The 65,572-nt window shown below is 36.0% G+C and overlaps 2 long non-coding RNA genes across 6 annotated transcripts; both read left to right on the top strand.

Moving 5' to 3' along the window:
* The first annotated feature begins 27,571 nt into the window (after positions 1-27,571).
* Positions 27,572-32,332, top strand: LOC110905830. 5 transcript variants are annotated; one of them, XR_004887698.1, is made up of 7 exons: positions 27,572-27,718; positions 29,079-29,157; positions 29,286-29,463; positions 29,604-29,673; positions 30,160-31,193; positions 31,417-32,016; positions 32,097-32,332. It is a non-coding gene; the product is annotated as an uncharacterized LOC110905830 (long non-coding RNA). The 5 variants fall into 5 exon arrangements; XR_004887700.1 differs by having other exon boundaries at positions 29,079-29,463; positions 30,160-30,712; positions 31,103-31,193; XR_004887701.1 differs by having other exon boundaries at positions 29,079-29,463; positions 31,417-31,583; positions 31,872-32,016.
* Positions 32,333-48,110: 15,778 nt separating this feature from the next.
* On the top strand, positions 48,111-48,766 carry LOC110905831. Its single transcript, XR_002573453.2, has 3 exons — positions 48,111-48,291; positions 48,373-48,493; positions 48,592-48,766. It is a non-coding gene; the product is annotated as an uncharacterized LOC110905831 (long non-coding RNA).
* The last annotated feature ends 16,806 nt before the right edge of the window (positions 48,767-65,572 follow it).

The raw sequence follows: 65,572 nt of genomic DNA, 5'->3' as shown, positions 1-65,572 counted from the left end.
TGGAACCCGCAAGAGGCTCTAGTTCTTCACGCACCACCTCCACATTACCAATACCCTCCCCAAGGCGATCAGGGTCAATCCTCCTCTCAAGGAGGCGGTTTTCCTAATTTCCAAAGTTTGCATGATCTTTTGCAGGAAAACCTCATGTGCACCCGGAACACCTACAACCTCGCCAACAACACACACCTCCGGGTAGGAGCTATCGAACGCAGCGTCAACGATATGCAAGATGACATCGGTAGCATCCGGGAGTATATGGCGAGGCAGGGAGGCGGAGGTGAAGACAGTGATGAAGATATGGAGTAGGAGGCCGGGAGGAGCAAAGGGCTAGCCGGTTATGAGCCCACAGGTTTGATCACCCTTTCCTATCGAACAATTCATGGCCTGCGTGCCATTTGTCAAGACAATTTACTTTCCTTAACTCTTTTCTTTTTATTTTTACTTTGTTTTTACTTTGTGTTGGATAATGTTTAACTATGGTAAGATTAGGATGTTTGGTGCTTGGTTGGATGGTATTGAATGCTTGAACAGGTGCAATGCAAGGGTTAGAATGCTAAACATTAGCACTCGCAGCCCTAGGAGGAAGAAACCGGGAGAAAACCATATTTTTCTGGCTAACAGACTGTCCACACGGGGACGTGTTCAGCCGACACGCCCCCGTGTCCATCTCCCAGTTCTGCTGTTTGGCTACTGACCTGCAGATTTTTGTCGGACACGTGGCCGTGTTCACCCAACACGCCCCCGTGTTCACCCTCTGTAAGTTTTTCGTTACTGGCAGTTCAACACGGGGCCGTGTTCAATGAACACGGGGCCGTGTACAGAGTGCCAGTAACACAAATCTTTGTTTTTAAACACACTTTTACATATTCTAATCAACCAAAAACTCTATTTTTGGACACATTGAGGACAATGTGTAATTTAAGTGTGGGGGGGATGCTAAAACCTTGAAATTTTTGCAAAATCCTAAAACAAGCCTTACACAAAACTCTATTGGAACCGCTAAACACCCCAAATTTTTTTCAAAAACGTTTTCATTTTTTTATTTACTTGTCTTAGTTTAAGTTGGGAATAACAAGTTATAAAAGGGTTATATTTTTACAAACTTACAACCGATAGCGTCGTGATAAAAAGAACTAACATAAGAAAATTATGAAACGGTATAACAAGTCTAGCTAAAATTCGATTATATATGCTTGGTCACATTAAAAACCCATTCCCACAAAAAGTGAGTTTTGAGCCTTTATTGAGCATAAAAATACACATATTTAGATTAAATGCTCATTTTTCGTTTCTTGTGTGAATAGCCGCTCGGTCTTTACAAATCTAGAACTTGCCACGACGATACATTCCCGGTCCTTACCAACTTAAACCCAAGTAAGTAAATGATGGAGGCATTAGGACTAACTATTTTTTTTTTCTCAAAACCATTATTTTTCATTTTTTTTTACCTACCCAAAATCCCCCTAGAAAACCCCTTTGAGCCTAAACCTTTCATTTCATTACCCCCAAAACAATTTTCTACCCACCAAAAACCTTTTTCATTTTTTCACCTTTATTTTAGTAACATACTCGGTTTTTCGTAAACATACCCTTTACGTGACGGAAAAAAAAAAAAAAAAAAAAAAAAAAAAAAATGATGAAGTCAAAAAACAAACATAAGCTACAAAAAGCTTGTTTGGAGAAATACTTCAAAAATAAATGTCACCAAAAATAAGGTATTTTACGAAAACCGACACTTGTTACGATTTTTCGCCCTTTTTACTAACCACTAACCACCCACCTTTAAACCCAAGCCTTCACCCCAAAAAGACCTCTTGATATTTACAAAGGTAAAAGTTAAAAAGGAGGAGGATTGATCGCTTGGCAAGCATATGGAAAGTGTAAATCCGTGCCGCTCTCGAGCGATTCACTTAAATATACACCTTCGGCCGAGTGATTGAGTGATCTCCCGTGAGGTATGTGAACTTGTATATAAATGGAATTTTAATAAGGCATGCTATGCCAAATTAAGTAGTTTATCTTATGAAAAGTTCAAAATAAACCATGACGAATAAGATTGTAAATAAAATAAAAATAGAACCTATACAAACCTTGGATTCCCGACACTCTAGGACAAGTTGAAAAATTTCTCTTCTACCTATTCCATTTGGGAGTGTAAGCCACATTAAAAGAGTTTTGCTTGAGGACAAGCAAAAGTTCAAGTGTGGGGGTATTTGATGTGTGTAAAATGCAACATATAAAACACATCAATTAAGGCATAAAACTAACCCTTTTTAAGTACTAATGTTGGAAAAAGAGTGTTTTTGTCTTCCTTTTGTATTTTCAGGATGAAATGAGCTCAAAATCACAAAAGAAGCAAAAAGACTACTAAATCTACCATAAATACAAGAAAAGGAACAAAAGTGAACTGCCCGGACCCTCAACGGCACCTCCCAAGACAAAGAGAAGAGAAACAGAGCCTGAACATGCCCCGTGTCCAGTGAACACGGGGGCGTGCCCAGGAAGCAGCAGAAAAGACAAACCAGTAGAAGCTTCCATTGCTCACCACGGGGCCGTGCCCAGCGGACACGGGGGCGTGTTGAAAGTACAGCAGGCGCATTAATTGTAATTCGCAATTACAATTAATGAAGAGAGAGAATGTCAGACGGGCACGGGGCCGTGTTCAGCGAACACGGGGCCGTGTCCAGCGTTCTGTTCAGCCTATAAATAGAGGAGCTTGGCTTCATTCTCTCTCATCCCTTGGCACACCACCTCTCTCACACTTCATCCACCACCCACCACCACCATAACACCATCATCCACCACCATCATCCATTGTCCATCATAGAGTGTGTGAGTCGTCTCGGGATCCAAGATTGATCGTAAGAGTTCTTGACAATCAAGGCCATGTTTGCCTAAGTCTCTTACATCACTTGGTGAAGACAAGTGTTTAGTATAATACTTTTTATTTTTAATCTTTTGCACTTTTTATTTGGTTTTGTATTAATGACTTTAATAACTAGTTACTTATGTTGAAGGTGATCTTTCCTTATCGTTTGTCCGTGGTGTCTTGGCATTATTTTACTGTCTATATAAAATAAAAGATTTTCACCATTCATATCTCCACGGTCTATATGGAGGTATGTTGGCTACCTGGTCGGGGGTTAAGGGAACGGTTTGGTAAGGGTCTTGCCCTTGTTCAGCGTTTAGAGGTCCTGCTTGGGACCTGGGTCAAATTTAGTAGGATCTCCTTCAATGCCCATAGGTATTGGATGGCGGGGATCCAAACTCTTTGACCCCCTCATAAGCTAACTACTATTAATACTATAACCCGGCTATTTAGGACTGTATCCCTGCTGACTCAGACTACTTAGCCGAGGGTAACGTCACCGCCAAAAGCGGGGCCTACCATAATTTGCATTAATAACTTAATTCATTATCTTTCAATAATCCAACCCTTTAGGATTGTATCCTTGCTGACTCAAACTACTGGGTTGAGGGTAACGTCACCTCCGAAAAAGGGGCCTACTACAATAACTAAGATAATCTCTTAAACAAGTGCAAAAGTGCGAAAATAATCAAAGGTTATACTAATACACTTGTCGGATCCAAGTGATTCATCTTGTCTATCTGTTTTTATTTTATTTTATTTTTCAGCATTTAGTTAGTTTTTATTTTTCTTAGTTTAAAACATTTTTCTAACTTTTTGATTTGATTAGACGTTGAGGATAAACCGGTATTAAAAGCTCTTGTGTCCTTGGACGACCTCGGTATCTTACCAACACTATACTACGTCCACGATGGGTGCACTTGCCCATATGTGTGTTTAGTGTTAGTAAATATCGTGTTTTATAAATTTAAAACTTGGCTAAAAGTGTAAAAAGGGCTTAAATATATATCAAAAATTATATACACACCGACACACATCAGTAGGGGGGTTAGGTTTTATTAGGTTTTGGGTGGTGTAGTGGGTTTATTTTGTTGTGTTCACATTGGTTGTCACAGTTCTCGCAATAAAGGTAGTTCTCGCATGAACCTACCCTATATATATAAAGGAAAAAATACAAGTATTGTCCTTTATCTATATACCACTTTTCAGACGGTGTCCTTTTTCAACGAATTTTGATAGGTTTTGTCCTTTTTAGGTAATTTTGTTGCAAGTTACATCCTTTGAGCCTAACCCAGTTAAATTTTTTCTCTTAAATCTTATTACACTTGGGTAATTTAGTCTTTTTACTAATTTAAAGAACAAAACTTGTAATTTATTCTTTAAAATATATTTCAAAAAAATTATATATATATATATATAGGGTTGAGTTCTATACAGAACTTGCATTTTATGCAGAACTCTAAGAACTATTTATAGCCATAGATCTAAATTAATCAAGGATTGTAAATAGAAGAGGGTATGATTGTAATTAATGGGGAATTTGAATGTTAGTTTAATTGGAAAAGGGCATAATGGTAAAAACGACATCCATATATATAGGATATATCCTATTATTTCTCCTTCTAGTATGTGATGATGATTAATAAATAAATAAAACGTGATGATGAATATTAATAAATAAATGGGAAATTGGCCTGTAATAATCCCATCTAGACCTTATTGGCCATTAATAATCCCACCTCAGAATATTCCCCCCACCAGTCCCACCTTTCACCCATTTTTCCTACAATGGTCCCCCGTTAAAAAATCTTAACGGAGTTAAGCTTTTTTCCAAATTACAAACAGATTTTTTAGGGCTTTTGATTAGAACGACGATACGAGTCCATTGATGTAAAACTTGCCTCGAAACGGTGCTCCAAACGATGAAAATGGCACTTCAATTCGGGTGTTTAAATTTCCAATTAACCAAAATCAAGTCACTTGGAGCACCATTTCGAAGTAAGTTTTATATCAATGGACTCGTATCATCATTTTTATCAAAAGCCCTAAAAATCTGTTTGTCATTTGGAAAAAAGCTTAACTCCGTTAAGTTTTTTTAACGGAGGACCATTGTAGGAAAAATAGGTGAAAGGTGGGACTGGTGGGGGAAATATTCTGAGGTGGGATTATTAATGGCCAATAAGGTCTAGATGGGATTATTACAGGCCAATTCCCCTAAATAAATAAAGTAGTTGGCTTTTAAAATCGCTGCAAAGAATAAATCGTCCAAATGTTTTTATTGATTCTAAAGCTTATGTAATATTTTCTATATATTTGTTCTTGTTGTTTAAACAATGTCAAATTACCAAAATTTAGAGATTTTGTTAAAATCATCAATTTCAAGTTCAATATAGATTACACATGTTACATGTGTATATTATGTATTTTTCTAATTACATACATGCATATCAAGTAAATTGACATGTATGTAAATAGGTAGTTTACACATATAAAAAAAATTTACATATATGTAAATATGAAATTTACACATATGTAATCAACAAAGAAACTGTAATTATGATAAGTAGTTTACACATATAAAGTATTTTACATGTATGTAAATATGTGAAATACATATCTAAAGCATATCATTTACAATAGAAACTATATATTCACCAAACATATAAAATATTCACTTTTTACATTTACATGTATAAAAATGCATTTCATATATTACATATATATGCACATCATACGCTTTACATATATATAAATATATAGTTTACACAAAGTATATTTACATATGTAAATATGTGGATTCACACATGCTTAATTTAAAGAATATATACACATCTATCTATGATCAACAAATCTTCAAACACAAAATATTCAAAAACATGAAAGTACCAATAAACAAGTTATCGAATGTATATACATCAAAAATATCTGTCGATTTCGAGATAAATGCATGTTTGAAAATGAGAAATCATCTAGTTGTTGCAAGTGGATAACTAATCATAATTAATTTGATGAAACCAACCCAAAATTCTAAAATCAATATCCAAAGCTGATTTATAAATGGAGATAATTAAAAAATGGAATTGATTCAAATTTAAACAGTGATAATCTGGGATATATAAATAAATCAATAGATAATTGAAGATGTGTAATCATACGTATTTCATTTTACTTAGATTTGAATGTGAGAAAATAGTGGAATTATTCAAAAGAAGTCTTTTGAAATTGAGATAAATCAGGTTAAATTAAAAATGTGGTAATTTTCTAGGTGTAAATTTACTTTAATGCCCCTCATAAATAAAATAATAAAAAAATAACATGAAATAAAATGAGTGGTTGTAAAGAGTTCTGCGGGTTCTGTAAATTTTTTTGGTTCTGAAATGATCTTGATCCTATATATATATATATATATATATATATATATATATATATATATATATATATATATATATAAAAACAAACAATACAGATATTATCTCTCCCCCTCCCCCTTTCTCTCCCTTCACCTACCACCACCACCACCACCATATGTTGCGAAATAAAACATACCAAATAAAAACAACTAAATGCAGTAAACATGAAAAGTAAATGGGAACACAACATAAACTGCTCTCAGAAAACACCACCACCACAAAGTCGTAAAACCAGATGCAAAGTAAACTCCTTCTGAATATTATAATCCGCCAAAGTCCTCCCATCTTCCAACTGCTTCCCAGCAAAAATAAGCCTTTGCTGATCCGGTGGAATACCTTCTTTATCCTTAATCTTAGCTTTGACGTTATCGATGGTGCCAGAACTCTCGACCTCTAACGTAATGGTCTTGTCGGTTAAGGTTTTGACGAAGATCTGCATACCGCCGCGGAGACGAAGAACGAGGTGAAGAGTGGATTCTTTTTGGATGTAAATTAACAAAGAAAGGGAGCATGTACAAGTTGAAAAGTAAGCGTGGATTATTATATGAATGAATATATCCACAGTATAAAGATTAACATTACCTACACTTAATGTATACGTTTTATTGATAGTGAATTATGACATTAAGTGGAAATCAGATATAACAGAGGCTTCTTTCTCCAACACCACAAACCAGAAAGCACCACCGGTTGCCGAATTTCTCATAAAACCCACATAGAATTCTGGCTATTCCGCTGATGCTCCAGTCATTCTCGGCCTTCTTCCGGCCGCCCTTGTTGACCACATAACCCCAATCTCTACCAAACAAATAACAAAACCAAACCCTAACCCTGATTTTAGTTCTAGCTTTTCAATTCGTTACAATTCATACCAAAACAAGCTAATGATTTTGGTCAACTATCACTCGTAGAAGCCCAAATAGAAGAAACCCTAACTTCAACTGCATACAGAGGCAGGTTTGATCTTGAACAATATGAGAGAGAAGAGAGAGCTTAGAGTGAGAACTGAGAAAGAGTGTTGAGAGAGAGTGTGTCTTTTAGAGAGAGAGGGAGAGAAGGTTTAGATATATTTGTTTTAATTACTAAAATGCTAAAAAGACTAAAATACCCTTAGTTGGCCAGATTTAACAAGAAAAATTTAACTGGGTTAGGCTTAAAGGACGTAACGTGCAACAAAATTCCCTATAAAGGGCAAAACCTGTCAAAAATCTTTGAAAAGGACACCGTCTGCAAAATGGTATTAAGATAAAGGACAAAACTTATAAATTCTCCTATATATATATATATATATATATATATATATATATATATATATATAGGGTAGGGATCCTAAGAGAAGTCTACCCTATTTGAGAAACTTGAGAAGCATTCTGGATCACACATTTTCCCTAAGCTTTTCGTATATACACATATGCATAGCTTAAAATTGACTATATACATATATGTATATTGTCAAATCTTGAATTATACATATATGTAAATAGTCAATTTTAAACTATCCATATGTGTATAATACTAAAAGCTTCGGGAAAATGTGTGGTCCATAATGCTTCTCAAGTTTCTCAATTAGCCTAATGCTTCTCACACGATCCTAACCCTATCAATATATACTAGCAAGAACCCGCGCGATGCTACGGCGGCGTCAAGTAACAATGCGATACTCAATTTTTCATATTCATGTTATTTACGTTAAACTTGTGTGCATGTTTATATCCACAATCGACATTTTGAACACTATATTATCATGTTCCATAATTGCACAATACACATTTATATTCGTTACACATAGAAACTGGTTAAAACATATAACATAATCAAACTTGAACCTCGAAAGAAAGGGAAAGCCCTTCTCGTGCGAATGCCCCTCTCGCATGAATGGGCCTCTCGCCCATATTTCCCTCTCGTCCGAACTCGTCAGATGCCCTAATTTCGCCCTAAAGCCTATAAATAGGCACACTACTCCACAGATTTCTCTTGCTCAAGTTTCACAAACACTCTGAACTCCCTCTCTGCGATCAGAAGCATTTCTGTAAGAATTCCTATCATTTTTCCATTTCATTACATTTCTTATAGTTTAATCTTGTTTCTACAACATTTCTTACATTTTGATCTTAATTCTTAAACTTTCATGCAAAGGTTCTTGATTTAACACATCTCAGGGATGGTTTCCACTAGTTTGCTTAAGAAAACTGATGTTGGAGCATCACCATATGAGATTGAAGATCAAGATCTATAAACTTTAAACATTTTTACAACTTGTTCATAACTTTCATTTTAATTTCTGTACGATCTTGATGGAATATGGAACCCATCAGACCCTCAACTCATTCTATAGTTAAGGGTTTGCATTAGGGTTAATTTCCACCAAGTATTGATCTGTTTTGGACAGATCTAACATACGTTTTTTCAACAAACAGTCACCAGTCATCCGAGAGGAAACCCCTTTCGCGCGACAGGGTGTCCCCTTTCGTACGAAGGGGATAGTTTTCATTTATTTTGTTTTCGATTTCACTTCTGTTTTATAATAGTTCATCAATGATGAACCCCAAACAGTTTTCTAGTCATAAAGTGAGTTAACCTCGTCCAGCCTCCGACAGTTAGTTCACTCTTTCCATGTCGTGTTGGCATACCTCGGTTGTCCTCACTTGGCTGTTTGACCATTTTACTTTCTGCTTTCAAATTAGTTTAACAACTACTCTACTGTTTACATTTAAATCAGTTTACGATTAAGTTTTACGCGCTTTAAAACAGACCAGTCGTCCAAAAGACCCATTCGCAAGAAAGGCCATTGCCCTTTCGTATGAAAGACCCATTCATCCGAAAGGTTCTGTTACTCATTTTTGTTCCGTACTTTTCTCGTATTTTACAATCTGATCCGAACCTCTTTCACATCTGAATACTCACACTCCTATTTACTCATTTCAGGGTGATCTCGGTGTACCAAACTTCATCAACTCAACTCTCGGTTTTCGTGGAACCCTACACAAAACTGTGAGTATACTCGATCCTATTTTCATTTTAATCACTTTGGGTGCAACATGTACACTTATACAGCACACGTAACACTATTAAACTTGTTTATTCAATCACATTTTATCCACTATTAGACATGAAACTTGTTATACTTGTTAATCTCATATGCATTGTTTACACTATGTCTATATGCTCATTAACTTTGCAAGCCTACATTAACAATTATAGCGCTATAGGATTAACGCCCCGCCCGTATACTTGTGGTATTGTTAAGTAAAACACATTACACCCTCTTCATTTCGACGATGTTAGGTAAACACGATTGCGTTAAACTCTGGTTTGACATATAGCTTACACCCGTACAGCATGTTAGTAACTTGTATACATTTGTCATGTTGGATATGAGTACATTTAAAACGTTTTCATATTATGCTATGTATTCAAACTTGTATACTCGCCAACATATTTGTTGATCATATTTTAATACATGTTGCAGGTTGATAGGTGATGAATGAAGAAAACAAGTTTAGTGTGGACTTAGATACACGCCTATATTACAAACAATTAATTATGCTTTATGTACTTGTTTGCTACAATTTCAGAATTCGGATAATGTATTTCATTCTTACTTGCCAAGTTACATTAAAACAGAAGGTAGACGGGCAACAAGCTGCGCCGCCACCCCTTTCTGAATTGCAAACCCTAATCTACCAAAGACAAAACCTCATCCCGCTGAGGCTGAGCACTTATTGTGGATGACCCGTTGGACCCTGGTCAGGAATTGAATAGCTTCTGGTGCTAGGGAGCCAAATGTGTCAAAGGCAAAAGGGACAAAAACATGTTGGTTCTCTGCACAAGCTTTAGCGTGCTTATCAACTTTCTTCGATTCTGCATTTCTTGATGCTTGTCCAGCTACAAACCCGTTTTCCCCTAAACCAACCAGAGGGGAACCCCCGTGAGGTCCATACAAGCATGTTTTCCCTAGCCCAACCAAAGATGATCAGATCCGCTGGTCGCAGAGTAGATCTCCCTTCCATAGGGTCCGTAAGGAAATTCACAGGAGCCTCTTTCTTAGCCGAAATCCCAGCTCTTCTCGGGATGTCCCACAAAACATCACACACCCAGTCATGTCGATATTTGAACCCAGAGAGCTCTTTACAATGCACTGCGTGCTCTACGTATTTATCCATACAAGCTTTACGACAGATCGGGCAGGTTTCATCTTCTGGGTACATAGGGATCATCAGCCGGTATTTAAGGATTGTTATGTATTCTACTGCTGACATACATTGTCCCAGCCCCTCAATTGGGATAACGGTCAAAAAATACTGAGCATGGGGACCCTTCAGCACTCCCACACCACCTTCTGGCGAGATGACAAATCAAAATTTTTCTCCGAGGCTTTGAGCGATTTTGCTAAACAGAGCATTCGCCAAAGTTTTTTATGGCTTCGAGGGGGCGGTGTACTTATTAGAGAAATCGTCAATATCAAAGTCTGGGAGAGAGACATTTAAGCGTTCGAGCTCCTGTAGATAGTCCCCGTTGAGCCCGACAACCCCGCTGTTTCGAAGGATACGATCCTGTAGTTCCCAAGACTGAGTTCTGGACGCTACAAAAGCATAAACCCCAACATCTCGAGCTGAGAGGAGGCCCAAACCACCTAGACGCATTGGCAGAGATGCCAAACGACATTGGAGGTCCCCAAAGAAGGGGCCACTACCCATGACTTTGTCTTCTGTAGCCTCTCGGAGGCCATCATCGAATCGGGATGCCGCATCCACTATCAATTTGATCATGTTTTGGTTTTGTGGAGCGATGTATTCAATTTAACATTTTATGAAACTTTGATTAATTATATATTGTCACAATTCAGTGGTATGATGCAATGAACAATCTTGTTTTCGTCTCACTCCGATATTTCCGCCATCGGTTAGAGTGTGACATTGCATATATTGCAGACTTAGTCCCAAGACTTCAATACTTATAGAGTTAATCTCACTGGTTGTAATTTTTGTACTCTGGTGATCCTTATCACTAACCCATATTAAGTTTCTCAGTTAAGTGTGTACAAAATGACTAATTTGCCATTAAACTAAAAAATATAAACACCTAATAATATTTAAGAAAACAATAAAGCCCACCCCTCATATCCTTCCTCCTTTCACCACCCTAACCCTCTTTCCACAACCATAAACATCAACCCACCACCACATCCACCTTCAACCTACCACCTTCAACCTACCACCTCCGCCGTCAACCCCCACCGTCAACCCACCACTTCCACCGTCACCTTCAACCCACCACCACCACCACCTCCACCTCCATCTCCACCATGTTAGAACGTTTGTTTACTCTCGTATTCATCTTGGCTGCACTTTTGTTGTTTGAAGTACTTGATGTTCATGCATAAGCTAAATATATTCCTCAAGATAAAGGCAAGTTTTAATTTTCATTTCATTTTGAAATTCAATTTAAAAGAAATCATGATCAATAAAGCAAGTAAGCAACTGATACAAAGAGGCATAATTTGACGTGTTCATTTTGGTTGGAATTTCTTGTTATTTTTGCGGTGCTTGCTCTTGGTGATATCGCAAAAGAATTAGGTAAAAGGGACTGGGATTTTATCCTGAACCCATGTGATAATAATTTCCATTGGGCAACACCAGCAAACCAGACCGAGAGGCCTTTTTATAAGGACATTGTTGAGTGTAACTGCTCCTACCCTGGGTTCATAAAGAGAGAGAAAGAGATAAAGTAGACAAAGAAGGAGAGATAAGGGGAGGGGGGTGGTTCACTAGTGATAGAATTTATCACTCACAAGCACCAATCAAGTTTCGCCATGATATCGACCATTTTTCCATCACTCACAACCTTTTTTAGTGGGGGTGGTCATCACTCATCACCACACCCAACAATTTCCCCCCAACCAACAAATACCTTCCCAAAACAAATGATTAACGCGTGATACAGATAACGAAAATTTGATTTCGTTGAACATTAACGCGTGATACTTGTTGCCGGCGGTGGATATAACGCGTGATGGGTTTTGGCCGTGATATTATAACGGACGAGCCCGCCTCCTCTAAGGAAAGAAGGAAGAAGATGAGAATGGGTCATCTTTATATTTTTTTTAATTGTCCAGGGGCAAACTAGTCATTTCGCACACACTGAACTAAGAAAGTTAACATGGGTTAGTGACAAGGATCACCCGAGTGCAAAAACTACAACAAGTGGAACCAACTCTGTAATCATTGAAGTCTTGGAACCAAGTCTGCAATATCGGCAAACCATAGGGACCAACTAGGCATTTAAATGTAATGACACGAAGAGATATGAATCAAGTCAAGATGGACTCAAGCATGGAAGGCTAATGGGCCTAGAGGAGGCAATACGACAAGCATGAACATGGCGACTCGAGGTAAGTGATTCCCGAACTCAACTTACATTTATGTAAATAAATTCATATGTTTGTATAATGAATGGGAATCATGAATGGATGGGTAGGTAATGATGGTGCAGGGTATGGAAGGTAGCAATGAATCAAATGTAGTTTAACTACGCTTGAATTCACATGGAGGATTTGAGGTGAGTGCCTTCCTCTAGCTTACATGTAGCTTGGTTAATTTGAATTTTACATTAGTCATGGGTATAATAATGTTTTTTATGTATTGATTAACTTATTTGGGGATGAAGTATTAGTTGTAGGAAAAAGGATTCCTATGTCTACAAAATGTGTACAATAATAAAGATGCCCAGATGCTACGCGACCGTGTTGAATTCTGACATGGCCATTTCGTTGTTTTGTCCCAAATTTATATATGAGCAAGGTTGAGAGTTTAAGCACTTGTAATGGTTATACTCACTTGTATCGATTATACTAAACCCTTGAGGGTATATGACCAATATGATAACTTGGATTACACCCAACAAAGTTTATGGGTCATGAACTAAGCGGGTCAAACTGAATAAACATGATATGCTTGTAGTAGGTGCAAGCTTTATGTGTGTATGTTACTAGAAATATTGGATATGTCGTGAAAAGCTAACAAGTGTAGGTACGAATGCATTTTAATGTCATTACCAACACACCATTCTTGTTGAAATAAAATGAAAAATGTGAAACTTTAGTCAGACTGTTATAAATGTGGTCACCCTCAAAGTTTTGAGCATACCCAATTGTTCCTGTGATTGATCTAAGCTTTAATAATGCATTCTTTGTGCCACAAGTTTAACAAAATCTAAATACTTAGTCATTAAACAACACAATAACCAATCTATTAAAGACGATAAAAATACCTTGATAGGAAGAAGATTGCATTTGCATGCGTTCATACTTCATACACAACGTATTCAACAAATGAATTGATATAGCCATTTAACTACTTTATGTCACAAGATAGACTATATGTATTATTCGTTCAACCCATATTTTATTCGTTGAATTACTACATTTAAGCCGGTATTGTAGACCTAAATTGGTAGATTTATTTCAAAATTTATCATTGTTGATATAAATTGAATTCTAAAGCATAATTGTTGCCTAATTTTTTTTATAAAATCCAAAGACAAAAAAATGTTCATATGTTAATTAGTATTCACCCTAACATATATAATCTTGTCATGCTTTATATAATCAACAGATATTTACATGCAAAAGTGCAAAACATTACATCATGAAACAACATAACCCAAAAAAATGGTATTAGAAATCATTTTGTTTACTTTCACTATAACATAATGCAAACACTCACCTTCTTTTCATCATATTCATTTTTCATTTATTGTGTATGTGTCCTCCTTATCATCCAAAGAAACAGATGAACGTTTTATAAACTCTAAACAATCTGCAATGGCTTCGGAGTAAAAAGAATTTGTTCTTGTGAAGGACTTTTGCCTACAAACATGAAGCCGATAAGCATTTGTCTTAGATACCAAGTCTCCGCGGCTACTGCCATAATTTGATTTGCTGGTTGTCATTGTTGTCCTCATCGTGTACAAACGTGACTTCCAAGCTTTAATAACTATCCTGAAGAAGTTGAAGATCTTTGCACGTAATCGTTGGACACAAAATCTTTTGGAGTTTAGCCGGAATCCTTTGGTTCCATAACTTCTCCGGCGAACCCTGATGTAACTCAGGTGATCCATTTGATTTTTCTCGAAGTAGAGGCAGAATAAATACTCGTATATTGTTTGTGCATATTTATAACTATATAGTCATATGGAAAGAAATATGAAAAAGAATAGTACAAGTTTGAGCCGTTCAAAAAAAAATAGTACAAGTTTGACATTTTGGGGATGTTGGTGTGTGGGGATAGGAGAAAGAAATATCATTATTAATATCAATTAAGCTTTTATGGTCGGTGTGTATTTTCTTTTCTTTTGAATGCAACTATTGGAATTGGAAATTGTGTAGACCGACTGAATCGTTTTAAAGACTTAAAGAAGTAAAGTAAAATTTCGAGGGCCTCTATTAGGTTGACGAGATCTGTTATTTCAAAACCTTTTGTTGCACAAGTAACAAAAATCTTAAAAATAGTTGATTTTGATTATGTGAGCAAAGTATTAGATTTTATTTCTTTGTTTATTCAATATTAACTATTAAGTGGGCCTCATTTTTGTGTTTGATGAATCCTCATTTTTATTCAATAAAAATATGTTATACTTATGTTGCTATAGAAACTCTCAACTCTTAATACTGTGTTCCAGAGTTCACTAATGAAAGAAAGGAAAGGAAATAAAATAGAAATAAAGTAAAAATATTTTGTATTCTAAAGTTTTATTTAAGGAATGAAAAAAAAGGAAAATTAAATATGTTGTGTTCTTGATTTTCATTTAAGGATGGAAAAAAAGGAAATAGAAGGAAAACCAGACTAAATTCTTTAGTTTTTCTTTTCTTCCGATTTAAAAGGAAATGGAAGGAAAGACATCTTTTTTTCCTTTCTCTTCATTTCCTTTTACTTTCTTTCCTTTTCTCTCGTTAAGTGAACTCGGGAAGAGTTAAAGCTTCGAGGTCTGAGGTGAAAAAGAAAAATCCCTGTTTGAATTCGAACCAAGATCTACATTGAAAGTATATTAATTTCCTATCAGCATACTACAACAACATTAATATTTAGGCAATAAAACTAAACATTAATGCCCACATAGACTTTTTTTAGTTAAATGGAGGCCCTTAATTTTGGGGGGTCCAAAGCTCTTGCTTCACTTGGATGGATGGCCCTTGCGTCGGCCCTGTTCATATTTTATTAGTTAAGACAACAGATCAAATAGAAATACCTTATCATAGAAAACGTACAAATAGGGTTAAAAGATAAGAAAAATGCGATGGCATTTTCGTAATTATTTACTCGTAGAGTAATTATCAAAATTACCCTACAAATGATCTTGTAAAGTAATTTTGTAAAATAATCTTGTAGGGTAATTTTGATCTTGTAAGGTAATTTTGTAAAATGTTCATGTAGGATAATTTTGATCTTGTAGAGTAATTTTGTAGAGTATCATAATTACTCTACAAATGATTTATGATAATTTTGATCTTGTAAGATAATTTTGATTTTGTAGGGTAATTTTGTAGAGTGTCATAATTACTCTACAAGTTTCAAAATTACCATACAAGAACATTTTACAAAATTACCCTACAAGATCAAAATTACACTACCAGACCATTATATAAAATTAACCTACAATATCATTTGTAGAGTAATTTTGATAATTATCCTACAAGCCAATAATTACGAAAATGTCACTGTGTTTCTTTTGCTTTTTCATGTTTTTCATATGTTTTGTACGATAAAGCTGTTTATATGTGAACTTAACACTATCAGTTAATTGGAGATTTTGTATGTTGTATAAATAAGGTTGCAATTGAATGAAGTCGGCATTTGTTTATGTTCATTTATTTAATTAATTAAATGGAATTCTTTGTTTATGTTCGTTCATTTAGTAAACAAACAAACGTAAATGAATTTTCAAAACATTTCATCAACGGTTTGGTGCACGTAACTCTAGTAACAAATTAATGATAAATAGGATTGCCAGAAATAAACATAACATGAGCTAGCTACAACTCTTCGAATTTCAAACAGTTGACAAAATCTTTGATGAGCTAGTTACAACTCTCCGAATTTCAAACGGTTGACAAAATCTTTGAGAAAAATAAAGTCTTACGTACTTTGGTTGCCAAATCAAAGAATTAGTTGCATGTAGTTTAGTGAACGTTGCCCCTCCACGTATTATCGCGTGCATGTGGTTAAGGTTTGCCCACGTTCGTAGTGTCTCAAGAGTTTTATCATACAATGACTATTAATGCTTTTATTAAGAGTTAAATCATATGTTACATTTAAAGAAACAGAAATATTTAAGGGTAAACTTTTACACTTGGTTTACAATTATGTAACATATTTATGCCATTAATCAACAACGTCAACAGACATCTCCATTTCTCCTATGCCCGACATTTGTGACGTTATCTTGCCAAGCTCCCTGCCATGACTTTATAGTCTAGTGGCATCTTGTAGTGGGATAAGACTTTAGAACCAATAGGTCTTGAGTTCGATTTTCATAAGGGGTTTTTTTTTCATATTTATTGGGTTTCCTTCTAAAATTAGTGTATAGGCATTTTGTCTAGTGAAGATGGATATGATCAGGTGGTTTCACTGGTGGCACGATGATACTCTAATGATCCGTTAGTGATCCAAATATGTCTTTCAAAAAAATCTAGCCAAGCTCCCCCTTTTTCATTCCATCTTTTAACTTTTAATTTACGTTTTCTTGGAATTTATGGTTTTCATTGCGTGAATTTAGATGGTTTTTATTTTGTTGTTATTTGAGTAAGGGGCATTTGTTATTTGACCGTTAGTTATTGTTGATGTTTATGGTTGTGATTTGTTTGAACGGGTGAAGAGGAAAAGTACAAGAAAACGAGATCACAAGAATATTCATAGTCATTTGTTGTAAGCTTTTACTTTTATTATTATATATCATATTATCACATCATGCCATATCAGTTTTTAAAAAACATTGTTTCTAACGACAAAAGCCCCACCAATGTATTTATACTCATAGTTATCCATATAACTCGGTCTAATTTTAGGTTTTTTGTTTTGACTTTTTGTGGCAGTTCGTTAGCTATTAATCATTTTAAAAACATCATAGGACTCATATATTGTCCGCATGAGTGCATAGAAGATCTTCTGCGATGATGAGGAGAACCGACAAGCCTTCACAACGAGCAAGATCGAGTCCAATTTGTATAACTTTATTCACCACCACTATCAACATCTAGGAATTGAGTTTTAGCAGCCTTGACATCAATTAGTAGACATGTTTGTTGATAATTTAGGGAAGTCTATTGTAAAATTGGAACTAAATATCAGACAAGCATGTTTGTTGATTATTTATGGAAATCAATTGTAAAATTGGAACAAAATATCATAATAGTAATAAAAGAAGGGTGTTGCTAAATGCATTCCCATTTTTTTTTATTTTACTGGTTGTACTCCCCCCTGAAGTTTGTAAATAAATACAATCAACCCTTATATTTTCTACTTTTTGAAAATCTGTATTAGGAAATATCTCTATTTTTTCTAGAGGTTTATCTACTTCGCCGTAATGTAAAAATTTGAAAACCCAGAACCACCTTCGCCCAAAGTTACTTGAAGACGATAATAATGTGAAAATGGAGCCCATCTCTTTTGCTATTTCTTTCTGTAAGGATGCAAGAAATGGTTTTGATTTTATGATTTTTATGTAATTTATATTTGTAATATTATCACTGCTTTAATCAAATAATAATTAGAGATGTGTTTCACTCCGGCATAGCACGGAGATGTGAGTTTTAGAAAGCTTGAACATAAAAGTTTGAATATTAGTCGGAGTTTTGGGAGTAGCAATTCCTTTGAATAATAATAGTCGGAGTTTTGTTTGATCTTATTTTCAAAAAATAGAAAATACAAGGGTGGAATTTAAAAAATTATATTCAAAAATAGAAAATACAAGGGTGGAATTTAAAAAATTATAAAAATGATATTTTTTTTTCATTCCATCCCATCTAGAACCATTCATCACCAACACCACAACCCACCACCTTCGCCACCACCCACCACCCACCACCGACGCCATCGTCGCCTCCACCCCCAACCTGTTAACGCCTCCACCACCACCCCGACAGCCACCACCGTCGCTGCCACCCACCCACCGCCACTGCCACCTGTCACCGTTGCCACCCACCGCCACCACCAACCACCATCGCCGCCAACGCCAGTCGCCACCCACCACCACCGTCGACGCCACCACCACCACAAACAACCATCGCAGCCGTCGCCACCCACCGCTACCTCTGCCTCCATGCACCCCCCCGGTCACCACCACCCGCCATCGCCGCCTCCACCGCCACTCGCCGCCGCCGCCACCACAATCACTACCATCGACCATCACCACTCACCGCTGATTTTATTGCTTTGTTTTTCTTGCCTACCAAACAATACTCAATAATAATTCATTTCATTCCCACATGGTAACCAAACAAGACATGGAATGGTAATGATCCATTGCATTCCCTCGTTCATTCCATTACCTCGTTCATTCCATTCTCTCGTCTATTCCATTACCCCGTACCAAACAGACCCTAAAATAATTGAACTTGGAAAACTTAAGTGATAAGAGCCATATTTTGTTAATTGATTATGGTGAATCAGTTAGTATATGTTGTTAGTATATAAAAGAATATTGAAAGAAGATGTGATTAAACCTTCACTAGTGCTCTAGTTGTGGTCATGGGTATTTAAGTTCTACCTATGGTGTGTCCGGATGAGTTTTCCCCTCCAGGTCTCAAGTTCGAGTCTGGGTGATAGGGGTTTCTCATTGAGGGGATTAAATTGGGGATCTTTTATGCGAGGGGGCTCTCTAACGTGGACCCGGTTAAGACAACGTATGCTAGACCTCCCGACATTCGCGAATAATTCACACCTTTCAAAAAAAAAGATGTGATTAGAACCGTATTAAAAATTGTTATGTGTAATCATTAGGTTAATAACGTGTTATAAATTATCGGGTTGGGCTATAGTACAAAAAGGTTTAAAAAATGTAAGAAGCTAATATAGAGTGACAAGTGTTCAAGAAGTAATCAAGTGGGAAAAGTAATTTTATCAAACAAAATAAAAAGATTATACATATGCAAGTAACATGCTATCCCCCCCACCCCCTCTATTTGTAAACTTTTGTAACTATTTTATATACAAAGGGGCTTCAGCTGTTGACCTTATGAGATGCCTACCTCGCTTACGGGACCCTCAATGTGAGTTCCTTCTACTACGATCTTGTATGGGGGTTGCTAAGTTGTTGTTTGGCCTTCGAACCTGCCAACCCATGTTTGTTGAGGAAGTTGTATCTGTTTTCATCAAAGGTCTACGGGATGCGATCGAGTGCATTGTGGTTAGTGGGGGTCCGTTTTTTTGGGATTTTCAATGGAGGTTGGCATCTTTACCGATTCGTTGGGGGTTTAGGCCTATATTCGGCGAAAGATGTATCAACATACGCTTTCGTGGCCTCGACAGCACAATCCTAGAGTTTGCAGGACCATATTCTACGGGACAGTGGTATTGATTGCATGGTTGCAAAAATCGCGACTAGCCGGCGATTAATCGCCGACTAGTCGCTTGTCGCCCATCAACTGAGTAATTTTCAGCTAATCAGTAAAAAATCACTAGTCGGCCTAGTCGGCCCTAATCGGCCCTAATCGCGACTAGTCGGTCGGAAAAAATCAGAAAAAATCGGGAAAAAACAAAAAAAAAATCGGAAAAAATCGGATAAAAACAGAAAAATCAGAAAAAATCGGAAAAAAACACATATTCCTGCCAAAACCTCCTAGATTCCGGTCAAAACTTGTCCACTTAAAAAAATTACGTATAAAAATATATGTATATATGTATAAAAACTTAAAATTATAAATAAAAAGTCCGATCCGATTAATCCCGATTAATCCCGAGTAATCCCGAGTAGTCGCTAGTCCCTACCTCACCGACCCGCTAGCGACTAGCGAGTTCTCCAACCTTGATTGATTGTGACATTTGCACATTTTCAGTCCTTGAACAATTTCGAACTCTCAAAAACTTTTCTAGAAGTAATTCATTAACTGATACTCACACGTAATCAGTGTAACGTGACGTACACTCCAGAAGAAGGACACAAGCTACACATACCCTAAATACCCTTTACATAACTTAGATATAAGTTTTGAAGGGTTAGGTACGACAACAAAAACACGCTTATACAAGCCTAGGGACTATTTTCGACAAACTGCGAAAGTCTGCCCATTTCCGTATTTTTTTAATACGGACCATATTTTTGTATTCAATAAAATCTTGTATTTTATTGATAAGAATGCAAAATTTAAATCGTTGAGCAATTTCGATCATTTTCGTGTACGATAAAGCGTTGTGCGTTATTTGCGAAACGCGTAACCGTACAACCTAACGAACCGACATCCACGACATTTCCGGGCAAAATCCAAGTTACATATTACTTAACACCTATATATAACCTAAAAATTGGGCTAAAGGGGTTAAAAGTGACAAAACGCCACAAAACAAGTCTAGGGGCCAAATCTGCCAAATAGCCAAAGTTTCTGCCCCTACCCAGCCTTTGCGGACCGTATGAGGGCCCCCTTACGGTCCGTAAGGGGTGCCCAACAACCCAGTTTTTGGACAGCCTCTTATTTTCTTTGCTCGGAGCCCAAGATCTCGAATTTTCCTGGTTTCTTCCATCAATTGACAAGTATTGAGACCTCCCCTGATCATTGCCACCTCATGGGACACATGGAATGATCTTGTGGCATCCAAAATACTATAAATAGCAAGCATCATTCATCCATTTTCTTTGCTCATTCACAAATTTCTTCTCCCATCTATTTGGAGCTTGTTTCCAGCTTTGGAGACCTCCTAAACTAATTTCTTATTGTGTTCTTCAACACAAGTAAGTACTCTTCCAAGTTCTTTCATTATTTTAGCTATTTTGAACTAAAAGTCAAACAGTTTGACTTTATGTTTGACTTTCGGTTCTGACCATAATTGGTCAAGTCAAAGTTCAATTGAACTTTGCAATGTGATCGTAATCACAAAGGTTATAATCCCTTGCGATTGCACCTTTTGATTACCACGTTTACTAGGCGAAGTGACGAGTCAAAGTTTTGGTCAAAAGTGCGCATAATGTGCATTTTACAACGAAACTATTTTCGGGTATCAAAACTCCATGTTTTGATACCAAATCAGTTTAATAACTAAGTTAGACATGTTTCAACATGTCTAACTCGTCACTTCAAGTTTAGTGCTTTATTTGGGTCGTAAGTCGAGCGCTTTGACCGCCGCTTTGACTTTCGAATCCGACCCATTTGGGCAATCTTTGGATTCGACCAAGCGCATTTATAGGACCATAGTTGTATAGGGAATAACCCTCTGAGGTTATACCTTATGGTCTTATGGTTTGATTAGTTTTATGATGAGTCGATTATTATGTCCTTATAAATGACCAAAATACCTTTTTTGTGCATAACTTGGTTTTAAGCATATGTAACCAAAGTTTTGACATCTAAACTGATGTCATAACATAATCAAACATGTTTTGGCGTATAAGACTCATCATAGGACATATTTAACCGTCCGAACTTATAATTACGCTAATGACCCGTTAAAGTAGCGTAAACTACCTTAACGAGTCATAACGGGTCAAAAGCACTTAGGATTTTTTCCAAATCAGAATGTTAAGCATATTAAACCATATCATATGAGTCCCAACACTCGTTTGGTTTGTAAGACTTCATTCTATCCGATCTTCCGTTTAAAGTCTTGACACGCTAACATTATCTGACACGATAGGACGCACTTGAGCTTTGTTTATTCCATCGATTCAAGGACACTTACGCAATCCCAAGTGAGTACATAGCTCCACTCTTTTACGTTTTGCAAATTTTTTGGGGTGACTCATATGTGCTAAATCATTTTCAAGTTTTTAAAAGCAAAGTCTATGGTTTATATAAACACTACGATTTCAATAATGTGAACAACTTGTTGGTGCGTTATCCATGACACGAATGACATTCATTAACATTGATCACGCCAACCGGTAGTATGTTATGGTACCATAGGACTGACAATTCCGTTATCGGACTGTTCACTTGATTTAGTGGAAGTTTGGGTAATGACAGAAACTGTTTATGATTAACAAATCATTTGTTGGTTTGTTAATCTATTCAAAGAAACCTATTGGAGGTCTATTAAAGATACCCCTTGGTGGTATAGTCAACACAGGTTTGAATGTGTACATTAAAGAAGGACCAAAAGTTTTCACAATTAAAACACAGACGATTGATTGATGACACAGACAATTGGTTTTATGACACAGACAAATGGTTTATGACACGGAAAAATGGTTTATAACACGTACGATTGGACGACTGGTTTATAACAAGGACAAATGGTTTTGAACGATGTCACGCGATGATTTCACTTAAAGATATAAACCATATAATGTTTTCTTTTAAATCGACTTATTACGATGTCACGCGATGATTTTACTTATATCAACTTGTAAAGTTGGTAAAGGATATTGCAATATCAAACACTTTTTGATTTAAAGGTTCATACTCATCGACTCTCGAAGTTGGACAAGGTATTGCAATATGAATACAAAGCCATGAATTTGACACACAAAACCTATGTACTCGCCAACTTTTTATGCTGACTGTCTTTTCACATATGTTTCAGGAGCTATTGTTTGATGACATAAATGCATACTTCACATAGGATGGACGCGGGCCTTAGTGACTTTAAAACATGAAAGACAATTTACTTGTATTTTGTTCTCTGTTTATTCCAAGAAAATGTAAACAATTATCTTAATAATACAAAACTTTAAATACCATGTGTTGTGAAACAATTCCTGTAAGTGACTCCCCGATGTTTCCGCCGCGGTTTGTTGTTTTACGCGATCGGGGTGTTACATTGATGGGTTAGACGCCAATTATGGGTGTGCGCTCAGTAGCTTGCATAGGTCCCTTCCCGATCTTGATCTTGGTGAGTTCGCTAACAAGGACACCGCCTTTACAAAGGCCCAAAATACTTTGGCGAGTGCCCTATATAGTAAAGTCGCCCAAAGTTTAGGAGAGAAGTTTGACCTATCTCTAAGAAAGCCGTGTTAGATCGTCTTCAGGGTCCTCATGCTCAAGACTTCCTAACTGTTATCCCCATTGAATGGCTAGGACAACACATGTCGGCGGTGGAGTATCGAGCCATCCTTAAATATCGGTCAATGATGTTAAAAACAAATTGACCTGAAATTTTGAATTAGAATTACATATATTTTAATGTATACTGTTTTTTTTTTCTTAAATTCGGTTTATTCAAATCAAACTAATTTCGCCTTTGTTATTTAGACATGTGTAGTGGTAAGTGAAATAAAAGCCCCACCCTTGGGCATTAAGCGACACGTGGCGGACATTTGTTAAAAAGGGGCGTAGTGGTATAACACCCCATAATGCTGCAACAATATTTACCTAGATATTATCTTTTTTAGAAAAATAAAACAAATAAATGGGTTGGAAATTTCTTATTGGTCAAAATTTCAACAATATGGTGTTTTTGTAGCCAATCCCAACAAAAAAATAGATAGGGAAAAATAGGTAACGGAAAGATATAACGTAGATCTGATCCGAAATACATAGAAAAAAATAGGTAAAGGAAAGATACGTAGATCCAATCAGTCCATCTATTGGTGTACTTCATTTACGTATTTAAAATCCAACAAAATAAAAGAGAAAGATTACATCGTCTAGAAGAGTAACTTCTGAAAGCCTCTTAGATGGTGTTTGGAGTTGAGTTTTGAAAATAGATTATGGTTTTTGAATAATCAGAATTAGATAATTAGTTGTAACAAAACGTGCTGCAGAAACATAGTGTTTGGATTTGATTATGTTGTTTGATATCACAATAATCAGATAATCAACTATTTGAGTGTTTGGCAAATATATACATATACATATATAGGGGAAGGTTCAAATGAAAACCACTAGTTATCGCGAAAACTCGAAAACTAACTAAAAAACATACAAATTTTTTCTTTCTTTTTTTTTGCATACCAATTTTCGCAATTTAAATTATATAAAAAAACTTTTTTTCAAAAAAAAAATGTAGTGCACATGTGTAATAGTACTACACATGTGACTTATTACACATGTGCACTACAATTTTTTTAAAGTTTTTTTTATATAAAAAGAAGCGAATTTTAATAAAAAAATGTAAAAGAAAAAAAAATTGGTGTGTTTTTTAGGCTTTTTTTTAGTTAGTTTTCGAGTTTTCGTAATAAAAGTAGTTTTCATTTGAACCTTCCCCTATATATATATATATATAGAGTGGGGATCCTGCGGAAAGTGTGTTTTTCCTAAAAGTGTAGGAAGCGATCTGGGCCATCAGATGAGTGTGTTTAATGGTTGAAATCATTTTTGTGGCATTTTGCTAATATACGTGTCTTTAAAATAGGCTAATTTATTTGATTGAGGGTAAATGTGTCATTTAAGTTGTTTTAAATAAGAAAATAACTATGAATCATAAAACCACCTCCAAAAATGTCGCAATTTTTTCTCTCCCTCTAATCCCTCACATTTGAAAACACCAAATCATACAAAAAATAACGATAAATCAGATCTAAATATGTTCATAGTAGTGTGTTTTAGCGATAAAACACAATGTGACGAACTACTGACTGACTGCTAAAACACAACATCAAGAATGCCAAAATCATATCAACCAGTAACTGATAAAACACATTGTGATGAAACCATTAACTGATAAAACACAACATCAAGAATGCCAAAATCACATCAACCAGTAACTGATAAAACACATTGTGATGAAACAGTAGATAAAAAATACAAAAGAACATGCCATTCATGAATCATAACTGGTATAACACACTGTGATGAAACCGGTAATTGATAAAACACAACATCATGAATGCCAAAAATCATATCAACCAGTAACTGCTAAAACACATTGTGATGAAACCAGTAACTGATAAAACACAACATGAACTAGTAACTGATAAAACACAACATCAAGAATGCCAAAAATCATATCAACCAGTAAGTAACTGATAAAACACATTGTGATGAAACAGTAACTGAAACCAGTAACTGCTAAAACACATTATGATGAATCCAGTAACTGATAAAACACAACGTGAAGAAATTGTTAATGATTTGAACTTCGTAATTTAAAGTAACTGCCCTTTTGAAATCGTAATGATTTGAAATAGTCAAAGAGATATGCGTTTCCATAAATAGCTGGATAGTTAGTTTAGGATATATATTATTCCAATATTAAATTAATAATCAAATTACTATCATGCCGTTTTGAATAAAAAAACTAAAAGCCACATGTCACATCCCTATTGGTTCCTAGACTTTTTAGGAAACTTAGGCTTTCTAGCCAACTCCCATTATATATATATAGTGTGAGTCTCATTGGGGAACACTAAAAAAGCGGGGAACAGTGGGGAACCGACTCAAACGAACTCCGATTGTACTCATTCCAGCGGCATTGTAACCGGCTCATCGAACCCTAACTAGGATCTGTTAACCCTAAACCCTAAATCATAACCCCTAAACCCTAAATATATTAGGGTTTGGCTTTTAGGGTTTAGCTTTAGGGTTTAGCCTTAGAGTTTAGCTTTAGGGTTTAGAGTTTAGTTTTAGGGTTTAGGGTTTAGGGTTTAGCTTTAGGGTTTAGCTTTAGGTTTAGCCTTTAGGGTTTAGCTTTTAAGGTTTATCGTTTAGATTTTACGGTTTAGCTTAGGTTTTAGCCTTATTTTTTAGCTTTAGGGTTTAGAGTTTAGGAGTTAGGATTTAGGGTTAAGAGATCGTAGTTAGGGTTCGACGAGCCGGTTCCAACGCCGCTGGAATGAGTCCAATCGGAGTTCGTTTGAGTCGGTTCCCCACTGTTCCCCACTTTTTTAGTGTTTCCCAATGAACCTTCCCCTATATATATATATATATAGGGGGCTGCTAGAATGAAAACCACACCGAGTTGTAAGAACCGCGAGAACTACACCCCACGGAGCGCCGTTCGCCATGATTTTTTTTACAAGTAGATGTGTGTATTATAAACACAGCCGTAAAAAATCATGGCGAACGGCGCTCCGTGGGGTGTAGTTTTTTACACCATAAGTTGGTGTTTTTAATTTTTTTTTTTCTTTTTTTTTCACCAAACTTGTGGTGTAAAAAACTACACCCCACGGAGCGCCGTTCGCCATGATTTTTTACGGCTGTGTTTATAATATACACATCTACTTGTAAAAAAAAAAAAATCATGGCGAACGGCGCTCCGTGGGGTGTAGTTCTCGCGGTTCTTACAACTCGAGGTGGTTTTCATTCTAGCGGCTCCCTATATATATATATATCTATATATATATATATATATATATATATATATATATATATATATATATATATATATATATATATATATATATATATATATATATAGATCTCTACAAAACGTAAAAAGATCAGTTTTTGGATTATCACATTTTCCTGCAGTAAGGGGTGGCCTACTTTTGGATTATCACGTTTTGATCTCTACAAAACGTAAAAAATCAATTTTTATTAATTTTTTACCAAACACTCAAAATAGATTTTTTGCGATTTCAAAATACAATAATAAAAAAATCAAGTAGAAAAAGCAATCCCAAACACATCCTTAAAATTGAAAGAAAAACAAGCTTGAACCATTGCATCTAGGCATTTTCTAGTATAGGTGATGTGATTATCATATCTATTATTCGGATTTCAGGTAGTCTGCGTCAGGTTATTCGGGTTTTTGGTGTATGCTATTATATCCGATAACCGATCATATTATAATTAGGTTCCTTGGGTTCAGATTGTTTGGTTATCGGGTTTGTCGGGTCAGGTTTTTTATATGGTAGGGTATATGTGAGAACCACCCTTATTGCGAGAACCAATATGAACACAACAAAATAAACCCATCACACCACCATCCAAAAACTTAAACACCCACCCTCACCCCACCACAACCCAAAAACCTAAACACCCCCCCCCCCCCAAATAAAAAAAAACTTTATGTTTAAACCCAAAGCAGGCCAAATTTTAAACAAGTAAACGCGGTCTATTTAAACGAACTAAACCCAATCTGTTTATACCAAATTCCCAAGCTAAACTCAATATGCTCAAACCCAAACTATAGGCCCAAATTTTAATAAAACATTCAAACCCAAATAAAAAAACTCAATAACAATCTTTGTTTAAGGTGGAGGGCAGTTAAGCAATAGGAAGAACACCGTACTGCAGCGTGACGACTGGACTCGTGCCGACGCAACAACAACAGCCTCGTCTCAACGAATCCGAATCGTATCACGTGATTAACTTATTGAGATCAACCTAGGGTTTCCATGAATCACTGACCAGGTATGGAATTGTTGTTTTACAAATTTAGATGATTAAAACTTAAGTGTTATTGTGTGATTTGCTGATTTTGAATGTTAAAAGGTTTGATAATTGAAACTATATATGTTTAGGTTTTATAGTTATTAGTTTTTGTTTATATAATAAGCAAGATGAAACTTTGTATGATATAGATTAATCATTAATGATAATCGAATAATTGAAACTTTGAATATTAGTGATGTGTTTTCGGTAGTTTTGGAGTCGTTTTTACTTGTTTTAAGCTTTTATTTATTAGATTGTCTAATTGTAGGTTCCGGTGCGAAAAATAAATGAAAACGAGCTAACACGATAAGTTAATTAAAAAAAAACAGACTTAATATGAAAAAAATGCAATTTAAAAAATCATGTTTATAATATATAACTAGGTTTAAAGAAGTTCGTCGCGTTGCGGCGAATTTCTTTTGTTATTTAGTTTGTGTTTACGTGTGTTTTGAAATCACTACGAGCGTGTTGCGAATGGAACTGCTGACAAGAATAAAAAGAAAATGTAGAAAAAAACACTAAAAGATAACCGAAAGAAAATCAACCAAAAAAGTTGTATGGTAACGATATTGTTCGTATGAAACCCCTGGTCAGAGATGAGCAAATTGTTCTGGGTATTGGTACCAAATTTGCCGAACCGAAAGATCTTAAGTACCAATTCGGTACCGACTTTTGGCGTTCCTGGTACCGGTTCACTACCGTTTTTCTACCTTCATATACAGGTACCGTAACCGATATTTTCAGTATCAGTACTGATTCTGTATCGGTTGGCACCGAGCTCATCCCTACCCCTGAAACTAAAAAAAGAAAAAATTAAAAGTCGAAGAAAATCAAGATAAAAAAGTTGTACGATACCGTTGTTCGTACGGTAACCGTGATCAGGGATGAGCAAATGGTACCGGGTAGCAGGACTGAATTTCCCGAACCAAAAGATTTCCAATATCCATTCGGCACCAACTTTTGACATTTTCTGTATTAGTGCCAGATTTTACCTTCATATACTGATACCGAACAGGTCCGTCCCGGTATTTTCGAAACCAATACTGGTTCGATACCGGTTGACACCAAGCTTATCCCAACCCCTGATGTTAAATAAAAGATTAAAGTTAAAAGGTAAAGAAAATAAGTATTATTATAATTATAATATTAAAATAGTAAAAGTATTAAAAAAACATATCTATCTATCTATAATCTATAATCTATAATCTATAATACTATATAATAGATCTCCTCTGTACCAAAAGGTAATTTCCCCATCAAATTTTAAGACAGCAGACAAAGAGTCATGGCTTCTTCTCTGATCTTTCATCACTTTCTCCCAATTTTACCCCCTATTCAGTGTGTTGCCCACAATGAAATCTTCAGCCAGGCGAACGAACAAGAATGCAACCATTCATCAATGAAGTTTTTATTACAAGGTAGGTCAAAAGTCCACAGTTATTGAATGCTACTAATGTGAAACCCTGTAAATTGAATTAAATCTGGTGCTCGCTCCTCCTTCGTTCTCTCTCTTTCTCTCAAATCCCCTAATGGAGTTCTGGTTCAGTGGAGTTCAAGAGACGTCAGCTGTAGCGCATCCGGTGCTGGATTTGTTTCTACGGCTAACAACGAACAGTAGCGGAGTGGGGTTCCGGTTAGTCGTACAGTCGGAACACCACTAACCCTAATTTCAATCGGTTCTTGGCGATGACCGTGGTTGTGGTGATCTCTGCATCCCATCACAGGTAACTTTAAATTCATTCATTTTATGTATGTGTTTGGTTATGCACTGAATTTTTGTCATCTATTGTTGGAATTACATGATGCTACGAGTTTGTGTTCATGATAGTTTCAATAAAGTTGAGTTGTATTGATTAAATTTCAGGGAGGTAATTCGTGTAGAATTCTGAATTGTATTCTAGCAGTCAAATCCTACAATGAGTGGAAACAAACAGGTACTCTTCTCATTTCATATCTTAGGTATTCTGCTTTAGTTCTTGCTCTGTTCAAGCAACACCAATTTGTTCATACACATCTTACTGTTTGGGGAAAAACTTCTCCATAGTGAATAAAAAGAGAATATTAATTGCTCTTGATTATCATGTCTACTTGATTGATGTAAAAGTATATTTTAGTGTTTAAAATGTCTTTTTATGTTGCTTTCAGTTTTGCTCATCTTGTCGAAACTCATTAGTTTTAATTGTTCATATGCTTTGCTTTGCTTCAGTTAAAGATGATAGACATACAATTGTTGTTGTGTTATTTTTAAACCTAAAGTTCAAACCAGCCTACTTGATTATTTAACGATAGTAGTCTCTAAGGCTACGAAATCATTATGGGTTTCCAAATGTTTACATGTGTTTTTAGTGACGAGGTTGCAAAACTGTTTCTGATTGTTTGATCCCTATTCTTTAGTTAAAAAATTTGTACTCATATTCCAGGTTGAAGTTGAGCAGGATCCAATAGGTTTTGATATAAATGCTTCTAAGCCGTTTTAGCCTATTTGGTCAAGGAAGTAGGGGAGATTTGAAAAAGGGATTGGGAAAGGTGGAGGCTATTGTATTATGGATTCAATAAAGGATGGGAGTTATTGATTAAGGGGCATTTTGGGGATTATGGGAAGTGGTTATTTATTGAACCAGGAATAATAGACAGTTAATGATGTTCTGTTAGAGGGTAAGGGTTACTTTGTTTTAGATGATTGGAAGGGTGTTTGGTTGTGTTATTTTGGGGATATATGCTTCTGCGGGTTGGAAATCAGTAGGTGGAATTATTGTCTTATATGGTTGGTTTGGCTACAAATGTTGGGTGTGTTTGCTGTGTTTTTGAGGGTGGTGTGATTGTTAAAGGCTGCAAGTTACTTGTGGAATTTGTTGGGAGATCAGGCAGATGCTAAGGGTCATTGCAATATGGAACTGGAGCAAATTGGCAGATGAGATTGTAGATTACATGTTGGATGGGCTGGGAGTCTAATGTGCCGGGGCTGCTGAATATGTATGCAAATTTGCTGGCTGTTGGTTTGTTTTTTTTTTCCTATTTTGTTTGCTTGTCTTTGAATTTGAGGGTGGTCGTTTGGCAAACGGGTCGGGTCAGGTCAGGTTCGGGTCAAAACAGGTCAATTAAAAAAAGTATTGTTTTGGTTTGGGTCAAAATGAGTTCGGGCCAGAACGGGTTTCGGGTCGGATAGGGTCGGGTCGTGTCGGGTTGGTAAAAATAATTTTTTTAAAGTGATTGTACATCAAGGGGCAATTTTGTCGGGTGAATAATGTACCTACTTTGTACAAAAAATATAAACAAGAATGAATATCAACAACTCTGATCTCATTGATAACTAATGAATTATTCTATCGATTAAAAAATACAAACAAGCATGAATATCAACAGCTCTGATCTCATTGATGCAAAGCTTGAAGAACATCAGTTATGTGGATCCAAACACTGTCCTGGATGCGGTCATCGACTTGAAGGAAAACCGGTACGTTAATTCAATCGTACGGATGATTAAAATTTAAATCTTTGGTAATATAATTCTTGAATTCCTCTCCTATATATTTAACACCAAAATAATTAATTCCCAGTTTTTTTTGCTTCATTTTGGTGTCAAGAACTAAACTCAAAAGGATTTTATAATTTTCTTGATTATTTCTTGGAAGTTTTATTTTACTAATTCATTTGTGGAGATGAATTAATATTAGCAGGATTGGATGGGTCTACCAGCAGGAGTGAAATTTGATCCGACGGACCAACAAATGATCAAACATCTTGAAGCCAAAGTTGAAGCCAAGAAGTTTAAATCGCACCCGTTGATTGAGGAATTCATCCCTACGATTGAAGGCGAAGACGGGATTTGGTTCGCGTCGAAACGGTTCGCATCGAAACGATTCAATTCGAAACGATACTGATCGAAACAGTACGGGTCAAAACAGTATTGGTCGAAACACCTTAATAGTGATTGCCACTCCCTCCACCCTAATGACATGATACTATTGGCTAGAGCATAGTTTTTGTAATTAATGCAGGCATATCATTTATTTATGGTATCCAAAAAAATTAATAAAATATGTGCTCTTAAATTTGTTCTACCCCCTCAGTTAGAAATAATATGCTTCCCATATTGACCCGCTATTTGACTTGATTGCTAATGCATCAACAGTTATTATTTTCACAAGGTAAAATAGGCGAATGGAAATGGAAGCGAACCCATACTAAATATGCATAATCTGAACGGGGTTGATATTGACCATGCTTCAAGACCAGCAGAATTCGGTCAAAGTTCTCAAATCACCATGGCTCCACAGGTCTATCATTCTCTTTTTTTTTCTTTGGATAATTCTTTTTGCATTTATATAAAATAACCAAATTATATTTATATATTTAGAGTCCATATGTGGAAAGCTCCAAAATTTTGCTGGTGTAGGAAATTTTCCTTTTCTAATGCCAATAACCTGGGGCCCAAAGAAACCAGTGAAGTTGCAGGGTTGAGGTGAAATGGTATAACTATAAATAGTGATCTCATTCTATTTTGAGTGAATTTTTAAGTTTTGATTGAATTCATGAAATTTGAGCTTTCTTAATGACATGGTTTTGTACTATTTTGATACATTTACAGATATTATGGTGTGGAAATCTTAACATGTATTTCTATATATTTATAAATCTATAAACACAAATCATTTTAAGCATTCTACTACTTTTGATTCATCCGGACACTTCACTTTTTTATTTCTTTAAAAATAAGAATCGTTCCACACCATTGCGAAAAAAGAAAGAAGGATGCTTAAAAAAGGAGCTGTGTATGGGTCAAAAGTAAAGAGAAGTAGCAGGAGCTGTGTATGATAAAGCTCACTATTTTTTTGTTGGTGTATTAATTACATAACCACTTTTAAATAGAAAATCACAAAAATCATACGAACATATGTACTTGATGTTTTAAGTCTTTGTCTTTACACCCAAATGTACCATTGTAAATTGTCGACCCGCCGCAACGCGGGCTCCCCACTAGTATATATATATATATATATATATATATATATATATATATATATATATAAATGAGATGGATTTGGGCTAGGTGGCATTTGATTTTGGCCATTTTTGCTGTTGTGGAAAGATATGGTGGAGGTGGATTTTGAGTTTGGGAGGGAATCCATTCTCAAATTCTCAATACACAAACAAAAAGCATTGGACACGGGATCCGAATAGGATACGTGTCACACAACGATATTTCAACGTATTATCGGTGGGCCCAGTGGGGAGTATCGTGACGTAGTTGATATCATCATAGTCAAACAACACAATTTAAATGCACAGCGGAAGCAAAAGATAAATATATTACAATCCGATATAATGAGTAATATCAAGTATTACAAATACGGAATGTAAAGGATCCACAGGCGGATCAAAATAAAGGGAAAACTTTGTTCAACAGACTTCAGGCATCTAAGCTTGCGAGACTTCTATTTGATGCTAGGAGAGACCAGCCTATTACGCGTAGTACCTGCACATAGTCTTTTTGGGAAAATACGTCAGTTTTCACTGGTAAATACAATTTAACTGACTCATGATTTTTCCAAAAATAAGTCCCTTAAATTCAGTATTTGACTTCATTAGGGTTTATTACACGTGTCAATAAATCATTGGACGTGATTTTACGAGGTGTTACAATTCGGTTCGACCAAATGATCCAAATGGATCCTTTATATCCTAATTTCATTACATCTCAGAACTCTTCATCTCTATTATCTTCTTCATAACCCTAATGCCGCTACGCATCATCTTCCGCAAATCCAAAAATCTTCTTCAGCAAATCAACTGTTGGTGCACCGAGTGTCTGCTGACTACGTCTTATCGAGTCTTATGTCTAGATAGGTTATACGAGTGCACAAACGTGATTAAATTAGGGTTGTTTAGGATAGAAATGGTCCTGGTCGTTTGGATGTTGTCTGGCCATTTGAAATACGCCTGACCGTTTGAAAGTGCTTGGTCGTTTGAAACATGTTCGTTTGAACATGTTATGTCTTGTTCAAACGGAAGGGCATGGGTCTATATATAGTAGTTCATTTCAAACGGTTAAGAGGGGATGTATGTGTGTGTGAGCGAAGGTGCTGCCGGATTTCTGTCAAAATCATTGTAAAAGCTCACAATCAGTAATAGAAAGAAAGATTGAAAGGAACAAGCTGTTTTTGACTTTGTTTACTTTGATTCCGCCTTTGTAAACTAAGATGAACTACTTCTACTGACGATTAAGGTCACCGGAACGGTCCAACAAGTGGTATCAGAGCTCAGGACGAGGAGTTCATACCAAATTCAGCTTGAAATCACCGGATTATCTTACTTCTACCTTTCTTTTTCTGATTTGAACTAGTTGTCACGGTTAAAATGGCTTGAAAAGCTCACATATCAAACGAAACACACTATTAACGAATCCTTGAAAGTTTTGAATCAAAATTCAACGTAAAAGTGATAAAAATGGATTAAAAACAGGGTTCCGTTTGAACAAAACATAGATGGTCCGTTTGAAAACACACCTTCCATTTGAGATTATCACTATCGTTTGAAACTATCGTTTGAAAACAGACCTTTCGTTTGAATAATCGTTTAAAACTGACATTCCGTTTGAAAAGAATGGATTTCGTTTGAACTTATCATTTGAAAGTGGTGTATCTTCAAATGATCAGGACAGCTATCGTTTGAAAAGCTTTCGTTTGGAACCATACCGTTTGAGTCTATTCCGTTTGAACTATACCGTTTGAACTATACCGTTTGAATCCATACCGTTTGAGACCATTTCGTTTGAAAGCATTCCGTTTGAATCTGTCATTTTTTTTAACCAAAAATATTTCTAAGTGTTTGTTGAATTTTCAGGTAATTCACAAATATAAGTTCATGGCGAAAGATGAACCTATTCCGTGGAAAGATGATCGTACTGAAGAGCAGAAGTATTGTTATCGGAAAATGATTGCTGAAAACATAATCATTAGAATTTCTCGTATCTATCTGGAGGCGAGAAGAGCGGGGAGATGGGATCCGAAAAGGGAATGTTATCTGGATGAATATGGAAACATTGCAATCGATGACAAAACGCTCGATCTGGAGGCCATCATCAAAGAGATAAAAGAAGATGATGAATATTGGCAACACAAATGGTGGGGAACTCCAACTGAGAAAATGATAGAAGAAGAGAAAGAGAAAAAAGAAAAAGAAGAGAAAGAGAAGAAAGAAAAGGAAGAGAAAAAAAATGAATGGAAAATGTTCGAATTGTTAAAAATCAGAAGCAGACAGTGTGAAACTCTTGAAGGATGTGGAGAGTTTGACATTGGAAAAGAATACTCTGAAGATCTAGAAGAAGGCTGATGAAGAACAGATTTTGAGTTTGCGCCTGAACTGCGAAAAATTGAGATCTGATAATGACAAACTTTTAAAGATTGTTGAGAGTTTATCATCAGAAAACAAAATTTTGAAAGAAAATGAAAAAGATTTTCAAAGCAAAAGAAAATCTTCAAAAGATGAAGATTTCTGGATAAAACTGGAAAACAAAAATCTGAAAGAAAATGAAACAAGATTTCAAGAACAGTTAAAAGGTTTGGAAAATGAAAAATCTGTTCTTGAAAATCTTAAAATTGAAAATGAAAATTCAATCAAGTTCTATCTTGAAAGAATCTCTCAGCTTGAAAAAGAAGCTGAGAATTCAAGAAACAAGATTGATGAACTTGAAAAGAAATTGAAAGGTTTTGTGACTGCATCAGATAGTTTGAATTTTCCCTGTCCAAAACCGATCAATTCTGTTCCAATAAGTGACAATGTCATAAATTTTGACAAAGTCAAAATTGAAGATTGTGATGACAAATCTGATGATGAAAAAGAAAAAAAAAGAAAAGAAAAATATTTTTAGATTTACAAGAAAAATTTCAAAATACTGTTTTGCAATCTACTGAAATAGGTGAATGCTCAAAGCAGAAACCTATTAAGAAGAATGCAGAACAGAAACAAAAAGATAAAATTTGCAAAATTCTAAAAAAGAAAATAAAAGCTCACCAGATAAGTCATCCAATCATTTTCAAAAATCACAAAAATTTAAAAATCAAAACTCAAAAATAGTTGGTAATCAGTGGTGCAGGTTTGACCACAGTGCTCAAATGCCAAATCAAGGATACAAGAAGAGAAATGGTGATTACCACAAGGCAACTCAATGCTATGATTTAAGTGTGTGGTATGAAAATGGTGTACAATATGAAAGAGAGAAGAGGTATGATAACAGAGTGTCTTATTCTTGTGGCTATCAAGGACACATTGCTGTTAACTGTCAAATCCAGAGATTTGAAACAAGAAGGTGTTATGAATGTCATATCAGAGGACATATTGCCAGAGATTGCCCGAGGAGATCAATGGGAAGATCAAGGGTTGAATCTCAAAGAATGGCAAAGAAACCAATCAACGTCAAGCCCAAAGAATAGAAGGTTCAAGAACCTAAAGTTCAGGAAACAAAAGTAAAACTTTCTCAGGGGCAAAAAGACAGACTGCGAAAGAAGAGGAAGAAGGCCAGAGAGTATCTGGAAAGGATTTTGTCCTCGGATACAACAAGTAAAACAGAGAAGAGTTCTGATAAATCGTCTTGCTCTTCAAAGAATGACAAATCAAGTAAAACGAATTCATCAGATGCAAATCTGAGGACAGAATGGAGTGTGAAGAAAGGAAATGTTCCTGGCGATGAATTTGTTTCTTCGGAAACAAAGGAGCCACGTGTTGGTGATAAATCTGACTCATCAAAGTCAGATAAGCCACATTCAGGCAAAGATTCTGGTTCGTCAAAACCAGAAGAGCCGTCTGTTGAGGTAAAAATTGTCAAACCCAAGGCTGGTCAGGCTTGGGTGAATCTATTCAAGTAAAATCTTGACTTGCCGGAGCTTCCTGGATTAAGCATGAATCGGCATCTTTCTTAAAGTTGTTTAAGTGATGATTTGTTATGTGCAGGATCTTCCAAAACTTGTATCCAGATGGATCATGGATAGTGGAGCTTCGAGACATATGACAGGGAAGACCGCGTTATTGTATGATGTGAGGAATATCAACAGTGGTTACGTTGGTTTTGCGGGTAATCAAGGATGAAAGATTATAGGTGAAGGAACGTTATCCAACGGCATCGTAACATTTGAGAGAGTTAACTACATCGCTGAGTTGGAGAACAACCTGCTGAGTATCTCCAAGATCTGTGACAGGATGTATACTACTCATTTCACTGACAAAGAATGTTTGATCTTGAAACCGGGATTTGTAATACCTGAGGAATGGATCATTGTGAGGGCACCAAGAGTCAATGATCTGTACGTGTTGGACATGAGCGTAGCTACTACAACAACGGGTCAGGCTCATTGTTTTGTGTCCAGAGCAACTGAGAAAGAATCAAGATTGTGGCACCGGAAAATGGGGCATATTCATCTTAGAAAAATGAATCATTTGGTGCATAATGATTTGGTTACAGGAGTTCATGTCAAAGGTTTTCATCTGGAAGGGGAGTGCATAAGCTGTGTCAAAGGCAAACAGAAGAAAAAGTCACACCCTACAAAGCAAGTCAATTCAGTTTCAAGACCACTGGAAAGACTTCATCTGGATTTGTTTGGTCCGGTGAATGTCAAGAGTATAACAGGAGATTACTACTGTTTGGTCGTGACTGATGATTATTCCAGATTTTCATGGGTTTCATTCTTGAAAACGAAAGACGAAACGTTTGACAATTTAATGGCGTTGTTTAAAAGAATTGAGAATCTGTACCAGAGGCCTATCAGTAGAATTAGAAGTGATAATGGTACTGAATTCAAAAACTGTAAGATGGAAGAATTTTGTGATGAACGAGGTATACTGCATGAGTTTAGTGCTCCGTACACTCCACAGCAGAATGGAGTAGCAGAACGCAAAAACCGGACGCTAATCGAGACTGCCAGAACGATGCTCACAGATTCAAAATTACCAATTAATTTTTGGGCTGAAGCTGTTTCCGCTGCATGCTATACGCTCAACAGGGTTCTTACTGTTAAGAAGTTCAACAAGACGTGTTTTGAGCTAATCAATAACCGCAAGCCGAATTTGAAGTATCTAGAACCGTTCGGGTCACCCTGTACAGTTATAGAGCCTAATGGAAAGTTTGGTCCGAAGAGCATTGAGGGAATATTTGTTGGTTATGCCAATCCAATGCTACGTGTCTTCGTTCCAAGTGAGAAGCGGATTATTGAAGCTTCGAATGTTGAATGTCAAGGTTACACTATGCCGCCACAGAATCCTGGTGATTCATGGCGTTATCATTATGACAAACTTTGGGATTCTTTTGACATGAGAGAAGAATCAGAGGAAGAAGAAGATTTCTTTGATGAGCTGGATATTTTGCGAGAGTATGAGTCGCAGCTCAGGTTCCCAGCGGAGTATTCTGGAAGACCTCGGGAAACTTCAAATGACGATGAAGCAGGTCCTAGTAATGCTGGTGAACGTGATGATGAAGTTGCTCCTGGTAATCAGTCGGATGTGAATGATAATCAAGAAGCTGAAAACATGCAAGTTTTTTATCATGGTGATTCAGACTCTGAGGGGGAGCAGATCCAGATATCAAGTCAAACAAACCAAGTTGGTGAACAAGATGCAGATCAAAATGTTACTAATATGGAGGGAAATGTAGATGTTCCAAGCGAAGTGATGCCGCGAACTCTTTCTTATCATCCAGAGGAGTTGATCATAGGAGAATTGCAATCGGGCGTTCGCACAGACGTCAAATAGACCAGGGCTTAACATGTTTTTATTCTACAGTAGCACCTTTACAAACTGAATTTTCATTAAGTTGTTTTATCTCGTAGGTCGAACCGAGAACTTACAAAGAGGCGCTTACTGAAGACTCTTGGGTCATAGCGATGCAAGAAGAGTTAAGTCAGTTTGAAAAGTTAGGCGTGTGGAAGCTAGTGGATTTGCCGGATGGTCAAAGGAAAATCAATACAAAATGGGTATTCAAGTGTAAGAGGGACGACAGAGGAGTGGTTGTCAGGAACAAAGCTCGACTTGTTGTTCACGGTTTTAGTCAACAGGAGGGGATTGATTTTACAGAAGTCTATGCTCCTGTAGCACGACTAGAGGCAATCAGAATTTTCCTAGCATTTGCGTCTTGGAAGAACTTCAAAGTATATCAGTTGGATGTAAAGTCAGCGTTTCTTTATGGGAAGGTCAAAGAGGAGGTTTATGTTGGTCAGCCGCCGGGCTTTACTGACCCAATCCATAAGAACAAAGTTTATCTGCTGGACAAAGCGTTGTATGGTCTACATCAGGCACCGAGAGCCTGGTACGAGACTTTGTCTCAACACCTACTCGCTAACCAGTTCATACGTGGAAAAGTGGATGCCACTCTCTTCACTAAAGTCGTTGATGGTCATCTTCTGATAGTACAGATTTACGTAGACGATATAATTTTTGGGTCAACGAATGAGAAATTGTGCAAAGATGAACAGGTGATGAAGCAGAAATTCGAAATGTCATCAATGGGGGGGAATGAAATTCTTTCTGGGTTTACAAGTTGAACAACTTCCTGAGGGAATTTTCATTCACCAGACGAAGTACGTGCATGATATTATTGAGAAATTTGGAATGTCAAGTTCTACTCCAGCTGTTACCCCCCTTGCGACAAATCATGGAATTCACCCAGATCTCACCGGAGACAGGGCTGATGAAACGTTCTACCGTTCCATGATAGGTTCTCTGATGTACTTAACTGCTTCACGTCCCGATATCATGTACCCAACGTGCCTCGCAGCAAGATTTCAGTCTAACCCGAGAGCATCGCACATGCTTATTGTCAAGAGGATATTACGTTACCTGAAAGGTATTCCGTCATTGGGGTTATGGTATCCTAGGAAAGGCGATTTTACGCTCGAAGGGTATTCCGATTCAGATTTCGGATGCTGCAAAGTTAATGCTAAATCAACAACTGCAGGATGCCAGTTCTTTGGTCCTAGATTGATTACCTGGCAGTGTAAGAAACAAACGTATGTGGCGTTATCTACATGTGAAGCGGAGTATGTTTCTGCTAGCAGTTGCTGCTCTCAGATCCTGTGGATACAGCAACAGATGCGCGACTACGGTTTGCAGTTTCTTAACACACCTCTGTTTGTTGATAATGAGGCCGCAATTAACATAACAAAGAATCCAGTACATCACGCTAAAACTAAACACATAGAAATTCGTCATCATTTTATTCGCGATTGTTTCGAGAAAAAGTTGATACGAATTGAGAAAATCTACACTGACGAACAAAAAGCTGATTTGCATACCAAAGCTTTTGATAAAAATCGATTTCAATATTTGTTAAAACTTAATGGTATGAAATTGCTTTCGGTGTCGGATGGAATTGTGAGCGTTGATGAGAGTACTGTTGCGGATGAAGACGAGAAACAATCTGCAATGGTTTGTCGATTTTTTACGTGTTTTGGTATTTAGGGGAAGTATAGGTAGTTGTATATAGTTTATTTTCTGAAAATACAAAAACAGTAAAAAATGCAAAAATCCAAAAACAATATAAAATCTGAAAAAGAGCTTGTGTATAAAGGGAAAATGATAGTACATCGGCTAGACAATTACAGTATGCTAAAGATTTGTAAAGACAAAATGAGTTAAACAGTCTCACTAATGATGTGTCGATAGGTTTTCGCACATTTAGTAGATTTATTCGGGATATAAACCTAAAAATTCATACTTGTGAAATTCGTGGGGAACACTACTTGGATATAAAGGTAACCCCTGAAATCTCGTTTGAAAGGTCTCGTATTCTGATATACTAGGTTTTTATACTCAATGATGTCTGGGGTATTATTCCGGGACTTCTGCTGAACGGAAGTTCTGACCTAGTCCTTGGATAATGCTTTCACCCAATGCTTGAAACACATCATAAACCCTCAGCATGCAGATGAAACAATAAAATTGATAGTCGCTGCTGTTGTAACAAAAAGATCCTCTAAAGGGGACATACTGAAAAGTTGAAGCTGATATCTCTCTGCGCATACGGAAGTATCGACCTGAGATCCCTCGGCCCTCGCATACTTAATTTATGTACAGATATCATTGTAGTATACTCACCTGTAAGACTGAATATTGAGATTCTGGATACGGGAGTATATTCAAGAGGTGGGACACATGAATGAGTTAAGTTCCTAAAACATCTAAATCGTATCCTGAATAGATTGAAAATTGTGTGAAAATTTAAGAGGACAACTATATCGTCAATCTATGTGATCGTTTAGAACTTAAAATGATTAAAGCTTAATGGTGCTAGTGATTTGTCTCATGAACTGATATGATCCTCTTACACAAACTCACAAAAATATTATTTGTATATATTTGTTTACTGTTTTTCATTCAAAAACAAAAATCCAAAAAGATTTTTGGAGTGTTTTAGCATAAAATTTTGAAACGTCAAAAAGATTTTCGACAACTGATGTTGAATAGCTGATATTCAAAATTCGAGTGCTAAACATGATGAACAGGATTGGGAGAATATGTTGAAAACTTTGAATGTCATATATAAATGTTTTGTAAGATTGTATGCTTAGTTAATCAAGGTCATTCATTTGAACTTGATGTAACTAATATGTTTGTTGAAAATGTTGTCTTCCAGTAAGTTTATTAAATTCAATTGTTATAAATTTGTGAAACTTATGTTGAGGTAGAGAATGTGTAGGTTAAACAGGTTTGGACTTCATCATTCCCAACGGAAGCTAATTGTCAAAGGTTGAACCAGATTAAGACCTTAGATCCCAGCATACTGAGAGGGGGAGTCTGTGAAAGGGGGAGTCTGGATCAACAGTTCAAGGGAAGATTGAAGAAAGAGCTAGATTGTGATCCTAAACTTGTGAAGATAGAGTGCTTATGATGAAAAGACAGAGAGTTGAAGAAAAGACCAAGACTGAAGACTCGACGCCGAAGACTTCGTCAACATCCAAGGGGGAGTCTGTTGGTGCACTGAGTGTCTGCTGACTACGTCTTATCGAGTCTTATGTCTAGATAGGTTACACGAGTGCACAAACGTGATTAAATTAGGGCTGTTTAGGATAGAAATGGTCCTGGCTGTTTGAATGTTGTCTGGCCGTTTGAAATACGCCTGACCGTTTGAAAGTGCTTGGTCGTTTGAAACATGTTCGTTTGAACATGTTGTGTCTTGTTCAAACGGAAGGGCATGGGTCTATATATAGTAGTTCATTTCAAACGGTTAAGAGGGGATGTATGTGTGTGTGAGCGAAGGTGCTGCCGGATTTCTGTCAAAATCATTGTAAAAGCTCACAATCAGTAATAGAAAGAAAGATTGAAAGGAACAAGTTGTTTTTGACTTGGTTTACTTTGATTCCGCCTCTGTAAACTAAGATGAACTACTTCTACTGACGATTAAGGTCACCGGAATGGTCCAACATCGACAATGGTGATTCTCATGTACCTTTTTACCACTGATCCTATAGATTCAAGGTCACAACTGAAACCCTAATGTTCTATATTTTCAAATAAGTTCTCTTTTTAGATTTCGATCCATGGATTCAAGCAACAAGTAAGAAATCTTTTCTTTACTAATTGTTAATCCTTTTCTTTATCTATTGTATCACTTCTTTTGTTAATCGGTTCCAATTGTTAATCCTTTTCTTTGTCTATTTTTATGCCGTCTTTTTTTATTTTCATCCTATTTTGGAACTTTGAGTTGCTAATTAGCAATGTGATTGATTTGTTCTATGGGATTGCAGACATCAAACATCCATTTTACATCTTCAAGGTACAATTTTTTTTTCATCTTTCAGTGTTTATCATTCAGGAAACAAACGGTCTGCTTTCAGTATGTGATCTCTAAAAAAACAAGTTCATCGTTTGTTTGTTTACAGATCTAGGGTTTCGTGTTCAAGTTGCTATATCTGATACCTGTATTGTCTGAGTTAATAGCGATGGTTCAAGGAAGGATGAAGGTGTTAGTGTTTTCAATTCTTCACTCCAATGTTAGTTTATCTTACAATATCTTGCTTTGTTTCAACTTCGTTTTACTGATTTTATATTAAGATTAAGGCTACATTGATTTGTTTATATTATTGTTTATTTTTGTTCAGATTACATCTATTGAGAATTTTTATGTATTACCTTCAAGTAAGTTGTGAGCTTCGTTCTTGGTGCGGCGGGATGTTAAAGGTTTTTTGGTGCAATGATTTTGGCTCTTGATGTTAAGGTACGATTTTGATAATGTTTGTTGAGATTACACACTGGCTGTTAAAGACTTTTGGTGCAATAATTGTTATGCCATTATGTATGATTTGTGTAGGTCCGGGTTTCGGGATCCAAACCGTGATTTTCATGATTATGTTCATAGATGGAAGAAGATAGAGATGATAAACAAACAAACTTTGTATTAATCCGGTAGTAAAACATTACAAGTCGGCCCGATTACATGATAACCGAACTAATACCAAAGAAGTATACATCCAGGGAGAAATCAAGTGGTGATTTCTCCCGGTGAGGTCACAAACCTCCTCTCACTCTCTTGCACACACTTGTGCTCTCACTCTTGTGTTGCAAATGACAAAGTGTTGGTATTTATACCAAACACAGGTTGTATGGTCGAAGGATCAAACTGACTGGTCGATAGATCATCTGTCGACTATCCAGCTTTCGAAAGATACACATATACCTCGAAGGATGACATATCCTTCGAGGTCCATCGTCAACCTTCGATGGATATCTTTCGAGCTCATCGAAGGATACACAATCCTTCGATGCCTTATCCTTCGACACCAACATCAAACAACCATAATTTGTTTAGCAACCACACACACGGTCAAACGAATAACCCTCTCGTTTGACCACTTCAAACGAGCGGGTCTATACACGTTCGAAAGACCGTTTCACTAACTATTACAAATTCAGCGTAAAATAATAACTAATCTATTCGACAAGCATCAGACACAAAATCTGCATCAACAAATTCCCCCTTGTCCGTTGCTGTCGAATGCTGAACATGCAACTGCAATCGATCTTCAGTCAAGTATTCATCTTCTCTGTGTTAGCAAATTCCCCCTTGACCGATGATCCAGGTAAGTAGTATCTTGATGCTCCTTGTATAATATTTCCCCCTCAAAGTACGCGTATCCGTGTTGAGTGTTGTGCAATTTCCTCAAAAGGCTCAATTGACCGATCTTCCGCTGATCTTCCAATACTCCAACCGGCATTTGATAAGGGTTCCATTCTTTAAAAACTGCATCAAGTCTTGATCTTCAAGCATACTACATTGATAGAGATTTCTGGTGAACTGTCTTCTGTAAACCGTCTTTGTGGAATCGACCAAGTAATGCACTTTAATCTGTGCAAAACATTCCACGCAGAACCGTCTGTATCACCAGAAAATCACAAACTCTACCACCTGTGATTGCGTTTAGAATTTTACCGAAGAAATTCAACAAATGAAAATTTTTATCCCCCCATTTCTTTGGTAAGATCTCTAAACCTTAACAGATTCTTTCCACTTCAAAGAAACTGTCGTCAAATGTTCACCAATTCCCTCCACTGAGCGGAACTGTCATCAATCTTCATTGAATGTTCTCGGTTCCGAAAATTCACGAAAACGACTTTCTTCTTTGCATATTCTAGTTGAATAAGAGCGTCCCCTAGTACCCCGTAGGATCTGACTTGTATCCCCCCAAAAAATTTGTGGACTCGTTAGGACCGGTATTGACGTTCTAGGTTCATACGTTCGTCTTCAAATGCGAGAATATGACAATAAACAAAATGTTTTCGAACATTTCCGAATAACCGGTAACAATCATAAATTTTGACGTGCGAAAGTGAACATACCGTGTTGTTTTTGGCCCATAATAGTCGCGTTACCATTTTTGCCATTTGCATCGGTAACCGTGACTACCCCACATTTTTCAACAATCAAGTTTTCATCATCTCTTGTTTTCATCATGCCGCATCATCCCGCATGCTCCCAAATCCGTACAAATTTTCCGTTAAAATTGAGAAGCATGGTTCAAATTAACTTCACAAACACCCGACCCTATCTACGACTGCCTTCATAGGAGTGGGTCCAAGAAAAATAAATCTATTTTTGTTATGCTGTGAACCCACGTGTGGCCCTTTAAAAATCATCCAATTCCAAATCTTTTATCTAGTGGTCCCCTAAATTAAACATCCATCCAAAAATCTGGGCATAATTAAACAATGCTTAGCCCAAACGAAATTTATCATCGTGCATTCATGGCCCACTTCACAATATTGCACAATATTGATGTAAGCCCAAACCACACCACAAAAGAGATTAATGGAGATGTATGTTATTGATGCAAGCCCAAAAAAAAACGTGTGACCATGAATAATTTAGTGGAGCCCATCAATGAATCCAACAAAAATAGATGACCTAGATGCCAAAAGGAATTCTGTCGAAGTATGTACAGCCTCTCCTCCCAAAAGTCAACAACCCTAGTTTAACTTTTTCAAGATCATCACCAGCCGACATCAGTTGTATTCTCTTTCCCCAAACTCAGCCGACAAACATCATCTTCATTTTGTCTTTATTTTCTTCTCTTTCTTCGATAAACAACAATCAGCCGCCATTCCCTTTCAGTCTCTCTCCTCAAAAGTCAACAACCCTAAATTTGAAAACATCACAGCCGACATCAGACTCTCAACCTTTCTTCCTATTCGATACAATAACAACCAGCAGTTCTTTTCTCTGTCACTGATCTTTCGAAGTTAAGGGTGAGAATTATCATTCGAAAATATCAGATCTGGGATCCTTCGAAGTTGTTGATATGATGAACTTTCGAAACAGATAAGGGTGACCCTTCGAGAAACAGATAGTTGATCCTTCGAAGAACAGATGATCTTTCAAAGTACTGTTTTGATCTTTCGAGAGAATTTGGATCTGACCCTTCGAAAATTTTGATTGATCTTTCGAAATTGTTGATTTGGTAATGGTGACCCTTCGAATTTTTAATCTGACCCTTCGAAAATTTGAAAAGTGATCCTTCGGAATTTTCTGATCTTTCAAAGTGGTTAAGTTGACCCTTCGAATCAAGGAATGATCTTTCAAAGTTTGAAGATGATCCTTCGAAGTATGAAGACACCAAGAACACAGGGAACTGTAAATATGCAGATTCGATGAAAACACTTTGAAAACACTTTGTAAACGATTTTTGATGATGATAACTTGAATTTTTAGGAGAAAAACATAAAACCCAACACTCGTTTTAGCACAGATCTGAATATTCGGGTCCAGATCTGAGTTTTTTTCATTTTCACCATTTTTACATCTTGAACAAAAATGCACAAAAATCACAGATCTAGAGCACATGTGATTTAGTAAACGGTTAGTTTTACTAAATCGGGCACCATGGCTCTGATACCAATTGTAGGTCCAGGTTTCGGGATCCAAACCGTGATTTTCATGATTATGTTCATAGATGGAAGAAGATAGAGATGATAAACAAACAAACTTTGTATTAATCCGGTAGTAAAACATTACAAGTCGGCCCGATTACATGATAACCGAACTAATACCAAAGAAGTATACATCCAGGGAGAAATCAAGTGGTGATTTCTCCCGGTGAGGTCACAAACCTCCTCTCACTCTCTTGCACACACTTGTGCTCTCACTCTTGTGTTGCAAATGACAAAGTGTTGGTATTTATACCAAACACAGGTTGTATGGTCAAAGGATCAAACTGACTGGTCGATAGATCATCTGTCGACTATCCAGCTTTCGAAAGATACACATATACCTCGAAGGATGACATATCCTTCGAGGTCCATCGTCAACCTTCGATGGATATCTTTCGAGCTCATCGAAGGATACACAATCCTTCGATGCCTTATCCTTCGACACCAACATCAAACAACCATAATTTGTTTAGCAACCACACACACGGTCAAACGAATAACCCTCTCGTTTGACCACTTCAAACGAGCGGGTCTATACACGTTCGAAAGACCGTTTCACTAACTATTACAAATTCAGCGTAAAATAATAACTAATCTATTCGACAAGCATCGGACACAAAATCTGCATCAACAATTTGCTGAACATTTGTCTATGGTTTTAGATGCTAAACTTCTTGGACAGGTTCGTTTTATGTTTTCAGGGGCATGGATTTTGTTCTGATTTGTTATTTGATTTGCGTTCTTCAATTTTTCGTATTCTATTTTGATATTCTTCGTATTTCATCCGACAAGATGGTAAGGGTTTATTAAGGCTTTCTAGCAATGTACTGATTGTGAAGATTAGTTTTTTTTCCAGACAACATTCTTCATTCGACAACTAAGGTATGAATTGAATCAGTGGTCTCGAACTTCTTCTCAGGTCCATGAATGTGATTGATTTTTTTTTCACAATCATCTAGATATTGATTATATTATGAATATATTAAGCTCATTGGTTTTGAATTTAAGTTTGAATAATATTTAACTATTTAAGTAAATTGTTTTGACTGATTATTTCAAAATTTGAATTTTTGAAATTTATATCAATTATGGATACTTATCAAAGTTGTCTAAATTATAACGTATTTCCAAATTTATCAAGATAACTTATATTAAAGTTTAATTGCTTCCAAATTTTGTGTTAGTTTCCATAATTTACGACAATCACATTATTTTTCAAGTTTCTCAGAATTTGGAAAGATATATAGCATTTGTTTTAAACCTAAATGACCTCTCTGTATGTCAAACTAGGTTCTGTTGTTGACGCACAAGCCTATTAAACACACAATAATTGAAAACACACAATCACATTATTTCCAGCCATTTAAAGAATTTCATAGATGTTTAAAAAATGTATTTTTTTTTATTTTAATCCTATTTTTTGTTTGGTTTGTTAAAGGTATTTTATATGTACGAGTATGACATATGGTTCAAGTTCTGTTGAGTCCTCAATAAGCCTTTTAAATTTTTATTTTTACTTCAAGATATTAAGATATTCTTATTAACTATGCTGGATTTTTTTTCTCTTTCTTGAGGAGTTGTGAATTAGTAAAATTTTTTTCGCTTTTCAATTACTTTGCTTCTGAAAGTAAAATTTGCAAAGAAAATTACGAGAATTAGATAAACTTCAAGAGAACTTGAACATTAAGCGAAATATCAATAGAACGTTATTATTTCTGTACAGTTTCCTTGCTCAACTTACTGCGTCAACGTCTTTCGGTTACTCTGGATTAAGTTCCTCTTTTATGAAGTCAATGTCTGATGAGTGTCTATCTAATATTTCCTTTAGTACGATTGGAGCATTAAGAGAAATATCCCAAGTATTCTTACAATTTTTTTTTTTATTATACATGTTTTTTTAACTTTCATAATGTAGCAAATTATATACTATCTATACAGGAAAAATTTGTTATTATCCTGGGAACAATTAAGAGCTTTGCTTGAGAAGACTCATGGTTTTACAATGCATGTAAAACTTGCAACAAAAAGGTTCTTACGAACACTATTTGCAAGGACAAGGAAGATGGAAGTCAAGGATATGATGAAGTAACTGTCTTGGAGTGCCAAACTGATCGGTGCAATAAAAGAACTGTTGTGTCTGTTCCCAGGTTAATTTACTTGATTCATTTATTGTCCATATTATGAAACATGATCGATCGTTAATAAAATTTTATTTGAAATTTTTATAGGATAAAAGTTCTAATACGTGTTTAGGATTGTACCGGGATTGTTACTTTGACGTTGTTTGAACGTGAAGTTGTTAAACTGATAAAGGTTAACGCAAACCAGCTGTTGGATAAAAACATGGAGGTAACTTATATTTTCCAAATACCATTTCCTTAATTGCTATATACGTTTCAATGTTTTTGTGTTACATTGTTAACTTTATAATAATGTGTATCAAACAGTTAGCCAGCGAAGGTAACTTTTCCAAGGAGCTGAAGGAATTGCTAAATAGGAGGTTTGCGTTTAAGATAGCCATAGGTTCGTTTAACATAAAAAAACAAATCAGATGGCTACTCAGTGTCGAAGTTGATTGAAAATCCTGCAATCATCAAAGATCTTGATAGGCATTTTGATGCTTTCCAGGTTCGAAAATTATTCTATATGTTTGCTTTACTTTTTGTTATAAAAAACTTATAGCACTTTACAACATTTATTGAAACATATGAAATAAATACAGTCTGCTGATGATGAACCATTAATTGTTGTTCCTTCTGATTCAAATCCGGGTCTATGAAACAAATTCTTTAGTTCTCTAATGCTTCAATATTTTGTCATTCACCTTATTTTTTTCAACTGTTTTTTTACCTTTTTATTTTTATTTTACAGGATTCTGTTTCCCGTACCAGTGATGACGACACGCCGATGTCCAATTTGAACAATAGCATGTTTACTACACCCTCCAGAGTGGATAATTGTTGTTCTTCGAAGATGCTGGAGAATGAACTTTAGCGTAATTTGGATGTCGTTTATGATGTGGATTTATGTTCATCTCAGTCTTCAACTAAACCGCGTATGTGTGATCGTGAGAACAATGAAGTTTTGAATGTGAAGGTGGGTCTTTTGAATCCAAATCTGGAAAAGTAGTCTCAGAATCTAATAAACATCTCAGTTTCTTCAAACAAGTTTTCAATGTTTTTTTTCGTTCAATCGTATTCAGAACATTTGTGTCAGTACTTGATGTTGCTTTTTACTCAATGTTTGTTGCGGTTTATCTTGATTTTCGTTTATTATCGTTATATCAATAAGAGATGATATTATTAATTAGCATTTGTATTTTTTTGTACGTCGAGTTATATTTATTATACGTCGTTTTTTTATTACCTTAGCATTAAAAACTTTTATTTTTATTACATTGAAATTCAATACTTTAATGCGTTGACGTGATGCTAGTTTGTTACCCAACATCGATGTTGTTTTATTTTTAGTGTGGTTTTGCATTGTTATATCAATAGCATGAAATTATTGTTAATCACTTTATTGTGGTTTGTGATCTATATATCCATAGAAGATGATAGTATTGATCAGGCTTTGCATTTTTTGTATGTAATTATGTTTATAGTTATTGTAGTTCTTGATATTGAATATAAATAAAGAGTTATTATTAATTCTTCTTTGCATATTTTAAATTTTTTGTACAAATGTTTTTAATTGTGTTATTTATTTATTCATAGAATATATACATATTATTATACATAACTATTAACAATGTACAATCCAAATATAACATTATAAACCTAACATTATAATAACATTCTTAGTATATAAATTATTTTAGTCAACTTTTATTTGGGGGTTTTTTTAAATAAATAATTAAATCACCGGTGAATGTATACTTACAGATAGTAGTATATGTATTAATGTTTAACAATTCTTTACATTTATACAAGAATTTGCTTATCATATGTGAATCCCAACCGGTTTACTAAAATTAATTTAAATCCCTTCATAAAAGAACATTCCATTTATAATATCATCTATATATATATAAACGAGATGTGAGTAAAAGACAAGTATAATATCTTACCATATATTCTTCAACATAGTTAACATGTAACGACATAAACTGCCTTTGATTGATGTGAAAAATTTTAATATTACCATATTCAATAAACACGGTCGTCAAGTTTTGTTAAACAACACTCCTTTGATTGAGCCAGAATATGAACATATTAGCAATGTGGAAGGTTATCGACAAGTTAGTGACGATCATAACTATCCTTTTTTTGCCATGATAGTAACTAATGAATTGGTATTATACTATGCTTTTTTCAGTTTGTTTTTTCTTAACTTTTAGTGTTTTTCATTTAATAACGTTTTCATATTTTTAATGTTTTTACAAAATGTAGATTCTTCCGAAATTGATTACTGACTTAAGTGGTTTAAATGAGTTGTCTAAAATAAAGATCAAAGTTATTAAAGGAAATACTTGGGTTAAGAATCTTCGTACACTCAATATTGATGGTCAAAGAAGGTTTGTCAATCAATTTATTATCTAATTTATAATGTATCTTTTACCCTATTTTTATATGTATTACTAACAATGTTTTTCATATTTTATCAACCATAAGTACGGTGTTGTTGGATGGCCTGATATACTTGAAGCTGAACATATTTCCTTAGGTGACGATTGTTTTTTCAACTGGTCTAAAACGAATTCCAAGTTATTGGTTACGAAACTCCAGCAATCATAAGTGCTACAGTAATAGGCTTTCATTGTTTATTTAAAACCCGAAAAAACATATATCTTAAATTTACTTTTCGATCCCCCTTTATTTATGTTTGTGGTACAATGCGTTTGTTTTTTTAGTATTGTAAATTCAGATTGCCATTATAATTTGATACCTACAGTCCGTTTTTCTTAACTAACATAAATCATTTATATCAGAAGTATACACATCTCATTTATTTATACACCTTATTCATCACACAAATTTTAGTTAGTCAACATATATATATATATACTTTATTTGTTTTTAAAGATAGATTAACAACCCGTGAGTATTCATGGGTTATAACCTAGTTTTATATATACTACAACATACATCTCCATTACATATCAACTTTCAACCTATTCTTTGGTTTCTTCAACCAGGTACTATGCAAAATTCTTAAGTAATACACAATCTCTTTTTCATGTATCAATACAAACTAATATCATCTATGTTTTATTATACGTTTCCATTTTACTAGGTGTTTCGTATAATGGTTCAAATTCTGTTTGATGTTGTGATGATGGAAATTTTTGTTAGGCCCCCTCACAAATCACTATGTCGGTTTAGAAGTGTATGTAAAAAATGGTATGAAGATCTTTCAAGTTTTGAATTTTTACAGAGGCATACGAATCGCGTTAGTAATACAGTGGTAAGATGTTAATGTCGTTAGATATTTTTAATGATTACAAAATTAATATTTCTTTATACAGCGTTCATATTAATTGTCAAATTCTTTGTCATATCTGTTACAGGATGAACAATTGGAACAAGGCATGTTTCCAGATCCGTTTGGCATTTGAGAACCTGCATGGGCGTTCATTTTCTTCATCTATTTTGTATTTTGCTATGATTGACTGTTTTTTAAGTTTACGAATAATAAATCAATTATCAATCTTCTTATTTGTTTCCTTTAATCAAGCACACTGTTGATCGTTTTTATTCATTCTTCTTTATTATTTATTATTTATATTTATTATTATCAATATTATCAATTATCAATCATATCAAATTGAAATAGATTTATGTTCAATTTATCTAATTATGGATTGAAGATTGTCATTCAAATTTATATAATCGGTTACATCTGATGCTTAAAATAAAATATTCTCATTAATTATAAATATTTCAAAATTCAAATTTTGAGTCACTATTTTCAATCAAATTTATATAATCTTTTACATCTCATGCTTAAAATAGATTATCCTAATTACTTATAAATTATTATAAAATGAAATAGATGTATGGCCGCTTTATCTAATTATTGAGTCAACATTTTAATTAACTTTTATATAATCCTTGACATCTCATGCATAAAATAAAATATCGTCATTAATTATAAATACTTACCTTCAAATGGAATTATAAATAAAGCATTTGTTAGTGGGTCGGATTAGATGTGTTGACACAAGATGAACTATTGGAACAAGGCATGTTTCCAGATCCGTTTGACATTTGAGAACCTGCATGGGCGTTCATTTTCTTCATCTATTTTGTATTTTGCTATGATTGACTGTTTTTTAAGTTTACGAATAATAAATCAATTATCAATCTTCTTATTTGTTTCCTTTAATCAAGCACACTGTTGATCGTTTTTATTCATTCTTCTTTATTATTTATTATTTATATTTATTATTATCAATATTGTCAATTATCAATCATATCAAATTGAAATAGATTTATGTTCAATTTATCTAATTATGGATTGAATATTGTCATTCAAATTTATATAATCGGTTACATCTGATGCTTAAAATAAAATATTCTCATTAATTATAAACATTTCAAAATTCAAATTTTGAGTTCCTATTTTCAATCAAATTTATATAATCTTTTACATCTCATGCTTAAAATAGAGTATCCTAATTACTTATAAATTTTTATAAAATGAAATAGATGTATGGCCGCTTTATCTAATTATGGAGTCAACATTTTAATTAACTTTTATATAATCCTTGACATCTCATGCTTAAAATAAAATATCGTCATGAATTATAAATACTTACCTTCAAATGGAATTATAAATAAAGCATTTGTTAGTGGGTCGGATTAGATGTGTTGACACAAGATGAACTATTGGAACAAGGCATGTTTCCAGATCCGTTTGACATTTGACAACCTGCATGGGCGTTCATTTTCTTCATCTATTTTGTATTTTGCTATGATTGGCTGTTTTTTAAGTTTACGAATAATAAATCAATTATCAATCTTCTTATTTGTTTCCTTTAATCAAGCACACTATTGATCGTTTTTATTCATTCTTCTTATTTATTATTTATATTTATTATTATCAATACAATTATCAATCATATCAAATTGAAATAGATTTATGTTCAATTTATGTAATTATGGATTGAATATTGTCATTCAAATTTATATAATCGGTTACATCTGATACTTAAAATAAAATATTCTCATTAATTATATATATTTCAAAATTCAAATTTTGAGTCACTATTTTCAATCAAATTTATATAATCTTTGTAGGATTGTTTTGCCGACCAAACGAGTCGTTCAGAAGAGTTTATGCTCAATACGAAAGGCGGAAACAGTCGTATTGTCACACCCCCAAAATACCACCAATGGGAAACCCTAGTAGGCGTGTGACAAACCAATAACGAGCCACCAATCACATTGAACCAATCACTAGTTGTTAAATAAAATCATCAATTATTAATAAAAAGAGCCATCAATAAGTTTAAATGGAAACCAACGTGTTCAGCGGAAGCAATTTATAAACCAAAGTTAAACCGTTTCGAAACCAATATATATAGTATTAATAATTCAAACACATGAATCCATCCAGTCGACCCATGACCACTCCAGCTACTTCAGACAGCAAGTTCCCAGATCCAAGATATCTAACGACCTGCGAGCATGCAACAAGTGTATCAGACAACGCTGGTGAGTTCATAGTTTTACGAAAACGTTGGTTACCAGATGTTTAGTTAAGTTCAATGATTGCATTTCTGAAAACAATGTTGATAATACCCCGATACAAGACGGCTTCTGATTATTTTTCCCTTTCTCCAATGCTCCTATCAAAGCATTGGTCATGACTAGGTCATTAGTTCAACACCCGTCCTCCCAGGTACGGGGTGAGGTTGCCAAACCTAAGTAGCGCTACTAACTAATACCATGTTACCTTCCTGGTAACCAAACAACACGGAGGGACTTTAAAGGTGATAGGAAGAGTATATTATCCAACATTCCCGTTTTTACCCAAAAGACTTATCCCTCCCTGGGATACCCACTGACTTTCCCAACCACCGGGACGCATGCTCAAGAGATGAACTCACCTTTGGTTTGCTCGGTTAGACTAAGTGCTTGTTTAACAGTTGATCAATCAAACCCTACCGTGGTTACCAAAGACAGTCAGTCTCATGAATTCACAGTTCACGCAACTATTCACACGTATTGTTCAAACAGTGAGCAATGAAACATGTAACTTCACGTACATTTCACAAGCATTCTGGGCGTAGTATATTTACAATGCAAGTTTACATAGCACACCCTTCGCATTCAGATCACATAAATTTCATATCACAAACATCACTGCCTAATAACACACTACCCTATTAAAATGCGGCCCATTGCATAGATCCCAAACCACCGACCCAAACATCAGCCATATTATTAAACCTCATGCGGTTAAGTTTAACTACTGTGTAACCATATACATATTACATAATAGAACATGTGTGTGTATTTAATGATTGTGTGCGGCCCAACTTCACAACCGCCCCAACCAATAATCATTCCATCTATCAACTTTTGTAATCCAGTTCATCATGTATCGGTCCACTTAATGTATCAATATTACTGTGATTCAATTAGTTATTTGCTAACTATTAAACTAGTGCTCAAGCCCAATGTTCCAAGTTGACGATTACCAGCCCATATCCCTAATCGTGTCCCTTATGAATTCTTATAACATCCATATAGTATTATGATCATATAATTTTTAACCTAAACATCATACCACTTAACTAACATCACTAACAAACTTCTCTATTATTTGAATAGATCATCATCATATATCCCTATATATATGGAATTATATCAATAATAATTACCCACCTAGACATCACATTATAATACATGTCAATCACCATGCTTCCTATAAATCGGCCAACATTAACAGAGTTTAATATACAAATTATTAATCAAGTTCAACAATAATAAATCACCATCTTTATGTCAAGCCTTACATAATCGATTCATATATGCTAACAGTCCATGGTTCGGGTATTAATTTCACGGCACAACATATTATTGCCAAACAATCCGTTCAATCAGTTTCATAGTCCAACCCATTACCCCTTAAATATTGTCCCACCTTTTTAATTACATAAGCTTCATGCAATAGTATTGTCATTCTTAAAACTTGTAGTCAAAAGTGGCACCTCCTATCTCCTAATTAATGCTACCCATGTGATCATAAATTGATAATTCAAATATCATCATCACACTCACACGTGCATGTTTCATATTAACCCTTATCACTTAATTCATGGCCCAATATGTTATAATATTCCACATACTCACATTCATCTAATAAATTCATAAACAATTACCGACCATATCTTACAACCCTATGCTATCGGTCAACATCAGTTGACATCATAACCTTCCCAGCTTGGATTATAACAGGCATATAATTCTTCAATAACAATTATTATAAGCACTCAGTCAATAAGTTATAGCCATATGTTCCATTCCCTAATAATTCTTGTGTGAGCAAACTCAACTTATTGATATTATGCTTGAACCAGACATCAGATTTATCGCTTACATTCTATAAAACCCGAGCCATGTTAAGTCCGAGATCGGCACATAAATCATAACAATCTACATATTTTCAAGCATCACTAACCGAAGCCTATTCACATGTTCATCATCGCATCAGTAGCATATATCACAATTTTGTCATGAACTATGCTCAAGAAACTATCATCGACACAGGTTAAGAATAATCATTACAACATATATTATCATCGCATCTTCATAAATATATACATATATATAGCATACCACTCTAACATCACTTATCATGCAAGCATTCACAATCACAGTTAACGTACGAACACTTTGTTAACTAAGTTTATACATGGACATACTCAACAGTTAATATAGATATAGGTTCACTAACCAATGACTTGATCGAACAAGATGATATATCGAGGGGGGGTCTCCTGCCGTGCGTGATCTTGAGAGAGAAAAGGGTAGGGTTTGTTTTGATTTTTTTGAATTCATGATAAATAATAACATGATACATATACATATGTGATAATAGCTTGGGGCGGTTCAACTTTGGCTGAGATAATGGGCTTAAGCCCAAGTAAATGGGCTGCCGACACTAATTGACAAAGCAGCCAATTATAATGATAAGTTTGCTCAAGATAGGTTGGCACGTTGGTAGATGGAACCGTCAAGAATTGTTTTCATTTCATAACCGGCTGGCTTAACTTGGGCCTAGGGTGTGTGTGTGTCGGGCTTAGTTCAATTGACAAGAGAAAGGATTCGGCCCTTAGATCACTCATAACGGCGTTTAGTCTAGTACCTAAACATGTTTACTCGACCAAGTGTGCACATAACTACGATGTATGATGACCGATAGAATACAGTGATACAATTTAGTGATCGGGAAAACAAATGATGATTACCTAGCGAGTTCGGGTTATCACATCATCCCCAACTTGAAAGAAATTTCGTCCCGAAATTTGACAAGTAAGCACAAAAGAGTGAAGTGAGAAATCAAGATTGTTGCGGATTATTCTCAGGTGCCACATCATCCCCAACTTGAAAGGAATTTCGTCCCGAAATTCACCAGTTGCATCGGAATTGATTCAACGGATTCGTACGATTTTTGGATACTTAGTCCCGAGTTCCAACGAACTCTCATAATTGGAATTTGACAGTACTCGCAAACCTTAACCTCCTGGGGCATGATTTCAATAGGCACCTTGACAACTGCAACTTGACGTTAGACTCAAGACTCTAAGAAGGTATCACAAGCGTTTTGTCGGACAAACCCTGCTTTAGACTCGCGACATAAATGACATCATGAACGTTACCCAATTCGTTGGGTAACTTGAGTTTTAGACGAAGTGACCGATTCTTTCCAGAATTCCAAATAACCCAACGTAACGTAAATTAAGCTTGTCACGCTTCCCAAGCATGCCACACCTTCCCAGGGTGAGACTTTCAACACAATAGGAATTGCCTCCAGCGTTTCCCAAGTTTATCAGCTTTCCCGACAGTCACGCGTTGCCACCAATCGTCTCCAGTAATTAAGTTGTCAACCATCTTGGTCTAACAAGAAGGTTGACCTTATCATCTATGTACCGCACGAACCCAGCTTGGGAATTCTCTTCCTTCAGTGCTTCGACTTGGACAGGGCAAATCTGATCGTGTAGGCTAGAGTCGATGGTGAGTTGCAAGTTCATACGCGTTTAGGTTCCATAGTCGTATTCACTCAGGAGTTTCGTCCAGCGATGCCATCACAAAATTAACTCTCTCAATACAAAGGTGCACGGGAGGCCTCTTGTGATCGGTCTAAATGGTGCAATTGGTACCGTCCAAGTGATGCCCCCATCTTAATTCCAAGGACCATGGCTTCCACCGCAGGTCGTGAATCGAGCAGTTCTTCCTATAAGTCCACCGCGTGGGCCATCTCTTTCTTGTGCTGCAGTGATGTTTAACTGGGACTCTGATCCGAACCATCATGGTATACCGCCAGATCATCAGTACCCTCGGATAGAAGTGATGCTCAATGCGTTGCAGGGTAGGGTTTCAAAAGCTTGAAGAAACGTTTCCCTGTTTTATTTCCTATGAATTCACAGCTCCCCGCTGTGCTAAGGAGGTTGAAGTTGCGCCATCTTCGAAAATCTCATGATGAATCTGCGATAGTATCCAGCGAACCCAAGGGATTGCTGTATCCCAGAAGGAAATCAGGGTTTGCATAAGGTCAATCTGAAATTCCACCTAATGATGTGGAAGTAAACCAGATAACTCTTCAAAAGACACGTCAGAAAATTCATGAATGACTGGAAGATACTTGATTTTCCTTTCTTAAGGTTGCGAATTGGTGACAAGAGCTAGTATAGCAGGGTAGCCCTTCCGTAGACACTTCTGGGCTTTCACGACTGAGATGATGCCAACAATGGCGCCACTATGATGATCTTGAACTGATAAGAATTCCCCACTGGAGAGAGGGATACGCACGATTTTCTCTTTGCAGAGAATTTCCGCTTGATGCATAGATAACCAAGTCCATGTCGACGACCACGTCAAAAACTTACAAGGGTATCGAGAAGTAGGTCAATGTCGAACACTTGACCCATGAGATCAAGTTCACAACCAAAAAGAACATGAGAAGCTTCTATCGATTTACTACCAGCTAATTCTACTACATGCTTATTTTACAAGAGGGGTGGGAGTCAGTCCTAACTGGCGACTGAACCCCAGAGACACATAACTCAAATTGACACGAAAGTCGAATAAAACGGAAACAGAAAAGAAAGATCATTCAAGAAGACGTACCGGTCTCAGCATTACCCTTCATTGCGAGCTTCCCCAGCGCCAATAGTAAATACTCTTCCACTTGCTCCGTTCCCACCATTGTTCCCATTGTTGTCATTCCCAGTATTGTTGTTGTTGCCAGCATTCTGATTAAGCTGAGGGCAATCCCTCTTAAAATGACCCTCATCACCACACTGAAAGCACCCCTTTTGATTTCCCCGATTCTATTGGGGCTGCTGCCTCTCCTGTTGCTGCGGCGGCTTTGGGAGCCAGACCCTACAATCTTTAGCCATATGACCCACCTTGTTGCACCTATGACATACCCGGGTGCATGGCCCGCGATGGTGGAACATACACTTATCACACTTTGGTAGCTTGCCCGCGTAAGAACCCTGATCTGAATTGTTTCTCTGATTCTGGTTCACAGAAGACGACTGGCTGAAGCTACGGTGGATGCTGTTGTCTACCCTTTTTTGAGATTGGCTGGCACTGGTTGCTTTGTAAGTATCGTTCCATTTGCGCTTGTTATCACTGGTAGGTGTGGTAGTTGTAGCAGTTAAGGTAGTAGCAGAAACACGTGGCGGCAAGTTGCCACGTTCGACCTCTTGGTCAGTAATCTTATGTGCCAAACGGACGATACGGGGCATATTGTCTAGGTTTGCAGCAGTAACGTACCCCTTAACAGCTGGTGCTAAGCCCTTGAGATACAACTCAATTCGCCGATGTGGAGGTCGAGACATGTTAGGGCACAAAGTTGCTAAATCATTAGACCTCCTAGTGAATGCTTCAATCTCAGATCCCTCCATTTTCAGATTGTAGTACTCGTTCTCTAGTTTCTGAACCTCATCACGAGGACAATACTCCTCTCGCATCAACTCCTTGAAATCATCCCAAGTAGTGGCATTCGCCATCTCAATACCCAACATCTGAACCTGGGCATTCCACCATGTCAGGGCACCATCCTCGAGTGTGCCCGTAGCATACTTCACTTTGTCCCCAGCAGGACAGTTACACATTGAAAATACCAATTCTGCCTTCTCGAACCATCGCAGGAGTCCTACAGCCCCTTCAGTCCCACTGAAGGTCTGTGGCTTACAACCCATGAACATCTTGTACGTACAAGCAGGTGGAGCAGGTAGATTGTTTTGATTCGCAGGTTGACCTAAAACGAAAGAACGTACAACGGACAGGTAAGATTCGAGTATATGACACAAGGATAAAAGTAAATGGGCACATCTCGTACCAGCCTGGTAAGCCGCTAGGGCTTCAGCTACACGAGTGTTGATCAAGTTGGTTAATTCGGCCTGCGTCATAGCAATGTGGCCACGTCCATGGCCTCGTCCGCTCATGTTTCTATACAAGAAGAGGAAGGATTTAAAATGCAAGTTCGAGTAGGAGTCAAGTATTACTATGACCTCTATAGACTACTGAGTTCTAACATAATACCAATTAGCCGAGCGGAACCCTTTTCACACTCGTTAAGCCTCACTGGGACTCACATGCACCTCACATTATTATTATGTGTGCACCCATAATAATAAGGCGATTTGCATGCTTATCTCAGTGCCTCTTAACTTGCGCTAAAAGGTTCCCCACATTAAAATAGCAAACGAAAGGTTTTACAGGATCAAGAATCACAATAGTCGAAGGGTAGTGTCACACTAACAGTTCACATAACAGGGGTTGGTAACATAAGGGCTCATACTATTGTGCCAAGTGTGCATTCACGTGTAATGTTATACATAAGTGTACACTAGATATACTATGCAACAATATAATCCTTGACATCTCAAGCTTAAAATAAAATATCGTCATGAATTATAAATACTTACCTTCAAATGGAATTATAAATAAAGCATTTGTTAGTGGGTCGGATTAGATGTGTTGACACAAGATGAACTATTGGAACAAGGCATGTTTCCAGATCCGTTTGACATTTGACAACCTGCATGGGCGTTCATTTTCTTCATCTATTTTGTATTTTGCTATGATTGGCTGTTTTTTAAGTTTACGAATAATAAATCAATTATCAATCTTCTTATTTGTTTCCTTTAATCAAGCACACTATTGATCGTTTTTATTCATTCTTCTTATTTATTATTTATATTTATTATTATCAATATTATCAATTATCAATCATATCAAATTGAAATAGATTTATGTTCAATTTATGTAATTATGGATTGAATATTGTCATTCAAATTTATATAATCGGTTACATCTGATACTTAAAATAAAATATTCTCATTAATTATATATATTTCAAAATTCAAATTTTGAGTCACTATTTTCAATCAAATTTATATAATCTTTGTAGGATTGTTTTGCCGACCAAACGAGTCGTTCAGAAGAGTTTATGCTCAATACGAAAGGCGGAAACAGTCGTATTGTCACACCCCCAAAATACCACCAATGGGAAACCCTAGTAGGCGTGTGACAAACCAATAACGAGCCACCAATCATATTGAACCAATCACTAGTTGTTAAATAAAATCATCAATTATTAATAAAAAGAGCCATCAATAAGTTTAAATGGAAACCAACGTGTTCAGCGGAAGCAATTTATAAACCAAAGTTAAACCGTTTCGAAACCAATATATATAGTATTAATAATTCAAACACATGAATCCATCCGGTCGACCCATGACCACTCCAGCTACTTCAGACAGCAAGTTCCCAGATCCAAGATATCTAACGACCTGCGAGCATGCAACAAGTGTATCAGACAACGCTGGTGAGTTCATAGTTTTACGAAAACGTTGGTTACCAGATGTTTAGTTAAGTTCAATGATTGCATTTCTGAAAACAATGTTGATAATACCCCGATACAAGACGACTTCTGATTATTTTGCCCTTTCTCCAATGCTCCTATCAAAGCATTGGTCATGACTAGGTCATTAGTTCAACACCCGTCCTCCCAGGTACGGGGTGAGGTTGCCAAACCTAAGTAGCGCTACTAACTAATACCATGTTACCTTCCTGGTAACCAAACAACACGGAGGGACTTTAAAGGTGATAGGAAGAGTATATTATCCAACATTCCCGTTTTTACCCAAAAGACTTATCCCTCCCTGGGATACCCACTGACTTTCCCAACCACCGGGACGCATGCTCAAGAGATGAACTCACCTTTGGTTTGCTCGGTTAGACTGAGTGCTTGTTTAACAGTTGATCAATCAAACCCTACCGTGGTTACCAAAGACAGTCAGTCTCATGAATTCACAGTTCACGCAACTATTCACACGTATTGTTCAAACAGTGAGCAATGAAACATGTAACTTCACGTACATTTCACAAGCATTCTGGGCGTAGTATATTTACAATGCAAGTTTACATAGCACACCCTTCGCATTCAGATCACATAAATTTCATATCACAAACATCACTGCCTAATAAGACACTACCCTATTAAAATGCGGCCCATTGCATAGATCCCAAACCACCGACCCAAACATCAGCCATATTATTAAACCTCATGACAAGTTTAACTACTGTGTAACCATATACATATTACATAATAGAACATGTGTGTGTATTTAATGATTGTGTGCGGCCCAACTTCACAACCGCCCCAACCAATAATCATTCCATCTATCAACTTTTGTAATCCAGTTCATCATGTATCGGCCCACTTAATGTATCAATATTACTGTGATTCAATTAGTTATTTGCTAACTATTAAACTAGTGCTCAAGCCCAATGTTCCAAGTTGACGATTACCAGCCCATATCCCTGATCGTGTCCCTTATGAATTCTTATAACATCCATATAGTATTATGATCATATAATTTTTAACCTAAACATCATACCACTTAACTAACATCACTAACAAACTTCTCTATTATTTGAATAGATCATCATCATATATCCCTATATATATGGAATTATATCAATAATAATTACCCACCTAGACATCACATTATAATACATGTCAATCACCATGCTTCCTATAAATCGGGCAACATTAACAGAGTTTAATATACAAATTATTAATCAAGTTCAACAATAACAAATCACCATCTTTATGTCAAGCCTTACATAATCGATTCATATATGCTAACAGTCCATGGTTCGGGTATTAATTTCACGGCCCAACATATTATTGCCAAACAATCCGTTCAATCAGTTTCATAGTCCAACCCATTACCCCTTAAATATTGTCCCACCTTTTTAATTACATAAGCTTCATGCAATAGTATTGTCATTCTTAAAACTTGTAGTCAAAAGTGGCACCTCCTATCTCCTAATTAATGCTACCCATGTGATCATAAATTGATAATTCAAATATCATCATCACACTCACACGTGCATGTTTAATATTAACCCTTATCACTTAATTCATGGCCCAATATGTTATAATATTCCACATACTCACATTCATCTAATAAATTCATAAACAATTACCGACCATATCTTACAACCCTATGCTATCGGTCAACATCAGTTGACATCATAACCTTCCCAGCTTGGATTATAACAGGCATATAATTCTTCAATAACAATTATTATAAGCACTCAGTCAATAAGTTATAGCCATATGTTCCATTCCCTAATAATTCTTGTGTGAGCAAACTCAACTTATTGATATTATGCTTGAACCAGACATCAGATTTATCGCTTACATTCTATAAAACCCGAGCCATGTTAAGTCCGAGATCGGCACATAAATCATAACAATCTACATATTTTCAAGCATCACTAACCGAAGCCTATTCACATGTTCATCATCGCATCAGTAGCATATATCACAATTTTGTCATGAACTATGCTCAAGAAACTATCATCGACACAGGTTAAGAATAATCATTACAACATATATTATCATCGCATCTTCATAAATATATACATATATATAGCATACCACTCTAACATCACTTATCATGCAAGCATTCACAATCACAGTTAACGTACGAACACTTTGTTAACTAAGTTTATACATGGACATACTCAACAGTTAATATAGATATAGGTTCACTAACCAATGACTTGATAGAACAAGATGATATATCGAGGGGGGTCTCCTGCCGTGCGTGATCTTGAGAGAGAAAAGGGTAGGGTTTGTTTTGATTTTTTTGAATTCATGATAAACAATAACACGATACATATACATATGTGATAATAGCTTGGGGCGGTTCAACTTTGGCTGAGATAATGGGCTTAAGCCCAAGTAAATGGGCTGCCGACACTAATTGACAAAGCAGCCAATTATAATGATAAGTTTGCTCAAGATAGGTTGGCACGTTGGTAGATGGAACCGTCAAGAATTGTTTTCATTTCATAACCGGCTGGCTTAACTTGGGCCTAGGGTGTGTGTGTGCCGGGCTTAGTTCAATTGACAAGAGAAAGGATTCGGCCCTTAGATCACTCATAACGGCGTTTAGTCTAGTACCTAAACATGTTTACTCGACCAAGTGTGCACATAACTACGATGTATGATGACCGATAGAATACAGTGATACAATTTAGTGATCGGGAAAACAAATGATGATTACCTAGCGAGTTCGGGTTATCACACGTATTGAGGTCAATTCAGGAAGATATACACTTTAACTGTCGATTTGATTGATTTGACAACGATTTACAGCGAGACGACACTTCGGCAGCAGTTCGGCACTGAAACCGGAAAGTTGCAAATGAAATCAAGACAACCCTATTTATAGGCTGAGTAATTCCGTGCGGAATTACTCACATGAGATTAGGTTCCAAGCGGAATTAAATTCCGTACGGAATTAACCCATAATTTCGTGCGGAATTACCCTAAGGTAATTTCGTGCGGAATTACCTCCAAACCTATTTTTTATATTTTCTCGTAATACGTGCCCTGATTTATCTATCTAAATACAGGACTCGATACAAGACGAAGTCGACAGACGCATGCACTAACAGACTCCCCCTCGAATGTTGACGAGTCTTCAGTGTCGAGTTTTCAAGCTTCAGTCTTTATCAGTCCTCTCGAACTCCTTTAAAGTATCTGACATTGTAAAGCATCCTCAAATCTCTCTCTTCTCTTTATCATTAGCACCAATAGACTCCCCTCGAACAAATAATCTCCCCTCGGATGTTGATCTTTAACGAATCAGGATCGCAATCTGGCTCTCAAGCTTGCTCATTCTCTTGATCAGATTTCTTGATTCCTTAAGTTCACCAGAATCATCAATACCAAGATCGTAACCTGGCTCACATACTATTCAGCTGTCGAAAACTGGCTCTCAATCATTCAGAATCAAGATCTGGAACCTGGCTATCCCTAAACACAAGCTCCTCAGGATCGACTGACCCAGATCTTACTCAACCCTGCACTAACTCTACCTCACAATAAATTTCACAAATTTAAAATTTTACAAATTTATGTTCTCTGCTTACCACTTGTAGAAACAAAATCAATTAAAGAATGATTTTACATTTTTTAATCTCTGATGAACCATTTGAAAATATAGAATGATTTATCATTTAAAAGCTTTTGATCACCACTTGTAAGCAAACACACACAAACTCCCCCTCACAAAATGTCCATCATGTTTAGCATTCGGAATTTTGAAAATCAGCTCTTCAATCACCAGTTGTCGAAAATCTTTTTGAACTTTTCAAAATTTTATGCTAAAACACACTCAAATCTTTTTGGATTATTATAAAGAAATGCAGTAAAGAAATATTTACAAACAATATTTTTTTTGTGAGTTTGTGTTAGAGGATCATATGAGTTTTTGAGACAAATCACTAACACCGTTAAGCTTTAAACATTTTAAGCTCTAAATAATTCACCTAGATTGTCAGTATACTGATCCACTTAAATTTTCACACAAAGTCAAATGTTTCGAGATACGAGATTAGTGTTTTAATAGACTTAAACCTATCCGCGTGTCCCACCACTTGAATATACTCCTGTATCCAGATCCCAATATTCAGTCTTACAGGTGAATATACCTAGATGATATCTGTAAAGGGTTAAATGCGAAACCGTGAGAGCTCAGGTCAGAACTTTCGTTCAGCAAAGATATGACGGCTCGTCTTTTGGTGTGTTCCCTTTAGAGAATCTTTTCTTCAACAGCACATGATTAGCATTTTTCAATGTTTCATCATTTTTGTACTGAGGGCAGTGCTATATTTCAAGCAAATGCAAAGTATTATATGGGGACTAGGCCATTGCTTC

Source organism: Helianthus annuus, unplaced genomic scaffold (assembly GCF_002127325.2).
Source record: "Helianthus annuus cultivar XRQ/B unplaced genomic scaffold, HanXRQr2.0-SUNRISE HanXRQChr00c011, whole genome shotgun sequence".
Classification (NCBI taxonomy): Eukaryota; Viridiplantae; Streptophyta; class Magnoliopsida; order Asterales; family Asteraceae; genus Helianthus; species Helianthus annuus.
The sequence above is the reverse complement of the archived record's forward strand: the minus strand, read 5'-3'. Positions and strand labels throughout refer to the sequence as shown.